The 72,089-nt window shown below is 42.6% G+C and overlaps 1 protein-coding gene across 1 annotated transcript; it reads right to left on the bottom strand.

Moving 5' to 3' along the window:
• Nucleotides 1–5,119: 5,119 nt before the first annotated feature.
• LOC147904532 (protein MODIFIED TRANSPORT TO THE VACUOLE 1-like) lies at nt 5,120–38,857 on the bottom strand. Its single transcript, XM_087387071.1, has 5 exons — nt 38,183–38,857; nt 37,333–38,097; nt 36,949–37,104; nt 35,744–36,724; nt 5,120–5,488 (listed from the first exon to the last, which is right to left on the bottom strand). The coding sequence occupies exons 1-5, from the start codon at nt 38,387–38,389 to the stop codon at nt 5,447–5,449; spliced, it is 2,151 nt and encodes a 716-aa protein (XP_087243197.1). The 5' UTR covers nt 38,390–38,857; the 3' UTR covers nt 5,120–5,446.
• Nucleotides 38,858–72,089: the final 33,232 nt, after the last annotated feature.

A 72,089-nucleotide genomic window follows, 5' to 3' on the forward strand; every position in this document is an offset into this window, starting at 1 on the left:
TCAGTATCATACACGTACAACTGTGCAAAACGTGGCATCTCTTGCCTAGCCTCATCCGGCAACAAATTTCCAACCTGATGATACACACTACCATGGACTCGAGTTGTAGTAGTCGATTAGAGTCGAGCTTTTGTTGCATTCTGGTTGCCTCATGAGTGCTAGGTTGTAGTACTCGATTAGAGTCAAGCTTTTGTTGCCTTTGGGTCGTAGTTGAAGTCGATGGAGGCTAGCAAGTCTCTCTTCCTCTCTGAGATGGAGGCTAGTTTCTCTTATAACTATAGGCTCTCTTTCTTCTCAGAAATCTCTCACAAATACAAACTCTCAAGCCAAATCTCTCAATGAGCTAAGTGAACACTCAAACAACTCTCTATCTCTTTCTCTCTCAATGAATGGAACTTCTCTTGGAATGAACGAAATTTTCTCTCAATGGAAGAGAATGGAATGCACTTGCAATCACTCAAGAAATCTCAATCACTCGATCATCATGCTCTCATACGAATCGCAAGTTAGGCTTTCTAACCCTTTTTAGCACTCTGTGTTACTGCTATGCACATATGATAACACATGATGTTGAGATGAATCCTTAACATAAGGGTGGTTACACATTCGCGCATGCGCCCACACACACACACACACACACACTTGACAATTCATGTCAAGAATGGATATACAATGTAGTCGGGTCCAAAATAAATCATTTTTCCTACCTTAAGTAATAGTCCAAATGACTAAAGATTTATATCTTTTTTGTGGGATGATGGAGAGGTCACTTAAATATATGAGAAATTTTGAAATTACAAGAAAGTATATCTTATATACATTTGTTGCATGTTGAGATTGATCTCACAATAATGGACAGATCAAACTAATCCCACCCTGTATACAGTTGGGCATCCATGGAGTTCCTATACATGGGTAATTAAGTATGGCAAAATTTGTACATAGATATGGAGTGGAAATCAATAGTTTTCATTTGGAAGCCCAAGGGTTATGAGTTCTAATGAGTAGTGAAAATCAATCACCATTTACCTATAAAAGACGACGTCTGCAATCGATGAGTCTCAATGAAGGTTGGCAAAAGCATAGCGCCTTGCAAAAAGAGTGAACTCACGGTGAGGACCAGGCCCTTTGCACAAGTAGCTTTTCTCATAAGAGCACAAGTAGATCCACCTAGCCTTACAAGGTAAGTCCATCTCCTTCATCAACGACATGTATGGCTCACGGGCTTCTCTATATATCCGGTAGGTCACATAATATTTTTGACGCGATATCTAGAGTGCTTAAGCTTTGTATACACAGAGTCGACGACAAAATAAAAATCCAAACCAAGAATAATATTGACATCCACAACATACCAACAGTCTATGGGTACCATGACGACTCGAGGGAGCATTTCTACTACATATCCTACAAAGAGCCCACTATGTATGAGACAATCCAGACTTCTTCCTGATCCAAGAACCCATCGTCTTAGTTTGTCCACGAAGTATATGGTGGAGACCATTCCATACTCTTCGATGAGTGTGGCCATTCGTATGATCTCTCAAGAATCTCTACTGTATGGGCATTCTTTTTTGTACGGCCATTCCTATCTACATAACCATTTGCATTTGCTCTTATGCTCCATAGGGTATCTCGTGGAATGCTATTATTTAAGGCCATTCTCTATAGTCAAGTATCTTATGTAAGTGGAAACTTCTCCTCTACATATATAGGGATAGTACACTCTACTATTCCCCTATTTATGGCCATGATCATTATTTTGCATATGTACTTTATCTTATATGTACACTCTCTTGTATGTAAATGTTCTTGTATGTACATTCTCTTAGATGCATAGTCTCTCATGTATACATGATGTGCCAAACATAGGGCTAAGAGATATTCTCTTATACATATTGTATTCCACACATATGGTTATGGCATATTCTCGTATATCTTCTTTCTCCTACATATGGACATTCTATTTTATGAATTTGAATGTTCGTACTATAAGCAAAATGTGTGAGTGAGGATTTAGGAATTTCTCCTATCCATGTGTTTGCTTCTTGTACTTCACTTTAGACATCGATAACAAGTCTAGCAATGCTACAACAACTATTTTCCCTTTTTGTTTTGGTCCTAACTTAAACTTTTTGGATGGTGGGAGAGGTATCAGCGTTGCTAGTTGAGGTTTTGTGCAAAGGTTCTACCACATAATTTTTTAATTGAATCCTTTTTTTAAAAAAAGGATTCAACTACATCAACTCTTTATAGATACCTCGTTTTATAATCATATCATGTTCAATGGTGTGCATACATTCTTGGACCTTCTTGAGGGGTTCTAATCTAATCTTAACACACACACACACACACTTTTTTTTTAAAACACTTGCTCGCATCAACACATTATGTAGAGGATGACAAGGTGGAAGGAAATCAAGGAACAAAGAAGCACGGAGCAGTTGGATGCTAAGCACCTAGAAAGCTAGGTGGGCAAGGAAGTTTGGAAGGAAAATGGCAGGAAAGTAGGGAGGTACACCAAAATCCTGTTTGTGTCAGTTATCTTTAGATCATACTAGTTTATTATAATTTTATGGCTTAATTTAGGCCTACATATGCCCTTCAACTTAATTAGCCTATTATTTTCAAGAAAAAAAACATTACATGTGGCAATTCACAAAGGAGAATCCAATTCTCCACTATAGCACTACCTCTTTGGAGGTAGTGCTACTAAAGTACCATCACACTCTTAGGTTATTATAGGTGCACTCTACTAACTACTTATAATGCAAAATAAATGTCTTGATGTATGTAACTATGTCATGTTTGACCACTGACATGGCACTCATAGCTCTTGGCTTATCATATGCCATGGATTCCTAGTATGTGCACAATTTTTGGTATCCCCATGTTCAATGTCTATGGATATCCTTGTGTGCTCCACAAAATTCTTGCAATCCCATTATGGCACTGACATCTACATAAACCCCTTCTAATTTACCTCACGGACAAACTGAATCATTGAAGCCACCGCTAAATAATGAACCAAACAAGGGTGGCCATAGATTTCTTATGGATAATCCTTATTTCATGCACAATTTCTTCACATGACTTGTAATCCTTGTTCGACCATGTAGTGTTTCCTTTTGTACTCTAGTGTTCATATTACATTGACCATCCATATGAGATTACAACCAAAATTTGCATTAACTGTTATTATTCTATTCTTGCTATCTTCATGTTGTGTTAGTGATGGACCATCCTCTCTCTACTTTTGGGTGGCAACAATCAAGGGCAATCTTCGTTGATGGGAGAAGGATGAAAGTGTAATAAGAATGCAAGCAAGATTGGGCTGTAGAAAGCTATAGAAAGCCTTTCTCAGTAGGAAATTTGCCTATGCCAAAGGGGCCTCTACCAACTTGTTAATCTAAAGCAAGGCTTCAACTTGCAGCTTTCAAATGTCCTAGGGGAAAACAAATTATTGGTAGGGTTTTGTTGTAGCCACAGAGACAAAATCATGTTGGAGTCCTCCAATTCCTTGCTTGATTACCAATATGTGCCCCTACAAAACTATTGGGGAAAATACAATTAATTAGTCCCCCACCTCCAAGTCGCCGTCGCTTCCAATGAAAAATTAATCGCCCCCTAAAGTTATCAAAAGAATTAATCCATCCCTAGACACTTTCCCTACTTACCTCCTTTTCCACGTAGCTTTCCCTCCCCATGGGTCTTGCTTCCTCCCAATGTCTGGCTTCCTCTCTCCCTCCATCTCCCTCGGCCTTCCCTCACCCCTCTCCCTCTCTACTTATGTTTCCTCCACCTCCCTCTCAACATTCCATCGCCCTTACCCACTCTTACTCCTGAACTTTCATTCACCCTTTTCCCTCTTTCCCTCACCCCCTTCCCCTCTTATCCTACAATGCCTCACTACTACTTAATCGCGTCCTTTCTCCTTTCCAGATCACTTCCTCTGTTCCTCCCTACTCGCCCTTGCCACCTTATTTCTTCCTCCTTCCCTTGCATTTCTCCTCTTTTCATTTCCTCCACTTGTTTTCTTATTGTATGGGATGAGGGCATGAGCAAGTCTTTGCGCTATCACAAAAGGGAGACAATCAAGAAGGTGCTAGGGGGGAGAGGGAGACAATGAAAGAGGGGGGGGGATGAGTGGAGGGAAGAGGGGGGGCTGATTGATGCATAGAAAGAGAGAAGGGAGAGTAATGGCAAGAGGGAGGGAGGGAGGGAGGGGGGGCTAAGTGACACGAGAGATGGAGAGGAGAAAGAGTGAATTGTGATAGGGGTGGTTGAGTGAAGGGAGATAGGGGTAGGGAGAGAGGGGGGGCTAAGCAACACAAGAGAGGGAGCAATGGAGGGGGAGGGGGAGGGGGAGAGAGGGAGCAATGGAGGGGGAAGGGGGAGGAGAGTAGGGGGATGGTGAGGAGAGTGAGATGGCCGACGAAGCAGAGGGGAGGGGCAAGGCTGAGAAGAGGACGGAGAAGGCAAGGGAGATAGAGGCGGTGGTGAGGGGGTGATACTTAGGTTAAGTTCATTCGTGAGGGGGGCGGCCTTCTAACTTAGGTTAAGTTAATTTTTCATGCAAGGGGGAGGACCAATTAATTGATTTTCAAACCAAAAATCAAATATGTGCCCCTTGAGAATTAATTAATTGTTGTAGCAAATGTACAAAATGTGTATGGAAACGTACTTTTATGCCCAAAAAATGCGTGTATGGACGAGATTTTATGCTTGTGTGAGGGCATAAAAATTCCCCATATGAGGGTGAGGAGATGACAGTCTTCCCGTTGCTAACTAACAAGAAGCATGGGGTATTGCAGCATGCAAATAGAAGAGCAAAGAATGGAGAGGTGTGGTGGAGCAGCTTGCCTAGTTCCTAGCTTCTTAATGGAGGAGGAAGGTGTGAGCTCCGATGGAAGAGATAGTTGGGCTTGGTCCAAGTCTCTTAAAACAAGAAAGGAGAGTGGAAAGAAACTAAGATTGATTGTAAGATCTATTTGTATACTTCCAACGACTTCTTGAAACTAGTACAAACCCCAAAGTGAAAAAACAATTGCAGCAAGGATTCACATGGAAACGCAACACAAAGTTCCCTTTGTGAAGAAGTCCTCCATAAACAAGAGGGGTTTAGAAGCTTGCTTTTTGCACTTGAAGCTTAGTGATCTCTTGCTACCTTGAATTTCCATGAAATCAGCTCCAAGAAATCCATTGGAGCCAAAGAATAAAATTAAACATTCAAGTTTGAAAATGATCAAACTTTTTACTACAAGGCCTATTTGTAAGGATATACATAAGTTACAAACACAACCAATTCGAGATACGTCACTCTCCTTTCAAAACTTGAAATAAGCTCTCAAGTACAACTTAAAGCCTGGACCCTCTGGTCTTCGAGCAAATGAATAGTAGATCTAGTACATTCTGCCCATTTTTGAAAATTTTCCAACTCAAAAAATCATGGGAAATTTTTCGATCCCCTGGCAGCAGATACATGATCCTGTGCAAAAATGTGCTGTTAGTCTACAAACAAAAACCAGAACGACAAAATGAAAAATGTCTGCACAGCCTCCATACACAACAGAGTTGATAGTCAAAAGCTGAAAAAATAATCACGTAGTGCGGATACTGGGGGTGGGCCCGCATGCATGAGAGAGAGAGAGAGAGAGAGAGAGAGAGAGCCTATTGACACCAAAACGAAGCCATCTGCCACCATTGAACAGGTTCAGAAACAATCAGATTCAAATCAACCAGACTGGTCATGATGAGCCAATTGAACTGTAAACCATTCTAGTGTCAAAATCTTTTGAATAAGCCAGAAAAAGGGCTATATAAGTGAACCCAAGAGAGACCCCTCTCAACTTCATGTTTAAGAGCAAAACAATTCAAACGATAGGCAATCCATCATCACGCACTCCACCTATGCATTACAATACAACTAGAAACAGGAGAAGAAGTTCATAATAGACATGCATTTATCCAGTTTGGTAAAGTAGCCCTGGGACAATAGCTAAACTTTGTAAAGACTGCAGTCTGCATGTTGCAAGGCTTTGAAATCTCTTGCATAAAAAATTGCAGCCCTAGTCGATAGGCAGCACATAAAAAGTGTAAACAATATACACTAGCATGAGGACCTAAAAGTGCCATAAGTGAACATACTTTCAACATGGTTCCACCAAGAGGGAAGTCCTTTTGGATGCAGGAGGTTCTTGACCCTAAGCAGGTCATTCTTCATCAATAAAGATGTGGTATCAATGCCATGCCATACAGTACCAATCAAGTTCAAGGGTTCAGTGAGCCAGACTATTTTGCTTGATGAGGATCTGAGAGGAGGGTGAGACATGACCAGCATCACCAACACCAACCCAATCGATTGGCAATAACAGATCCGCAACCCACTTACTGACCAGCCCCAACCTGGCCATGCTCCCTTCACAGGCTGACACAAGGAGTCAGCCCTTTTAATTCATTCTCTCCATCTCCATATTGCAGAAAGCAGCCCCAAGACAGCACATGCAGCTTGTGACTAGGGAGAATCAACTGTCCCAATGTGATTCCAACCTTGAAGGAAGACTCGGGTGGTATTTTCCTTGGAATCTAACCCCTAGGGCACTGTATTGTTCTTAAGATTTCGATGTTGTTTTGCTTTCTGAAATGATTGACTCTAACCCTAGCCAAAGGTAGTCTAACACCAGCTACATTGGGTCTAAAGCCATCTGATGTATTTCTATCATTTATCATGCGGCAATCTAGAAGAGCAGTGCATTGCAGAGATTCATACAGGTTGCCTTTTGCCCCATCTAGTGGCTGCAGAAAGGAGCAGCAAGGAGGTCAAGAAACAGAACACAACAGTACCTTACCTTTGGCTGTCCCACCACAGCAGCAAGAACGTCTGTTTGAAGGGCATCTTCAGCCCACTGAAGCTCTTGGAGAGCACAAAGGCTGACAGTATTTTGAAGGTGCCAGGACGTAGGAGAACAGTTTTGTGGTGCCAGGGGTCCATCTAGGTGTACTTTATCTGCTAGATGGTGGCGCATACTGCATACCTTTGTACAAGGTTTTGTCCATCTTTGGAGCAATACATATTTAATGTTTCTAATCTCATGTACATGGTTCATTAACTGTCTGTATCTATCTATATTCACGTATGTACATAATAAAGAAAAGGAGTGAGATTTGAGTTAGTACTATTCCAATTTATGGGCTATGTTCTAACAATCTTCCGCTGCAGGAGTGTTGGCTACACCAAGCAATCCCATGTCTGTTTTCTGACATGGTATCAGAGCCATGAGGGAGACTTACAAGTGCAGGAAGCTTGAAGATAAGAACCTGTGGAATGAGATCTCAATTCAGGCTTGTAGAAATCATCTCCCACATCGGAAGGACAGGTACCCTTGCGAGGAGGGCCATCAAGAGTCAGACAAGTGTCCCTTAAACTAAAGGTCCTGAAAAGTACTTACTCCTCCTAACCATTTCACATCCTCGTTATAACCAGTAGACTTTCCATCCCAAGCTTTGGAGACTTGGAAAGCTTGATGGTACAAATTACCCTCTCTGGAAGATGAAGAGCCTGAGCCATCTTGTGTAAAGATGATATGGGAGATTACGACACGAATGGAGCAAAGGCCTTGCCGAGGCAGGGGTGACACTAGCAGATCCTAATGCAATCAAGAAAGGTTACTGCATGGTACAGAGGCCCCAGTCATAATCATTGGCATGACTACAGACCCGGTCCTTCTGCATATTCAGCTAGCGGACACAACATCCCAAGCATGGACCAATGAGATCAACAACGCAGCTAGAATCCTGAACCTCGAGCTAGAACTCTACAACAAGCATGTGGAGGAGGGGGACTCGGTACAAGATCGCATCACTAAGATGAAGGTAGTAAGGACTCACCTATCAGCAGTTGGTCAACAAACAGATTCGGCTAGGCTTTTGCTTGGCAGGCTTCCAATCATAGTTTTTTCCGTACGTTACCATGCGCATACGTCATACGAGTATGTAAGTATGATTGGAGTATGGATCAGCCCCTAGGGCTGAAACATATGTGACCCTAATTTTATGCAAAAACATTTAGAAAATATACATTGTACACATTACATTGACATAGAGCTAAAAAACTTTCAACTTCAAACTTGTATTAATATTAAAGTCATGAATCATGATTCATGAAAGTTCAAAGAGTCCAGCCTCAAGACAGTGTCATCTGGAATCTGGATTCTGATACGTAGTGTCAATGATAGATCAATACTACACCAAACATCATGATCAAAGGTAGTAGGTAGTAGAAACTTGGAAGTAGGTACTACACCAAAACATCAAAGGCAAAACATCATATAAGAAAAGGCTGCCACAGCCCGGAAATAAAGCTGAAAATTGAAATGCATCACAATTCACAACCGATGAGGCTCAAGCCTCAAGCTGCATCCTCATCCTCATTCTCTTGCCCATCCTCATCCTCATCCTCATCCTCATCATCATCTGCATCAGTGCCATCCTCCTCCTCCTCCTTGAGACCATCCTTGAGGCCAACTACAGCCAAAGTCGGCCAACAGTGTACGGAATATAGCGTATGGATTAGAGTAGTGCTAAAAAATGGGTTTTCCAAGGTTTTGGCTAGGCACAAAATCGATCCCCCCTCCCCCCACCCCAAATAAACGCCCCAACCCAAAAACAAAAACCACAGCAAACAAACCCCCCAAAAAAATTAAAATAAATAAAATAAAAAACGTACGGAAGGCTGCACGGAATACGGTACGTATGGACGTATGGATGGAGTACGGAAAAATGTCCGTATGCATACGGACCTAACTATGCTTCCAATGAGTTAAAGGTTTTGTGAGAACCATGATTGTCGGGCAACATCAGCATGCTCAAAGAGCTAATGCCCCTACTTCTGTAGGAAGCTCATGAGAGGAAGTTCGACGGATCTAATGACAAAGCCTTTGTTGCAAAATACAAGATCAAAGGCATAGGAAAGGGCAAGCTTGGCAACAACAAGCCCAACAAGAAGAGAGATGATAAATCCGAAGATGAGGAGGATTCTTCAATCTAGTGGAAGCAAGAAGCAGAAGAAATGCTTCTATTGCGACCAGCCCGTCATGTGAACCTGTTTTTACGCCTAACATGAGAGATGATATGGTGAGTCAGGACCAGAGGCCTTTGTGAAGGTGGAGGACAGCACTGTTTGATTAAGATGTTTTGGGAACAAATATGACACCACTTGCATAGGGGAGGTGTCTTTGTGGAGAATTCAAGGATCAAAGTCAGAGGAGTACAGGATGGATGCTCTGGGTGCCTCCGGTGGTGCCTCGTTTGTTTTCAAAGCAAGCATTTGTGCGGTTGGATCAAATGGTATGTATATTTCCTTTGCATATATTTAGAATTCAGTTAGTTGTATTGTACATATTGTTTGCCATGTGTTTCTCAGCACTTGAAAGAATGGAAAGAGAAGACCTTCCCCCTTGTAAGCAAAAGCAGAAGACTATTGCAGAGGCCATCCTTGCTGCTGCATAACTTTTGTCAAGGACAGTGAGGATTGCTTTGAGAAGCAAGACTTTTTGACTGTAAACATATCTGCATAACTTTTGTCAAGGACAGTGAGGATTGCTTTGAGAGATCAGTATGATCTTTGTGTCCACACATGACAACGTTGCAGTTATTTTCACCAAAGCACTACCACGTGAAAAGTTTGAGGCATTTCGCAGTGCCCTGAACTTATATCCATTTGGTGATTGATCAGCCTTGTACATGACATTGGCACTGCAGGGGGGTGTTAGAATTATAAATATAATTCAGCAGTGACCAATGTAATTTAATAAGCTAGTTAGGGGCACTTTTCCCTCTTTAAGAGGTTTTTCCCCCTAACTGCAGTTAGTTCACTAACTATGGTTAGTGACTACTAAGGTTTTGTCACTAGGACAAAACCTTATCTCTCACTCATTGTGTTGTACTCTTCACACTCTTCTATTGCAACTCAGCTTTCAGCTTCCAAGCTTTCAGCTCTCACTCTCTTGCTCTCTCACTCTCCATTCTCTCACATTTGGTATCAGAGCATTTGATCCCGCTCCCTGCTTCTTCCCCGTTCAGCTCCAGCCTATAGTCTGTCGTACTGCTCCAGCTGCATCCGTACCTTCCGTACTTGCGGACTCGAAATCCGTACCGTACATACGTACCTTACCTGCTGTACCGTACCGTACCTACAGACTCGAAATCCGTACCATACCTGCTCGCCGTACATCGTGTACCGTACCTGTCGTACCTTACATGCGTCCGTACCGTAACGTCTGTACAACTCGCCGTCAAACTGTACGGTTCGCCGTACAGTGCCGTACCAGCCGTATAGCTCGCCGCCACCAACCGTACAGCTAGCTGTCTTCGTCTGTACTGTCAGCCGTACAGTACTTCCGTACTGCCAACTGTACCGTACCTACAGACTCGAAATCCGTACCATACCTGCTCGCCGTACACCGCGTACCGTACATGTCATACCTTACCTGCATCCGTACCGTAACGTCCGTACATCGCATCCGTACAGCTTGCCGTCAGACTGTACAGTTCGCCGTACATTGCCGTACCAACCGTACAGTTCGCCGCCACCAGCCGTACAACTAGCTGTCTTCGTCAGTACAGTCAACCGTACAGCACTTCCGTACTGTCAACCGTACAGCACTTCCGTACAGCAGGTAGTCCTTTGATTTCGTACAGGAGAAATTCGCAGGTGATCTTTGGCAGGCACATTTTGCAGACAGCCATTGTTTGGCTCAGTTTTTTGGGAGTACATTTGGGGCATTTTGTTTGTTGCAAACACTGCAATCATTTTGTAGCTTCAGAGCTACACTTGGAGCAAACATTGCAGATTTGGTCTGAAATTTGGGACTTTCTGCTGAAATTGCAAAATTTGGGGCTTTCTATACTTCTGCCCCTTTCTAGTTGCAATTTCAAGCTCGAAATTTGGGGCTTTCAGTTCTGCAGTATAATTTCTTGAAGAAATTTGTGGATTTTGTAATTACACTGCAATCTCACAATGAAATTTGGGGCTTTTGCAAACAGAGCGCAATTCTTGCAACATTTGGGGCTTCTGATCTATTGCCCCTTTCCGGTTGCAATTTCAGGCCTATTTTGGGGCTTTTGTGTTGGGAGAGCAATTTCTGGAGTTTTCAGTTCATACTACCTTTCTTGGAGTGTTTTGCAGCACTTTTGGCAAATTCTGGAGAGTTTTTGATGCTTGGACAGATTTTTGACAGTGCAAGTACAATAATCTGAGTTGCATTTACAGCCAGTGCTTGGCTGTGTTCTTTGAGAGTTGTGCATTTCATTCCCAGTAAGGGAATTCAGTTTTGTATCTGCTTAAATCTCTTTCTCAGATATGGCCCAACAAAATCAGAATGACTTCCAGTTTGGTGGTCTTTCACAGGAAGACAAGTTGGATGGTACCAACTACTCCCTCTGGAGTTTTATGGTACGCAATATTCTGATTTCTCGCAATTTATGGGATTATGTGAATGGGGGTGAGATCCGACCAGCAGGTATGGCACCTAATACCCCTCCTCAGCAAGGAGGTGGAAGACGTCGTGCACAAGGGGCAGCTGCAGAACAAGTTGTTGGTGCAGCTATAGCCACTACTCCAGATCAGAAGAGATGGGATTCACGGGATGCCTTAGCTTTGTCATGCATCTCTCTTTCAGTGAAAAGATTTATCATTCTGCATATCCGGTCGTGTAAGACCTCCAAGGTAGCGTGGGATATTTTAGAAAGCATGTATGCAGCCCGGAATGATGCAAGGGTATCTTTCTTGAAAAGAGAGTTAAGTAATACACATATGGAAGAGGGTGACTCCATGTCAGTCCACCTCACAAAGCTACAGGATCTCAGAGAGCAATTGTTAAATATAGATGAAATTATTCCTGATCCAGAGATGATTACAACCACTCTGAATTCTCTTCCTGAGTCTTATCTCAGCTTTCATACCTCGCTGAACTTATCATTGAGGGGGGGTGCAAATCCTCTCACTTTTCATGAGTTGATAGGACTTCTGCTTCAGGAAGAGCAGACCAGGAAAAACTTCGCTTCACGTGCAGGTGAACAAGCCATGCTCTCAAAGTTTAAATAAAAAACAAAGGGACAGGCAAAGACATCAGTAAATCAGCCTTCCAGTGGGTCAGGACAGCCTTCACAAAAGGCTAAAAATGATGCAAGTAAGCCCAAGAAGAAGGGTTTTTGTCACTACTGCAAAAAGCCAGGTCATCACATTGCAGAATGCAGGAAAAGGCTTGCAAAAGAGAAGAAAAACAGCTCCAGTATGGCTGTTTCAGATTCAGCTCCTCATGCATCTGACAGTGGGGATGCTGCAGGCAACTTTGTTGGACAGGATTATGCCTTTTTATCTTGCATTTCAAATTCTAGGCTGGCTGCTCCAGATGCTCGGGATAGTACAACCACTTGTAGTGATGATACATATGCATTTTTGACTTGCAGTTATGACTCTTCTACGGATGCATCTGCTTTCAGTGTCAATGAAACACTGAACACTTGGTATTTTGACAGCGGTGCATCCAAGCACATCACTTCTAGGAAGTGTCTTTTTACTTCCTTGCATCCACCTCCCGTTGGTAAGAAAGTCACTTGTGCCAACAACTCATCATACTCAGTACGTGGCACAGGAGATGTTGAGCTCACTGCCATTGATGGCTCAATTTTCAGAAGATGACCACCATCCGATCAATTATTGCAATGGCTGCACATTTCGAGTGGAATGTTCATCAGTTGGACATAAAAACAGCCTTCTTAAATGGGGACTTGCTGGAAGAGGTGTATGTCAAACAACCTCCGGGCTTTGAAATTACAGCAAATGCACTTCAAGTATGCAAGCTCAACAAAGCTTTATATGGGCTGAAACAGGCCCCTCATGCATGGTATGCCAAGATCCATGCCTTTTTGACCAGCAAGGGGCTGCACAATAGTCCTACTGAGAGCACCCTCTACATCAAGATGGATGGGGGGGAACTTTTACTCATCGTTCTTTATGTCGATGACTTACTGCTCACAGGGTCCAATGAAGACAAAATTGCAGATTTCAAAGCTGATTTGCAGACCAACTTTGACATGTCAGATTTGGGGCTGCTTCACTTTTATTTGGGGATCCAGTTCTTTCATGAGAGACGTGGCTCTCTTATGTCTCAGTCCAAGTACGTTCAAAAACTCTTGGACAAATTTAACATGCATGATTGTAAGCCCATAGCCACTCCCATGGAGCCGGGGCTGAAACTCACAATGCATGATGCAGGAGAATTAGTTGATGCCACACTTTACAGTCACGCTGTTGGATGCCTCATATATCTCTGCAACACTAGACCTAATATTCAGTTTGCAGTATCTCAGGTGAGTAGGTACATGCACAACCCAAAAACTATGCATTGGCAGGTAGTTAAGCGCATCTTCCTTTATTTGCAAGGCACGAAGTCTTTTGGCTTGCTATTTCCCAGGGGGGGTGACTTGCAGATGCATGCCTACAGTGATTCAGATTGGGCTGGTGATTATGATACTAGGCAGTCCACTAGTGGTAATTGTTTCTTTTTGGGTAAATCTTGCATTTCTTGGCTGAGCAAGAAACAATCTACAGTGGCTACCTCATCATGTGAAGCTGAGTACACGGCAGCTTTCACAGCAACAGTTGAATGTGTATGGCTGCGACGTCTATTTGCTGATCTTCATCTGTCTTTGGAGGGTCCTTCTCCACCAATTCTCACTGATAGTCAGAGTGCCATTGCAGTGGCAAAGAATCCAGTGTTTCATGCTCGCACGAAGCACATTGAGGTTCACTATCACTACGTCAGAGAGAAGTTGCATGCAGGAGAGATCAGTATGATCTTTGTGTCCACACATGACAACGTTGCAGATATTTTCACCAAAGCACTACCACGTGAAAAGTTTGAGGCATTTCGCAGTGCCCTGAACTTATATCCATTTGGTGATTGATCAGCCTTGTACATGACATTGGCACTGCAGGGGGGTGTTAGAATTATAGATATAATTCAGCAGTGACCAATGTAATTTAATAAGCTAGTTAGGGGCACTTTTCCCTCTTTAAGAGCTTTTTTCCCCTAACTGCAATTAGTTCACTAACTATGGTTAGTGACTACTAAGGTTTTGTCACTAGGACAAAACCTTATCTCTCACTCATTGTGTTGTACTCTTCACACTCTCTATTGCAACTCAGCTTTCAGCTTCCAAGCTTTCATCTCTCACTCTCTTGCTCTCTCTCACTCTCCATTCTCTCATAGTGAACTGGGCATGTGCATGAATCTGCTGAGCTGAGATACTACATACTGCAAGTCAGGTCTGGTGTGACATAAATAAATAAGGCATCCAACAACCTGCTGATAAAGAGTGATATCACATGGTGGGCTCCCATCATGAGCTGAGAATTTGAAGCCAGGGTCCACTGGAGTAGAGATTGGCTTGCAATCCTCAAACTGAAAACGATCAAGGAGCTGACCAATATACTTGGACTGAGACATCATGATACCCCCCTCAACATGAGCAAACTGAATGCCCAAATAATAATGGAGCTGTCCCATGTTTGACATGTCAAAAATCTGCTGCAAATCAGCCTTGAAAGATGCAATTTGCTGAGTATCTGGGCCCGTGATAAGCATATCATCCACACATAAAATCAGATCCACTCCCACGGAAATAAAGAGTGGGTTCTGTGGGACTGCTCTGAAAACCAAGGGATAGTAAGTGTGCATGAATTTTGGCATACCATGCCCTGGGTGCCTGCTTCAAACCATAAAGGGCTTTTCTAAGCCGGCATACCTTATTTTCAGAATTAACAACCTCAAAGCCAGGAGGTTGTGTGACATAGACTTCTTCCTACAGATCCCCATGAAGAAAGGCAGTCCTGATGTCAAGTTGATGCACTTGCCAATGATGATGGGCTCCAATGGCAATGACACATCGAATGGTAGTAATCCTGGATGTGGGAGCAAATGTCTCCTCAAAGTCAATGCCTTGTTGTTGGGCATACCCTTTTGCAACAAGACGGGCTTTGTATCGATCTATGCTGCCATCAGATTTCCTTTTTAATTTGTAGACCCACCGCGTTCCAATGGCATGCTTGCCAGGTGGGAGATCTACTAATTCCAAAGTGTCATTTTTTAAAATAGATTGTAACTCAGCTTTCATTGCATCCATCCACTCTTTGCTGTCAAAAGCATCTTTATGGCACAAAGACTCTTCATTGCAAGCTGTAGCAAGGAGTGCAAACTCAAGAAAGTGACCATGCTGTCTATTCCCTGATCTTGTCCGGGCAGCAAAAGGCTGATCTTGTTTGCTGTCCCTCAATGTGTCAAGAAGCCATCTGGGAACTTGCCTTTGCTGTCTATTGACAGCTCTTTCTTCAATGACTGCATCATGAGTAGTGGGATCATTTTGTGCCGGAAGAGAAACCTGCAAATCAGCATGAGGTGGTGGCTGATTATTGCTTAGTGGAGGGCCTGCAGGAGGCTCATGTTGCTGCTCAAAATCCTCTTCTGATGATGGTAGAGGTAACCAAGATTCAAAGGCATCAAACATGTCAATATCTGGCTTTGCTTTGCAGTCCACAAGAGGAGAAGCTGAATGTTCAGCAAAGATCACATCTCTACTGACAATAATCTTCCCAGTATTTGGTTGATATAACCGATACCCTCTGCTCTCCTGGCTGTAACCAATGAATATGCATTTGATTGCCTTGTCATCAAGCTTATGTCTCAGCTGAGATGGTAAATGAACATATGCAAGAGACCCAAAAACTTTCATGTGTGAAAGTGAAGACTTCCTACCTTACCATGCTTCATAAGGTGTAATAGTCTTTAATGCCCGTGTAGGTGATCTATTCAGCACATAGTTGGCACACATTACTGCATCAAGCCAAAATTTATTGGGCAAAGACTTGGCCTTAAGCATGCATCTAGCCATCTCCATTGTGGACCTGTTTTTCCTTTCAAAAACAGGATTCTGCTGAGGAGTGTAAGGAGTAGTGCATGAGTGAATAATGCCCCGTGAGGATAGAAATGCATCAAACTCCTTTGACATATACAAGATATACCCAGCAATACCTTGTGAAATCATCAATGAGAGTCATGAAATACTGGTATCCTCCAATGGCATTTGTCCTCATTGGGCCACAGACATCACTGTGTTGCAATTTCCTTTGTGAGAGTTTTGGACAATTCTTTTGAAAAGGAAATCGATGCATCTTACCCAAAAGACAACCCTCACACACATGTTTAGAAACTGTGTGAGTCTGAGGTACATCATTTGCCATCTGTTGTGAATGTAGCTTTGCAAGAGCTCTATAATTGAGATGGCCCATTCTCTCATGCCAAAGATGAGTGTCAGCAAGCTGTGAATCTAAAATAGCCAATGCTTCAATAGAAAGTGCAGCTGAATGATGATCGAGGTGATAAAGGCCTTTTTGCAAAGTGCCAGTGAGAACTATGGCATTGTCATCACGAAGATCATATACTAGGCATCTGTAGCCATCAAAAATTACTCTGAAACCTGAAGTAGCAATTGCTGAAATTGAAATCAAGTTGACTTCAATTCCAGGCACAAAAAGAACATTTGTCAGAGTGACAGGATGTGAGCTGCACATCTCCAACTCCTTTTACAGCATATGAAGCATTATTGGCACATGTAACAGTCCCCCCTCGAGGTGCATCATTAGCAGCAAAGAGTGCATCAACTTTGGAGGGATCAAATGAGCAATGGACAGCCCATGCCCAATCATCCTAAAGAGCATGTGCATGTGAAGCATCTGCTGGCTCATGGGATTCAATGGCATGTGAGGCATTAACTGTCAATCCTGCTTTCTTTTTCTCCGAAGCAATGCGCTTCCTGCATTCTGAAATGTCATGTCCAGGCTTGCGACAATAGTTGCATCTTTTCTTCTTTCCCTTCTCTGCTGTATTTTTAGATGCATGGGAGGAATTGCAGCTGCTATGCGTAGAGGAATTGCAGCTGCTGTGTGCAGATTTTGGCTTGCCCATAGGCTTGGAAGCCTTGCCTCTTCCTGTCTGCTGTGAAGCAAATGCATGATCAGGAATAATGGCTTGTCTATTAGCTCTACTTTGCTCTTCCTGCAAAAGCAAAGTAACTAGCTGATCAAAAGAATAGTAATCTGGATTACCCATGCCCACTAATCGAAGGGTTGTAGCAAACCCTTAATATGTATATGGTAGTCCATTCAATGTAGTACTGACAAGCTGTAAATTTGGCACCACCTCATCAATGTTGGCAAGCTGTTCCATGAGGTCCTTGACCTTTGTCAAGTATGCATCCATTGACTCACCTTCATTCATATTCACTTCCTGTAATTGCCTTCTCAAATATGCAACACGAGCTTCATTGCGAATCTGATATAGAGAAGCCAATTTATCCCAAGCATCCTTTGCTGTCCTGCAAGACTGGATGTGTGGAATAATGATTCTCTTACATGATAAAGCAATGCATGAATGTGCATTTGCATCTCTTGCATCCCATCTTGATTGTTCTTGAGTTGGAAAAGCAGCAGCAGCAGTGCTAGAGGAAGACGCATCAGGAGGAGTACCCCCTGCAAAAGAACCGGCAGTAGAAACAACCACTGTAGGATTGGCTGGCATCAGATCAGCCCCAGAAACAATATTCCACAAATGCTTTGCAACAAGAATATGTTTCATGAGATAAGACCACATCGGATAATTGGTGCCATCCAACTTATCATCTTCACGCAGAACTCCAAATAAATCTTGATTGTTCCCAGCCATAGCAACTGTGATAACCTGTAAAAGACCTGAAAACCCAAAAGCCCCAAGGCTATCACTGCAAAAAGCTGGCTGTCCCAAAAACGACAGCAAATATCTGCAAATTTCTGACCCAAATCAAAGGGCAAATGCAGATCTGACCCAAATGTGACTGTGACAGGCAATGTTCACTGCAAAAACAGCAAATTTGACAAAAGCCCCAAATTTATTGAGGGCAAATAGGCCAAAAAGAGGGCAAATTCAGAAAAGCCCCAAATTTTGCTGAAATTTTTGCAAATGTGACCCAATGTATGCAAATCTGAACCAATGTCCTGCAAATGTAACTGAATGTCCTGCAATCTGACCCAGAAATTGCAAACTAAATCCCAAAGCTCCAATATTCTTGCAAGAAATTGCAATCAAAGGAGGTGAAAGGAAATGAAAGCCCCAAATTTTCCAATGTCCTGCAAAAGCCCCAAATCTACAAATGTTTGTAGATGACTGCAGTGAGACCAAGGACCTGATTCCAGCCAATGCTAAAACAAGTACGGAACCTGTGGTGAAGCTGTGCGGAATACCCAGATCAAGTACAAGTTGTACGACTGATCTGTAGGTACGGTGCAAGTACCTTGCACGGTGTTTTTGCGCAGGTACAGCTGTACGGTGAAAGTACCTTGTACGACGAATAGCACTGAAGGTACGACAGATCTATCACTGCACCGTGCGTACGGCGAACTGCAGGTACAAGTACCTTGTACAACGATGGTACTGTTGTACGACGGATCTATCACTGCACCGTACGTACGGCGAACTGCAAGTACGGGTGTACGATTTCAGTACGGCGTACGGCAATGCACTATTTCAGTATGGCGACCCTCGATGCGCAGGTACGAGCCACTGATACCAGGCCTTCCGTACAACTGTACAGAAGGGAATGCAGATACACTTGTTGCTTGGGGAGCTGGATGCCTGGATTTTGGACAGCCGCTGAAGAGCCTTGAACAGGCTGAGAACGGCGCAGAAAACTTCCAATAAGCTATGGAGGGCTCGGGGCTAAGGAGAGCTGGAAGGCTAGAGCAATACCTGCTCTGATACCACTGAAGGTACGAGTCCAAGAGAGAGAGAAAGTGCAGGTACAAGACGAGTCGAAAGAGAAGTCACGTCAAACTTAGATAAGGTTGAAAAACACAAGTACAAAGTACTTGTACCTAGGCCTAGGACTAAGTGTCCTAGGTGTCACATAGGACTAAGTGTCCTATGTGGCATAGAAGGCACTAACACTATAAGTGCCTACACTTATGCCTACAAGGCACATACCATGGCCTATAGGGCATCACTAGAACCACCAAAAGATGGCCTACAATGAAACCAAGTACAAGACACCACACTGGCCCCAAACACTTGGCGCCCCTTCCGGTATTTATTTATTTCTTTAGGAATGAAATTGGTACATACAACAAGGGCTCTCCCTTGTGCTCTGCCCCACGGGCCATTCCACTGTCCAAGCCAAACCTTGGCCATAAACTGCATTCCATCCTAGTGCACACACTAGCACCCAAGTGCCAAGGCAAAGCTAAGGCATTCACCATTTGTCCATGACCAACTGTAAAAGTAACCAAGCATTCCACAAAGACTATAACCAACTGTGAATGACCAGGCATCCAGACACTTCCCAAAAATTTCCAAATGCAATCACATGACAAGGATAGCGACCAGAGGACTCAAACCAGCTTCAACTGACTTCAATGCAGCTCCGAAACACCTCCAGCAGCGACACATCTAGTGTCAAGGCTAGCAAGAGGAACTGGCAGCTAGGAGAGCGGAAGGCAGAGAGGGATTACAAGCTGGAATCAGAAAGAGAGAGACAGCAAGAGGATCACGGTTAGGAAAGGGAAGCTGAGCAGGCCGTACAGCAGCCTTTGGAATCCGGGCAGCAGCAGCAGCATTAATGACGTCCGTACAGCCAGCAAAGAAACGCCCGTACAGCCAGCAAAATCACTCGTACTAGCAGGAAAATCACCCGTACAGTCCGCCTTGGATCCCATACAACAGCACGTGAAAAGTCCGTACAATCAGCCTAGAAAAACGTGCATCTGTCCGTACAGTCAGCAGATTAACATCTGTACAACCTGCCTTGGGAGTCGTGAAACAGCCCGTACAGCAGGTACAGCAGCGATGGAAACTCCGTACAATCAACCTTGGGATTCGTGCAACTTGAAAGATCCCGTACAGCATGCGTTGAAAGGCCGTACAATCTGCCTTGGATCCCGTATAGCAGCACCAATGGGCCGTACAGTCCGTACGAGGCCTTTGATGAAGCACATGCAATCCGTACAGCTGCCTCGAAATGCGTGACAAACCCCAAGAAATGCGAGCAGGGGGGGCCTTTGGAAAGCGTGCCAAAACCTTTTTCTTTCCAAAAACGTATGAAGAACCTCCCGTAACGTTGAGGAGAGGAGTAAGGAAAGGAGAGGTTGTAGGTAGTGCATGAGGGAATGCCACGTGGCCCCCTCATTAAAGCTCTAACCCTTGCAAACCAATGGAACATTGGTTTGCCCCTCACACTAAAATCCTAACCCCTTCTAACCAATGAAACATTGGTTTCCTTGGGCCTAACTTTAAGACCCCTCTAAACCTTGCCTTGCCCCTAGCAAGTAGGCCTAGTGTGTGCACCTAGGGACTTCTGGGAAGTGTCTCTTCCCCTGGGCTAGCCCCCAAAGCCAAAGTTAGTCACGGTTCATAACTTCACGTCCCCGTGACATACCCTCCTCTTGAAACAGCAAACTATCACGTTTGCTGCTATAAACATAAACCACTAGCAATGATGATATGGTCTAGGAGAGCGCGCGTGTCCATCCATATATCAATGCATCATCCGTGTGGAGTGACTAGTACACTCATCATAGAAGTCCCATAGCAGATGTATTGTCAGCAAACAATACCTCGGGTGAGACATACAGTGTCACCAAGCGACTTCTAGATACCGTGAGCCTGTCTGTTGACAAGGGGGTGGAGGAACTACCCCCCTCTTGAGCATCAGGCAATGCTCTAGACCTATGCTCTGTTGAGCCTGAAGGAGCTACAACCGAAGTCAGCTCAAAGCACAACAACTGAGTGGACTACACCACTTTGAGTGAAATCTGCTAGTTCACTCGCCTCCAATAACTTGAACCACACACACATGGCAATAATGGATCCTAGGAACATAGATCCCGGTACTCGATATCATTTCAGACTTGCATCACTGCAAGCTGAATCGGTTCAGCCGATCTATGCTTGACTTGGATCCTTGTCTCATGGTTCAAATCAAAAACCAACTAGCATGTACTAAATGAATTTACTGCTCGAGCCATGCCGGGCAACAAGAGCATCCAAAACAGGCATGTGATACATGGATGTGCTGCTCTAGCCATGCCGGGCAACAAGAGCAATCCAACAGTAACAAGGACTACTTATTCTGCAATTTACCATTCAGCCTAGAAGAGGAGACTGTCCATCTTCTGACTGATACAAAAATCAACAAAACTAGCAAGGAAGAACCATCCTGCAAATTACCATGCAAAGCTAGCAAGGAATAAACATCCTGCAAATAACAAAGCAGCCTAGAAAGAGGAGACTCTCCAATTTCTAGCTGTTACAATTATTCATACCAATATTACTGCTTTTTACCAAAGGAAAACAAATCTCCTAGCACGCGTGGTTGTCCTTTTGCGCTTCTTGTGCTCCCATAGGTTGTTTCCGTTTACGATTGGGGCAATCTTTGGCCTGATGGCCCTCTTCTTTGCAAAGGAAACACTTTCCAGCTTCAAATAGGGCTTGCCGTTCCTCAGGAGACAATCTCTCTTTGGTACTGGGCTTACTATTAGGTCGCTTGTCCACATCAAACTTGACTTTGGTTGTCTTGACAAATTTCCTTTTCGTGAAAGAGTCATCCTGCTACTTACCTTTGAATCCTAGAGTCATCGCTTGCATGAGAGCATAGGTTGTAGTAGCATTCTCAATCAGTTGAGATATGTTGGAGACCTTTGTCTTGGTGCAATAGTCACGAAGCTCCTTTGGCAGTCCACAACAATACTTTTCCACCTGCTCAGACAATGATACGGTCCTAAACGAGCTGACTGGCAATAAGGCCTCCCAAAACTTTTTGTTATACTCTTCAAGATTCTTACAGTTTGCGGCATCCAGCCTATGCCATGCTGTCATTATATCTACTTCAAAAGTGGTGGTGAGCCAAGCAGATGAGAAAACTTGCTTGAACTCAATCCAAGTGTTAGGGGCTTTACCCTGCAAAAGCAAATTGGTCCACCATCGGAGTGCATTACCCTTCAAGAAGGTGGCTGCCTTTCGTACCTTGGAAGACTTTGTGAAATGACCACCGGAATAGGCAGCATAGGCAGCATCAAATTGTTGCACAAATGTCAGAGCCTTCAATCTATCTTGCATCGCATTGAAGGTTTCAAACTTCACAGCTGCCCCTCCCTCCTTATAATCTTTCAGCTTACCTTTGGGAGTAAGATTATCATAAGCTGGGGGCTGTAAATATGGTGGAGGCATCATGGATCCCATATTCTGTACCATATCGCCTATGCCCATGGTGGGGTTGACCATTCCGGATCCCATTCCTTGCATCTGTGGCACACTCCAAGTGTTGCTTATCATTCCTGGCATCCGTGTCTGCATACCGGGCTGCATCCCTATGTTTGCATACATCATACTGGCATTTGCAGGGGGCATTCCACCCTCCATATGCTGCTGCAAATTCTGCATTCCTGGCTGGAAACGACCCAAGTATGTACCAGGCATACCAAGCCCTTCGGTGGGCTGTCCCACCATTGACTGAAAAACCGATCCTCCGCCAAAATATCCTGGATGCTTCATGGGCTGAGGAAGGACTTGCTGTCCTTGATTAACTGAATGAAAAGTATTGACATTGCCCGCTACAGGGGTGACTGTGGGCATCTCTGGTGGCTGTTTACTGAAAGATACACGCCTCTGAGTCTTCTTATGCCTTGTCTGCTTCTTCTCAGCTGGCTTTTTGCTTCTAGGGGGAGCATTACCACCAGAATAAGCTTGCATAATCTCCAAGAAAGTCTGTTGCAGCTGTGACAGGGCTCCCACTGCGCTTTGCATTTGTAACTGAAAAAGGGCATTGGGATCAAGCTCCTCTATCTCATCATCCTCGTCCTGCGAATGCTCAGTGGCATGCTCGAGAGAAACATGCTGTCCCTCATCATTTTGCTCTTCTTCACCCTCACTGGTATTGTCCTCCTCATCAAAGCTGTCTGTTTCCTGCTCAGAGATAGTCAGTGATCTCTCGCGGTGCGACATGATTGTTGATGGTATGGCTGTAACAAAAAATGCAATGGGGCTTTCTTCACCCACTACTCCCAGGGCTCACCTCTGTAAGAAGATGGTGATGTCCCGGAAACGGAACCACTGTAACCGGCCTTCAGTTTCCTAAAGGACAGTAGACCATAACTTGCATTGCACTTTCATTATTCACAGCCACATCGCATCATTTCCAACCACTTAACTTTAAAAAATACCACTTAGAAACAACTTGAGAAATAACTGGATGGAGGCTAGAGTGCCCCTGCTCAATGAAACCAAGTACAAGACACCACACTGGCCCCAACCACTTGGCGCCCCTTCCGATATTTATTTATTTCTTTAGGAATGAAATTGGTACATACAACAAGGGCTCTCCCTTGTGCTCTGCCCCACCGGCCATTCCACTGTCCAAGCCAAACCTTGGCTATAAACTGCATTCCATCCTAGTGCACACACTAGCACCCAAGTGTCAAGGCAAAGCTAAGGCATTCACCATTTGTCCATGACCAACTGTAAAAGTAACCAAGCATTCCACAAAGACTGTAACCAACTGTGAATGACCAGGCAGCGACACATCTAGTGTTGAGGCTAGCAAGAGGAACTGGCAGCTAGGAGAGGGGAAGGCAGAGAGGGATTACAAGCTGGAATCAGAAAGAGAGAGAAAGAGCAAGAGAATCACGGTTAGGAAAGGGAAGCTGAGCAGGCCGTACAGCAGCCTTTGGAATCCGGGCAGCAGCAGCAGCATTAATGACGTCCGTACAGCCAGCAAAATTACTTGTACTAGCAGGAAAATCACCCGTACAGTCCGCCTTGGATCCCGTACAACAGCACGTGAAAAGTCCGTACAATCAGCCTAGAAAAACGTGCATCTGTCTGTACAGTCAGCAGATTAACATCCGTACAACCTGCCTTGGGAGTCGTGAAACAGCCCGTACAGCAGGTACAGCAGCGATGGAAACTCCGTACAATCAGCCTTGGGATTCATGCAACTTGAAAGATCCCGTACAGCATGCGTTGAAAGGCCGTACAATCTGCCTTGGATCCCGTACAGCAGCACCAATGGGCCGTACAGTCCGTACGAGGCCTTTGATGAAGCACATGCAGTCCGTACAGCTGCCTCGAAATGCGTGACAAACCCCAAGAAATGTGAGCAGGGGGGGCCTTTGGAAAGCATGCCAAAACCTTTTTCCTTCCAAAAACGTAGGAAGAACCTCCCATAACGTTGAGGAGAGGAGTAAGGAAAGGAGAGGTGGGAGGTAGTGCATGAGGGAATGCCACGTGGCCCCCTCATTAAAGCTCTAACCCTTGCAAATTGGTTTGCTACTCACACTAAAATCCTAACCCCTTCTAACCAATGAAACATTGGTTTCCTTGGGCCTAACTTTAAGACCTCTCTAAACCTTGCCTTGCCCCTAGCAAGTAGGCCTAGTGTGTGCACCTAGGGACTTCTGGGAAGTGTCTCTTCCCCTGGGCTAGCCCCCAAAGCCAAAGTTAGTCACGGTTCATAACTTCACGTCCCTGTGACATGCAGACCTATCATGAAAGGCAATATATTACCGGCTATCATTCATTTGCATACTCCAAATGCAGGATAGTGTCAGGGGGGCGTGATTCTAATTATAGAGTGGTAAAAAGGCTAACCCAGTGCATTAATTCCAGGGCCAAGGGCAAGGGGCAACTGGGTTAGAGAGGGGTAAAATCCCACTGCTAAAAATAGCTCAAGGGGTCATATTTAGCAAGCTGGCTTGAGGAGATAGATCTCTGGAGTGTTGTGCAAAGTCGAGGCTTTGCTGTATTTTGATCTCACTGAATATAATTAAAGAAATACCGCAAGGGGCCCCAACAATTTTAGGGCCCATCTAGTGTCTGATGCGGACCAGGGGCATTCTAGCTCTTGGATTGCGTGTTGGAATTTTATTTGTTTGCTGCCTTGGACTTTCTAAGTGGCTGTAATTAAGTGATTTGCTTATTATTTCGGATTTACCGCCCTTTGGAGAAACTGAAGGCTGGTGATAGATAGGGTATTCTCTTTTCCTTCACATGTTCTACAGTAATATTGAAAGCTTGCACATGACTCAATGACCCACATCTCTCCTATGGCAATCCTCAGCACATGGGTACCCCTCTGTCCTCCAGATACTGGGGCCTGATGATAAGTCCATCCTCTGATACTCTCACGAAGTGGTCCCGGTAAAACTAGATCTTGGTAGGGAACTCCTGGTCCCCTCCCCAAGTCCGTGATGTGTATAACTGGAGTAGGTCCAGCTATATGATACGGTTGCTCTGATCTCGTGGGAATTGGAGGGAATGAGAGTCCAAACTATTCTGAAAGGGAGGGAGGTTATCCATCTGAATGCCCTGAGACTGAAACCATTTGAAAATGTGTGCGACCAGGCTTTGCTGTCCCCGCACTCAGCTAGCCGTCTAGACGACTCTAATGCCAGCCTAGGTAGCTTCTATCTAGGTAAGGCCCATACCTTGTGTAGATATGTTACTGTCTGGAAGATGGCATCAATCTGCAAATGTCGTCATAGTGAATAAGCATGTATGATCTAGTGAGGGACTAACGGCTTACTCCTAATCATCTTGGACCCCATGATAACCTGTAGCCTCTCAAATCTCCGCCACTCAGCTGTCGGTAGATCACATCTCCAGAAGGGTGCTGCATACATGGTTGTTGGTCTCACTAGTGTATCAAAGAGCCACCCCTTTGTGAGGGATCCTAAAAGTGTGCCTGGAAGCACTGTCTCTCTATAGCCAAGCTAGAGCCCCCTGCCCTCATGTGAGTCGTGCCCGAGCTGCGTGTGTCATCATGAAGACAAGCCCCACGAAAAATGCTCCAAGATAGGTATACGATTGTACTATCTCCACTAGCTCCCCACAGTAAACTATGCCACTGAAGTACTATATATCCTGTTATTATAGGCAATCCCCTCTCTCGGCTCTCATACAATGAAGGCCAAAAGTGTGTCAAGTTAGTGGGGGTTAGGATAATTAGTATTTGAGGGTGTTTGCTAGAAAGAGGGTCTAAATAGCTAAGGGGGTACTACATAAATACCATCCTCTCAAGTACTTGGGCAATTTTTGATGTGACATCTAATCCTATCTACTCTCCCTTCCTCCTTCCTGCCTACGCTCACTCACTCTTTCTCTCTCTTCCCTACTCCCTCTCAATCTCTCTCTCTCTTTCCTACCTCATTCTCTCTCTCCTACCCCTTCTCCTCCCTTCTTCCCCTATCTCTCTCTCCTTCTGCTAGTCTATCCCCCTTTTCCAAATCTGTCCCTACCCCCTTCTCTACATTGGTATCAGAGCACCTTCCTAGGACTCTAAGCCTTTCTTCTCATTCCAAGATGGATCTCTGGAGTTGCTAGCAATACTATGACGACAACAGCACTGAATAGCTACAGCAAGATCAAAGAAACACCATCGTACAGCCGTTGAAGAAGCTAGATGCCATCGTACAACCGTTGCAAAAGCTAGATGTCACCCTTTCTATTTAACATGCATATGGAATGCCTGGACGTGATGCAGCTTCTAGCAGGCTCTCCCAAATCAACGAAGGTTTTCTGCTACCAGTCTTCCGTCCGTTGAGCCTGTCAAGGTCTTCCATCCATTGAGCCACGTGAGGCCGTTTGCCTTCTGTCTGCTGAAGACTTGTCTACTGTCCGCCCTTTCGTCTGCTGCCATCCGTGCGCTCCTCTCATTGTTGCCAATGGAAGAGGGCACATGCTTGCTGCAATGAGAGGTGCAGATGCTAAAAACAAATGGTTTTGTGATCATGCCAAGCCATGTCCTAGCGCCAGCCCATCGCGGGTCTCCTGCAAGCGCCATCTCCGTCGCAAAGCCCGCCCTACCATTTCAGTTACCCATGTTGCTACCGTGTCGCCATCGCAGTCACCCCGCTTGCCCTCGCCGTGACTTTTCCGCCGACGCCGCCGCCTTGCATCAGCGCTGCGCGGCTATAGAACCTTAGCAATTGCTAAGGTCTACAAGTTAGCCGAGGTTTATGCTAACTACGTTAGTGGTTTGGGTTAGGTTAGGTTTAATTAGTAGGTCAGTTAGGTCTATTTAGTTGGTTAGGTTAGTGGGTCTGGTTAGCTAGGTTAGGTTTAGTTAGTTTGGGTGTAGGTTAGGTTAGTAATAACTAAGGTTAAAGGTTGGGTTAGGTTGATCTAAGACAGTGCCCTAACAGTCCTAAAGATCTTAGGCTAGAACTGTCCTAACTGTCCTAGGTGACTTAGGTCTCCCCCCCCCCCAAAAAAAAAAAAGAAAAAAAGAAAAAAAAAAGAGAGGCAAGAAAGACAGCTTGTCACAGCCCCTTCTTAGGGCCTTTTACAGCCCCGTTTGGGCTCTTTTGGACTCAGTTTTGAAGCCTCTTCATCAACCTTCCTCTTGAGCTTCTCCATTAACATTTTCAGTGTTTCACACACTGTATCTGGTGCTCATTACAGCAGATCCTTGCCTTGTGTTCGTACTCGCTTGTGGGGGCAGCCACCTCTGTCAGATTGAAACTGTCCTGTAGGGAGCTAGCCTAGTGCATGGCAACTTCTTTACCCACCTTCGTCCAAGCCTCTCCAGCGCTTTGAGACAGGTAGGAATTGGGCACATGTGCATGCATTTGGCGCAGTGGGACAGCAACAAAGCTTGGTCACACACTATGGGACAGCCACATGCCTTTGGAGGGAACATGGGGCAACGTGCCTCGGCTTTTGGGCAGCTTATGCAGGGCTTTGAGTAGTATGCAAGAAGCTTAGGGCAGCTTCAACAGGAGGAAGATTCACAGCCCAAGGGAATCCTTATGATCACCATCCATCATCTGTTGTACCCCATTACATTGGATGTGTTGCAACTTGCATCAAGTGTTTTTTCCGTTTGGGCTTATTGATAAGATTATCATGCATCAGCTTTCAGGTGGTCTCCAAGCTGAAATACACTTTGCCTCGTGGGCCAGTGCATTGCAAGCACAAAACACTCTGCAAGGTCGCAATATATATGACAGTGGTTGTACCTTACACATTCAGCTGTTAAAATCGATAGAGTTGTCATTCATGGGGTCATTCCATGCTAAAAGTGGAGATACAAATGCCATAAAGCAGCCACTTGTTTTTGGAGCTATGATGCCTAGAGGTGTGATGGCAAAGGCTAAGCAGGCTGATAAAAATAGCCACCCAACATCTGAGGAGAATGCACATATGCCAATGCTGGTAACGCAGCCAATGCAGCCCAGCCATCCTATGCCTCTCACTCGTACACAGCCTAATCATGCTTCAAAGCTAGTGAACATGCCTTTGTATGCACGACACAAATCTGGTTATTTCCAGGCGATTACAAATGCAAATACAAATGGGATTTTTGGAGATAGCCACTCAGATAAAAAGAGCAGCCCACATGATGGAAGCAAATATGGACAGCAAGAAAAAGAGGGCTGTTATATCAGTTTGCAGGAACAAAACTTTGATCGGGATGATGCCCTGGCACTTCAGCATACTAACACCTCTATGCAGGGTGATGGAAAATGCTTACCTGACAGTGACAACGAAGCAGGCCTGATGGGTGAAAAGTTAGATGATGAGCCAAGCAATGATAAGCAAGGAATCAAGATGCAGATGTTGACCAGCAAAGTAAAGATGTGGATGCACTTACACTTGATCCTTCTAGGCATGCAAACTTTGAGGGCCTGATGGGTGAAAAGTTAGATGATGAGCCAAGCAATGATGAGCAAGTCTTTAATAGGAATCAAGATGCAGATGTTGACCAGCAAAGTAAAGATGTGGATGCACTTACACTAGATCCTTCTAGGCATGCAAACTTTGAGGACAAAGTTTTTGAGGAGGAGGTGAGTATCCAGCATTGTATGGTCTCCATAAACCACAGAAAGGGATGCCAAAGTAAGCTTACCCACAGTGACAAGGAGCAGCTTGAACAAGATATGCATGACGAGAAGCAGCTTGGGCAGCAAGAACAAGATATGCATGACAGTTTGATCCCGGAAGCTGCATCACAACGCAGTCAGGAGCATCACAATGGGGAATATGGCCACATGAATAATGCCCTTCGCTACTGCTCACTAGGTGAGTATACGTGGGAGTTCTACCTCCTACACTTAGCAGCCATAAGGGGAACAACAGCATCACACAGAGTGTTATAAATGCAGAGGAAAAACTTTGGAAGGATGTCCTCATGCTGTGTACAGCACATCAAAAATATTGTTGCCATGTATTGGCACTTGCAAAATTTGAGGGGATAGTTTTCAAAGGGCAATCAAAATTTGAGCTCTTCAACTTATATGACATGTATATGAAGCACACAACAGAGATGCATTCATCTAGGACTGAACTTAATGGTGGGGATGGAAACCTTGCCAAGCATGTGGATTGCAGGGATAATGCCAGATGGCAGAGCTCTACAGCTGATTCTTATATGTTCATGACCACTGCCAATGACAAAAGCGGCATCTACATGGTACAACCTGAAAATGACAGCCAAAGTTATGAAGATAATGCACAGCAAAAGGAAGATGGCTGTTATGACTGTTTTGCAAATGGGTATTATAATATTGATGACAATCAGCCCTTGCACAACCACATTGGTCTAAATACTTACTGTCCCCGGGAGTACATTAGTGCACAGCAGCAAGGTAATGCAGATATGCAACTTGTAATGCAGATATGCAACTTGACGGGAAAGCACATGGAAGTGCTATTGCAGGAGACCAAGGTAAGTCTATAGTTGGGGATGAGGCAAACTTGCCACAACAGAAGTTGAGGATCATGAAGAACAAAGGGCCTCTCTTCCTGAGGGTGGTGATCTCATATGGCACGATAATGCTGCATCCTTGTCAGAGAGCACCAAGGCACACTAATGCATGGGAATTTCATTGTAACCCCACACAAGGTGCATTTTGGTTTAAGGGCAGAGTACTTATTACACAACCAGCCAGGTCCTTCCATCTGTGGAAAGCCTATTAGTAAGCAGTCCACTATGATCTTGCCCATGGGAAATTTCTGCCAGAGACTTCCACCAGTGACTCTTCCAAGGGGTGATATCCTTGAGCTACATGCAGGGGATAGAGACCGGTATTCACTGATGCCATTTGGCGTATCCCAACCTCATGTGGATGCTTTTGGGGAAGCATATCCCTCCAGCACTTATTTCTCAGCTCTATTTCAGCACGATGCCTGTGAGAGGAGTTGGCCTCGATCTCAATCAGATAGTAGGCTTTACATAGAGTCTGGACAACCTCAAACGCAGCCTGGACAGATTTATGTGGAAGGACGCCACATGCCCAATATGTACATGAGTTTGCAGGCCAAGTGGGACATTGATGATGCCTTGTCAAAACAGCACCATGCCTATGTGGGTGTACCATCTGAAGTCGGGGATAACTTGTCTTTCTTGCATTATGGCAGTAGCTTGGTTGGACAAGTGTGTGGTACAAACTCAAATGATATTTTGGCAGACCATCGATTCAAAGGAGGAACCCATGATCCTAATAAGCAGGGAGAATGGCTCTCAGCTTTGGAAGGAGATCTCAGATTTTATCCAATGGATCATGAGAGCAAGATTCTTTATGATAGCATGCATCATGTCCAGGCTTGGTTGAAGATGAGGATTCCATCCTGGAAGCCCTACACACGTGCAGATTTCAAAGACCTCATGGGTGTCATGGTTAGAAGGAAATTACAGCGGTCCAGTCCGGGGTTGAAGGCCTTTCATGTGAGGATTGAAGATCCCTGGAATGTTGAGGAAGCACAAGAACTTTTGGAACTGTTTGAGCCTGAATATAGCATCTATAATGGAGATGATTTTCAGTTTGTTGCATTTGGGCAAGATAACAGATCCAGAGATGCAGTGGATATATGGAAAAGCAATGAATGCTCCCAATGTAGGCAGAAAGCGACAGCAAGGCATAAAGAGGTGTGCAAAGTAGATTCCATGGAGATGAGCAATGGCTATATGATTGTGGAGCTTATTGATGATGGGCATGCTAAGTGGGATCAACACCTACATGACCCAAGAGGTGCCATGACATCTATGGAAGGGAACTATTGGACTTTCCCTTTTGACCCAGGTGGCCCGCATGTTGGAAAATGTTTATTCTACAGCAGGAAGTTTTGGAGTTCAACCATCACTTGCAATTTTGAGGACAAAATTAGGTTGAGCGGGGATGGTTTGTAATGAAGGCCAAAAGTGGGTCAAGTTAGTGGGGGTTAGGATAATTAGTATTTGAGGGTGTTTGCTAGATAGAGGGGTCTAAATAGCTAAGGGGGTACTATATAAGTACCATCCTCTCATGTACGTGGGCACTTTTTGATGTGACATCTAACCCTATCTACTCTCCCTTCCTCCTTCCTGGCTACGCTCACTCACTCTCTCTCTCTCTTCCCTACTCCCTCTCAATCTCTCTCTCTCTCTTTCCTACCTCATTCTCTCTCTCCTACCCCTTCTCCTCCCTTCTTCCCCTATCTCTCTCTCCTTCTGCTAGTCTATCCCCCTTTTCCAAATCTGTCCCTACCCCCTTCTCTACATCTCATGAGTCTGTGTGTAAAAGATCACATCCCTGTTAGTGAATGTTTCTGAGAAACCCCCTGGGTCAGACCACAGGGTTCCATTGCAATTCCATACAGCCATTTGTATTCTGCTTTGTGCCCTCGTCTCTAGGCCCCGACACCGTCATATGCTGTCTATTTCACCTTCCTCCTCCTTTTCTCTTGCTGCTCTCTCACGGATGATCACTTTGCCACCCTATATGCAGCCCATTTCACTTCCTGTCTTGCTACCGTTACTTTCACCATTCCTTCCCTCTGATGTTCCTGTTGTAGGAGGGTAAGATCATCTAGGAAGGTCCTCGAGCCCTTCAGTGTTGCCCTCATGCTCATGAGAGTATATCTGTCCTCTTTTGTCCGGAGTCTCACCACCAATGGCCTTGCTGGCACATCCACTTTACCCAACCTCCAAGCTGCCTTACGAGTGAGGTTGACCCCTATCTTGGTGAACAGGATTTTGGCATCCACCATTGGGGTATCCCTACCGGTAAGCCTCTAACAAGTACATTCAAGGATTTGCTGTCCCATCTCTTGTCCTCTTCAAGGGCATCCGATATAATCTCTTTTTTAGGAACTGATGTCCCTTTCTTAACCAATCCTTCCACTCCAATATTTTGGCTTCCCCCTTGCTGACTCGCTGTTAAAGTTGAGCATGCTTCCCCTGCATCGTGGCATGCATGGCTGCAATATCTTTCCTGAGATTGGCATTCTCAGTTTTGAGCTCTTCCATTATTTTCAATGTCCCTTCCTGGTCGCTTTCATTACTTTGACTTGCTCTGCAATTCAATCTCCAATGCGTGCACTGTGTCTTGGAGGCTAGTTTTGGCAGATTCCCATTCCATTTTTTCTTTCTCCCCCTCCTCTCTCTTAGATTTCTCTTTCTTCCATTCTTTCCGCAGCTTCCTCCCTGCTTCTTCATTTCAATTAAGGCCTTGTCCACAAGTGCTTTTTCAGCTAACAAAGCCACATTTGTGGCTTCCAGATTCTCTATCTTCTCAATGAGGGCAATGCAAACCTTATTGAGGCTAGTGAGGACATTTTCTGCAGCCTTATTGGCTGTCCCTGCTAAGTATGTTGCCATGGCATTCTCCAAAGCTTGCTTTCCCCATTTGTCTTCAATGCATCCTCGCGTAGGCATTGTTAAGCCAGGCAATCTCCAATTCTCCAGGACCCGATAAAACAGGTACAAGCACCACTGGTGCCTCTCCAAATCCTGTCAAAGAAACCCCGAATCGGAGGCCAAAAACACAACCAAAGAAATGTCAAAAGCCTCAGTGCAGAGGAAAAACAAAATAAAAAAAATTATTTAAAAATGTTTTTTTCTGGTCTGACCAGATCTGGCCGACCAGATTGACCTGGTCGGTCAACCTGCAGGTTGACCGACTTTTTCTGCCCCTTCCTATAATCTCTTCTCCAGCTCCAGAGGTTTCTGCACACCCTGAGCCACTTCTGCCTCCTGGCTGCCTCCTCTGCTGCCTCAACTTCTTCCTCCTGACTGCCTCCTCTGCTGCCTCAACTTCTGCCTCCTGGCTGCTCCAGATCTGTCCCCTTTCAGCTCCAGATCTGCCCTCTTTTCTGCCCCAGATCTGCCCCTCCTTTCTGCTCAGATCTGTCCTCCTTTCTGCTCCAGATCTGTCCCCTTTTCAGCTCCAGATCTGCCCTCTTTTCTGCCCCAGATCTGCCCCTCCTTTCTGCTCAGATCTGTCCTCCTTTCTGCTCCAGATCTGTCCCCTTTTCAGCTCCAGATCTGCCCTCCTTTCTGCTTCAGTTCTGCTCATCTTTCTGCATCAGATTACCTCCAACTTCCGCTCCAAATTCCGTTCTTTCTACTCCAAATCTGCAGCAACCCCTTCATCAGTTTGTTGTCTCAGATTTGGTTCAGTTCCAACTTGTGGAGCTAGTGCAGAAGTCCACTACAGTTGTCAGGACTGAAGTTTGTTTCAGAGCTTCTCTTCACTTGTACTAAGTTCCGTTTGTGATATATATATCTTCTTCAGCCATTGATTGTCTTCAGTATTGTTTTATTTGTCTCCAAGTATTTTTCTTTATAGGCATTGCAAATAATCTCAACCCACACCCCTTCTATTTTCTGTAGAATTGCAAAGATGCAGAAAATGACAACCCCCCTCACATTTATTGATCATGAGTGGCCGGCCGTTCTTGCAGGTGTCGAGGTTGCTGCAGCTGCTCCTGGACCTTAAGTAAGCCTTAATAGGAGTAGTTACTAGCATTATCAGTTGTTGGGCAGCTGGAAGAGGTTGCTCAGAGTCAGTGTGGGAGACCTCGGCACCTTCTTCTATTATACGAAATTGTCTACTTCTCACCTGCGCTCCCTGCACCTGCCATAGGTTGGTTCGCAGGCCATAGGTTGGTTTGCAGAGAGAGTGCAGTAGCCCAGGTGGCTCATACAATCATTTCACAGCCCTGAAGGGGGGGCTGACGGAGCGAGGCGGCCTGCAGCCTCCTTGGTGGGGTACATGGCCTGCTGCACCCCCTAGGTGTGGTTGTGCATAAAGCAGCCCTGGGGGCCTTGTACACCCACACCCCAGGCAGCAGGGCCCAGGTGGCTCATACAATCATAAGGGGAGGCTGAGGGAGGGAGGCGGCCTGCAGCCTCCTTGGCGGGGTGAGCCCAGATGGCTCATACAATCATTTCACAGTCCTGAAGGGGGGGCTAAGGGAGGGAGGCATCCTGCAGCCTCCTTGAAAAGGTTGGTGGCCTGCTGCACCCCCTAGGGGCGGTCGCGCATGAAGCAGCCCCTATGAGGGGCCTTGTACACCCACACCCCAGGCAGCGGGGCAGAGGACAGCCCCAAATGGGGGGCCTGGAGGTCGACGGAAGGCTAGAGGGGGGTCACCATCAGGGCAAGCTGCCGCGATGGCAGCAGCAGGGTGCTGCAACAGAGTGGTAGAGGGTGGGTAAGCGGAGCTGAGGGGCGGGTGAGGGAGGGTGGGTGAGGGAGGGAGCTGAGAGGCAGGTGAGAGAGAACAACATGTTCTTTAGAATAACACGAATAACAAAAATCAACATCTATGTAGACATTTACTAAGCAGAGAAGAGTCTTAGGAGGACAAAAGGCATTTTTGAGATGCAGAATAAATGCAGAATGATGCCTATATGGAATTGAAAACTGAGAAAGTTCTTGTTCACTTGCCAAGCATGGGAACCTGGCCTTGCACGAGAAGCAAGGAGGAGAATTAAGTCAAACTGGAATGCTCCCTCTAGAAATAGAAGGAGAAGCAAGTTGCCAGTTTATTTACTACATTAGCAAAGTTGGACTCAGATAGGCTACGGTGAAAGGCTCTCGAGGTAACAAGGGAGGCAGGATGATACAGAGACATAAGTCATGACACCCTAGAATGAGTGCTGGTAAAAAGGTAGTTAGAACCAATAAACATGATAAATATTACATGCACTGAACCGAACGAGAAAAAGGCTTTTCTATGAAAGAGTTTAATCCCAGGATTGCCTATGCAGTATACAAAAAACTTTGATGTCTAAAAGACAGCTGACATAAAGGATAAGAGTCCTACAGGCTGAAACAGACCAATGGAAGATTGGAATCAAGAAGAGAGGATTTGCAACGTAGCACAAGAGCAATGATCAAGGACCTGATAAACTGTTTGATTGCCGCAACTACGAGTACATCAGAATGGTGATAACCTGCAGCCTGAGCTCTGTGATGTTTTGGAATGCCTACCAAGCAAATTGGCAGCTATATTGCAGAGATCTGGAAGCATAGTTAGTAGTCGGGAAAAAAATTCTACAAGTGTGGATTTCTCTGTTTCTTCCTATATAGGATATGTAATCTGTCCTTAAGTGGAGCAGCTATTTAGAGCTGCAGCAAGAGATAATGTGGCTTAGCTGTTATCTGGATCATCCCATAGATCCTGCTGGGTCTTCAGACAACAGTAATAGAATATTTCATAGTATCAAAGTTGAACTTTTCCCTCTTTGGATTGAAATCTCTTAGCTAGCCCCAGCACATAATAAAACATAAAAGCCAAAACAAATAAGGAAATTGCAAACACAAAATATGACTAGAAATAACCCAAAGACAAAAGACACAGTAATTGACCCAATTGCAGCTGTACATTGCGTGACATACCGAGATAAAGTCAAATGCCTTTGTATCTTCCTTTTTTGTTGCATTTGTGGCTGCTGTGTACCTTGGACTTGCACCACTAGAGAAGTCAAAACCATCAGGAAAGGATGCACCAATAACTCTTCCAGACCCTGAGTTTCCTTCAAGAATCCCCCCATTAAACGAATTGACTCCCATTCCAAACCTCTGGAGCCCAGCCATTCCACTGATAAGTTGTTGTTGGAAAAAAGTATTGCCTGGTGTCCCAGTCCCACAATTTTGTGACATAAGCAAAGGTGCTTGAAAACCCCCACCAACCATTCCTGCTGGTAGCATGAGAGAGGGATTCAGGTACATCATTTGAGGGTTTGCTGGTCTTCCAACCATCTGAGGTGCTAAAGCAACGCCATTATGAGGAGCCTGTACTGGTGCTGGTGCAGACTCTCTACTGCCATTTTCATGTGAGCCAACTAATGAGCCGTCCCTCTCATGATAGCTCAGAGAAAAATTTCCCATTAGATCAGCCAAACCATCAGAAAGTGCAGGATGGCTGACACCTGTTAGCTCAGCTTTTTCCATGTTCATGCCATTAAGCAGCAGGTCAACCCCTTCCTCACCTGAAGGCCTGTTATCTACAGACAAACCTGAGAACAAGTCCTCAGTCAACTCACCTGCTGCATCATCTGGTGTAGTGAAAGATACTCCTGTGAATAAATCATCAGGAGCAGTTTCAAAGGTCGCTTCTGCACTTCCACTCCACAAGCCATCTCCTAGCAAATCTCCAGCTGTAGTAGTAGAGAAATCTGTAGTCCTTAAAACATCATCCCCTATGGTTGGAGACATTTCTGAAAGGCCCTTTACATTGCCTGATAAGTCTGACTCTCCAGTGTCAATTAAATCAGGCATGTTGTGTACAACTGATGTTGGTACATCCTTAGAATCTGCTGGCCCTTCTGACTTGTCCTCAGAAGGATCCTTTCTGAAAGCTCCAAGATGATCAAGGACCTACTCCAAAGACAAAAGGAATTGCAATAATTTCAAACGATTCTTAAACAATTTTTAAAAAAAATGCTTGAGACAAAGTAAACTTACTTTGATAAAACTTAGTTTGACAAAGGCAAACATTTCAAGCAAAAATGTAAACCTCCCAATGATGGTTTTAATGGTATTGCTGTTACTATCAATTTGCAACACATAACAGATGACCTTGGCTTCATAAACAACAGCACCTTCTTTGCTTTCTCTCGCAAGGATGTCTGTGGAGACTGGAGACACTCATAAATAACACCTGCATCTCCTTCAAATACCTCTGCAACTATGGAAAAGAAATCATGGTCCTTCTGGCGCAGAATCGCCTCAAGTACACATAAGGCTTTGAACCGAACCTAGAGTGGATAACTGTATTAATTAGCAAGCTAAGTAACATAAAACCTCGTGCAAATACGTAACAAGCACAGAACGATGCTAAGTCATCTGGGATTATAAAAACTACAGCTACACATACATGCTACACGATGCGTCAGCTTTTAAGGCAAGCAACAATTCTGTTCAAATTGTATATAAGGCGCTATTTAAGTTAATTTATTCTTTTAGACTAGACTTTAAGGCAGCACCTGCCAAGCATGTGAGCGGAGCTTTGACTGTAATGCGCAGCCAAGGTGATTTGGATCAAGCTTTAGGGCATTTGCTAAAAATGTTTGCAAATTTTCTCGGGTAGGCTGTAAGCGCATCCCTCCTGGAGCTGTGATAGTGTCTAAAATTCTCTCTTCCTGTGAGGTCCCTCGGCCATTTTCTGCTCCTCCCCTCCCATTACTGCCCTCATGTTCAGGAAGCCGAGAATCATATCTTGTAGGCCCAACTCTTGAATTTGTAGCTTCCAAAGTAACTTGCAAATCTCTGGTCTCCTCTTGTTCGAATCTATCTAAAGTGTCTCTCTCTGATGTAAGTGATTTCCTCAGGCTAGGACCCCTGTAGCTTCCAAAATCATTGCTTTTACTTCCAGTACTGCCACTTGAATAACCGCTGATCCTATTCAAACCTTGTCTGATAGAAGCACTCCCAAATTCTACCACCTCACCTACAACCTCGGTGATCATTGATTTCTTGCCTTCGGTTGGAATGTCCATGTTGGTATTCCCGAATCCCATTATTCGTTTGTTCACATTTTCCATTTGAGGAAGGTTATCCTCAGAGGCAAAAATAGCAGCTATTGCTTCATGGGCAGTGTCTCGGACTGCCTTGTTGAGAGCATCACCCCTTAATGCATCAACTTGACCTTTATAATCGAAAAGTTTGCGAATTGCTGCAGATTGGCGTTGCATCTGTCTTCTGAACTCAGGCCCTCCTTTCCCCGTAACATATTTTATCATCCTGAGAGTCTGCGTGTTTAAACATTCCACCGACTAAGAAAGGCAAGCAATAAACAATTATACTTTGCAGGGATGGAATCTAAAAGGAACTTGCCTTCTGCTTAACACGAGGACTCTTATTGTCGAGGCGTTTGAATGAGTAATCCACCATCTCACGGACGACATCGCCAGAGGACGATCGAACGGTGTCGCATATCTCATCCAAGCGATACACAGGAGCGACCTTGTCATCATCTGTGGTAACGTGATCAATGAGGCGAGTCCGCCAATAAGCCTCCACCGCTCTTTTGCTTGGCTGCATCTTTTACGGGATGGTCTGGACACGTCCCGTCTACCTTCACAGAGAAACAACAGATCTAACCACTGCCAATGATCACCATTCGATCCAGGCCACAAGCTAAATCAATTTCTTCTGGATTCTGATCAGTCGGATCCTCTAATCGTTGATCAGTCGGAGCCCCTAATCCGTTGATCAGTCGGAGCCCCTAATCGTTGAAAGGAAGGCAACAATCACAGATTTGGGCTGGCGGTCTCGTGTTTAAGCTCGAGTGGAGACGGCTCTAGAGATAAGAGGTGATGAGCGAGGCTGCTCACTGGAATGAGTGAGGGGATCGGATCTGCAATTGCCAAAGGAGCATACCTAGGGGGTGTGAAGACGGCGATTTTCGTGTGGGGAGAGATTGGAGCGAATTCGAAGAGGAAAAGAGCGGTGCAATCGGGAAGCTCGATGAGGAAAATGCTTGGAAAAGATGAGCAGAGCAAGAGCAAAGATGGCAGAGAAAAAGGGCAGTGGAAGCATGACGACGAAGATGGAGATGGAGATGGAGATGGAGATAGAGATACCCCATAACAGCGCAGTTATTGTCCCTCCCCATAACTGCCTAGTTATTGGCCCCATCCCTCCCCATAACTGCCTAGTTATTGGCCCCCACGTGTCTGTCGATGTGTGCGCGCTCTCAAAGATTCACACGGCCATCGCGTGACCTCATTCTTTTGTTTTGTCCTCCTCACTTTGGTGGTGCATCCGGACTCATTACCTCTCAGATGGCCCACCTTTGAGAGATCTACGAACCGCATCCCCACACCCACACACAGAGGAAGAAAATGGTTGCTAGCACCGCCCTTTACAAGCTTGTGTCGTTCGAGCGGATCGAAGGGGGGGAACATCAGGATGTTTATTTCCATGTTTTGCCCTCGCAAGAGCATCCAACTCAAGTTTTCCCTGAGAAGAAAGGGGAAATAGGGATGTTTTATTATGTTGTTTTCCCCTAGGACAAGCATCAGAACTCGAGTTTTCCCCCCAAAATAGGGATGTTTTTCACCTCGATAAGCATCAAACTCGAGGGTATAAAACTAGAGTTTTCTACTGCATGACATAATGTCAAAGAAAATGACAAGGCTATAAAGAAATGTCACATCAATGAGAGGCCTCTAGAAAAGGGTCTTCTCAAGGGTAGGGGAAATAGTACTACCCATATTTCCCCTCTATGCATTTTGCATAGCGTAAAGGGAATAGCTATTTTTGCCCAAAAAAAGAGTAAAGGGAATAGTCTCTAACATAAGCCCCTTAAGACACAAACGAAAACATTAGCGTCTTGCTAAGGTCATCCTTAACAGTCCTACCTCGTGGCTATTTCAAGTTGCTTCATCTACTTTCTGCTTTGCATGTGCAAGCTTTTGAGTGTAGTCAGCTTCAAGACTCTTTACAACAAATTGGAAGAGGAGACATAATGACCCGTTTTGGCCCACAAATTCTTTAACCTATGGTTGTGCATAGGTTATTCTATTCCAAGCATATATCTATGGTTTTTTGCATATATATGTATATATAAATCCTCCCCAAAGGCTTCTATTTTTCACACTTCATCAAGACTTCATCCCTACCACGACGTGCACATGTTAATCTATTCCAAGCATAGATTAAATAACCTATGGTTTTTTGGACGCACATATTAATCCCCCCAAAGGGGTACACATTCCTATGGAACCCATGATCTTCTATTTTTACCGCTGCTAAGTTAGAGTACTATGATCATTAATGTACCTAAAGTGAACCAATATATTTGACAATATTCACCTCAAAAAAGAAAAGCTCCCTCCCTCCTCACCCATTCTATTTTACCTTCCCCTTCTTTAATACCCCCTTCACTAATATCATCTACATTTAGCACCCCTTCTTAATTGCAACATCCATTCTCCCCTCTCCATCCTTTATTCCACCTCCCCTTAGTTTCATCATGCACTTTCCCTCTTCCCTTTCACCACATTTCTCTTTTTTGCAACTAATAGTCTCTCAACTATTTGAATTTTCATTTGTTTTTATAGGGGGACATACTAGAAAAGGACACACTCTCCACATCTCATGTCCACTTATTAGCACTGCCGTGTAAGCAGTGGTAGCGGAGACATTTTGGTTTCACTAAGGACTTGATTTCTACATTACATTTGATCAATTCTTTCTATACTATAGGCATGCCTTTTCTTGTTATGCACGCTTTGTGTCCACAACTTTTGAGTGTAACCTCCTTTTTTTACCTTCATTAAAAAGGGAGCTTGTTTTCAAGGGCATGCAAAGATTTGAGAAGGATGTTCATGTGTATGTTACAGAGCTAAGGGAGAGGTGTGGGGTTTGAATCCTAGGAATGCCAAACACTCACTCATTTTAGTTGGTTTTGGGCCTTGTTTAATAATGTTCACCATGGACTCACAATAAATGGTCATGAGCATATGCCTGTAATGTACCTCTCTGTAGAGATGTAAGAATGCAAGGGCCAAGGGAGGGTGGCTCCTAAAATAGTGGAAGTGGGGAGCTGTTTTTTGTGAATCAACTGACTTTGGCTATTTCCCTAATATGGATGCCCCAACAGATCCTTGTCCCTTCTAATGGTGACCTATTTTGGGTGATTCTTTCATGATGGTACTGTTTATAAAGTTTTAATGGGTTGGAGGTAAACTTTTCCCTGCAATAACATGTAGCAAGGCCAAACTTCCGAGATCACAAGGTGACCCTAAGAAATTCCCAAAAAAGGAAGATGTGATGCAATAAAATGATTAGAGAGACTTACAAAATGACAATTGCAAGTGAGAAAGGTGGGTAGATGTGGAACATGAAAATTTTCAAATTGAAACAATATTAGCAATATTATAAGTAAATGTAGCTTATTATGGAGTTGAGGATAAGGCACATTCATGTATCAACAAAAGTTGTAAATCCAAAAGAGGGAAGACATGTAGTTGCATCAATTCAAATGTAAACGTGGATGCTAGGTACAAAGTGCATATTATTGCCTACATGAAGGTCACTCCACATGTATCTCATGCATATACTCACATGAGGCCTATGGAAAAACAGAGAGTTGCAAGTTGGGATCGATTTTGTACAACATCAAGTGGGTGGGGATGAGGTCACCTTGCAAGGAAAGGATTGTAACACACATGGCTCTTTGTCCCATTGGAATCAACTTTCACACATTGTTTCCCCTCGAGGGGTCACTTACATAGTACATATGACCATATAAAGATATATCATGATTGAGAGACTAACATGCCATAAATGTGCATAAAAGTCAAAATACTATGTGTGATTATTTTATATTAGAGAGAGAGAGAGAGAGAAAGAGAGAGATTCAAGGAGATGATGCATGTCATTAAAGGAAATACGAATTCAATTTGCCTTAATGTACATCAATTGAAACAATGAGGTCAAGAAATGGGTATGACATCGTTAGTCATATTTTAAAGCTGAAATATGTTGGAATCGAGGGAAGATAGAGGAGAGGATAAGAGAGATAGAGGAGGGGGATGAGAGAGGAGAGGACATAATTGCATATTTGGATTGCAAATGAAGAGAATGTAAAAAATCATGACCCAACTAATCCCCAAATGCATGACAATAACTTAAACTCTTAGAATCCTTGATCTTGAAAATTTTCTCTATAATGCGAGAGTGGGATCAGTGCCATGAACAAACAATTTATCTAGACACACACACAAATATAAATGCCTTAATCAATTATAACAAGATACATCAAATTATCTTTGTGATTACACAAGGCTATCAGGGAGCTTTACTCTACTCCATTCTTATTGGAATAGACATCAACACCTAGTTGCAAGCGAAGAGTTGGTGAGGATCTACATGCCTCCTTAAAGGGATTCATTTGAATCTTGAGAGTGCTCACTCAAGGTTGCCTATGTTGCTATTGCAATGCAACTACTAGCATGCTATTCTTGCCTAGCACATTGGCTCACTGATTCTAGAAGGTGGACTTGCAACTTCTCTATGATACTAACTCTTGTCTTGTCAAGTAAAGAATCTAGAGCTCTTCCTTGAATTGCTCTATGTTGTCTGGCTAATAGCTAAGCCAATATTATGTATTGAGCTACATCTACTATCCATCATCAGCACCATGCATAGTGGTGTCAGGCCTTGGATGATGCTTGGAATTAGCAACTAGCCTAAACCCCAATTTGAAGCTGTATCTAGATGTGGATCATCATGGGCATAATGGTATCAATTTCTTGATAAATACTTTGGGAGAATTGGATTGATCAGTAGTCCATCAAATGCAAACCTATACCTCCATTTAGAGGGGGGATAGGAATTTAGTGGTGATCTTGTATGTGGATGACCTAATCATCCTGATGAACTACCACGAGAAGAAGTGCAAGCCCAGTTGAAGATAGAGTAAAAAATTGACCTTGGCCTTCTTTAGGATTTCCTTTACATTGAAATCTAGTAGAATGAGGGAGGAGATTCATGTCATGGGAGAAGTACTGCTTGGAAATCTTGAACTGGTTCTCGATGGAGAACTAGAAGCCAACAATCACTCCAATGGGAGAAGTACTGCTTGGAAATCTTGAACTGGTTCTCGATGGAGAACTAGAAGCCAACAATCACTCCAATGGAAGTTGGGTCTAAGTGAGCAAGAAAGGCTACAGCCATTTGATAGACCCAACTTGATATTGATGGTTGGGAGTCTATTATACCTAGTCAAGACCTAACCCAACATTGCCTTCTCACTTGGGTTGGTCTACTAGTTTACATCTACACTAAGGGAGACACAATAGAAAGCCTTCTTACACGTGGTCCAGTTCTTCAAGGGTACAACAGGGTATAAAATCACATACTAGAGAGGAATGGACTTAAATGGATATTGTGACTTGAGTTGGTGTAGACAGCTGAACATGCAAAGATGCCGTTTAGCCCATATAGTGCTTTTTGGGGTTTGCACACCTTGTCACTTGATGTTGAATCTAGGTGTTTGCTCCACATAGACCTCCTCCTTGAGGTCCCCATCTAGGAGATCAACTAGTTGCCAATGCTATTATAGTTTAGGTCATTTCCAATCCTATTGGTGGAGCAAACATCTCATTGTGGTCCATCCCTTCCATCTGTGCAAAGATCTTGGCCACTAGTGTTAGTAGGCTTACACCTGTCACGCGTTCCCTTGGTGACTTGACCTCTTATGCCCATTTGGTCCTATGACCTTATGTCGAGCTAGTCTTAGGACTAGATCTCAAGTTTTGCTCAATGAGTCCACCTTTGTCTCCATTGTTGTGGATTGCCAACTCAGGTTGTCCACTTCTTGAAAGGACCTAATATCCTTGATTGATTTTATCTAAGTTTCTCTTGGAGCCATTAAATCCTAGCTCACCTCATTGGCATGTTTCAAAGATGCCTCAAACTCCATACCTTGTTACGACAATCCTCTGAGATGTCATCATCTTGAAAACTTACAGTGTCTTCACACACTGGAGTGGCCTCCTCTTCTCCAACATTCAATTCTCTTTCCTACCTCAATAGAATCTTTGTCTTTGACTATGTGCTCCCTAATCCTCGATTTGGATTTGCCTTTGGCATTGAATTTGCGTTAGAGGGAGATCCCTAGGCTAGTTCACTATTTAGGAAGCTAGTCTCTCAAAATATTATATCTCGACTCATCACCACCTTTCGAGTCACTAGATCATTCAACTAGTAGGCCTTGGACTCTTTTTCATAGCCAATGAAGATAAAATTATATCTCCACAAGTAAAGCTTGGCCCATATGATATGTAATGTCTCATTGTCTATCTCTACCCAAACGAATTCGTTGAAGGTGCTTCCTCCCAACGTATTCAATCCCACATTGACTATGACTTGGTTATTCCACTCAACCATGTGATATGTACTGTCACATTGCTTACCTCTACCCAAAATAATTCCACCTCCATGGTTAAAACTTGGTCCATGTGATATGTAATGTCACATTGCCTACCTCTACCTCTACCCAAAAGAATTTTTGAAGCTCTACCTCTACGTCTACCCAAAATAGTTTGTTGAAGCTCCTTCCAACATACTCAATCCCATCTTGACTATGACTTCATTCTTCCATTCAATCACTACATTGTTGGGACATCTTGTCATCATTTGTTTATTTTTTATTTTGATCCCTCTCTACTAAGTGCCAAACTCCATCAATTGAACTCTCCATCCCTGTTAGTCAAAAATTTATTCAATCTCTAGCTCATCTCTTAAGTTTTGCCCTTGCCTTACACTCACGGAATTGCTCTAAGGCAGGAGACTTCTTTGGCAGCATCTAAATCCATGTCATCCAACAGTAACATAATGGGCATCAAGATGTACATGGATTTTGGATCACCCATAGCCGTGGGACCATAGATATCAGGGTAAACTAGATCCAATGGTTCTATAACCTGATTTGTCACCAATATGAAGAATCAATCCCAATGCTACTTGCATTTCATATAAGCTCAATAGCTATCACTAATACTAAAAATTGGTGGGTTGCCTTAACTGAAGCATATCTTATGTATCTTATCAAATTAGATCTTTGAATTCTCTTCAGGCTTTCTTTGTCTAGGTCTTCCCTTGCCATTCCATTTAGCCAAGAAAGCCTTATCTTTGCATGTATCGGCTTTCTTTTCCCATGCCTCTTTCTGCATGGGCAATGGAACCAACTCCTCATATGTCATAGAGTTGACCTTAGTCATGTAGTCATGGTTATTAAAAAACCATTGTAGCTCCATGCTTTTTGTGGGTAAGCATGCCCAACTGCTAATGTGGGTCAACTCTATCATTTGACCGACTACAACATGTTAGTTTTGGACCACCTTCACCTTGGTGATATATCCCTACACCAGATCTCCCACATCCATCTTCATGGATAGATGTCTATCTAGAGGTTGAATATCCAAGCTTCATTATTCACCTCAAGAAACTCTTTGAGCATGTTCCTAGCTTTCACTAGCATCTTAGCCAACTTGATGTGAAGGATGGCATCCACAGCTGTTTTGATAATGATGGCCAATGCCTCAAGCAACTCCTTGAGCATGTTCCTAGATTTCACTAGCATCTTAGCCAAGTGGATGTGAAGGATGGCATCTATGATAGTTTTGATAATGATGGCCAATGCCTCTGCATTCTACACACCTAGTCATGCACTACAAATGGATCGTGTGCACTCAAGGTTGCACATGTTTTTGATATGACTATTAGTATGCCATTTTTACTCAACACCTTGGCTCACTGATACTAGAGATGGACTTGCAAGCTGGTAAGTCCTATCATCTTTAGCAAAGAGTCCAAGCAAGCTCTTTCCTAAATTTCTCTATATATCTATATTTGATAGCTAAGGCAAGTTAATCCATCAAGCTACCCTCTCTTCACATCATCCATGACATGGCAGTATAGCCCCTGATTGATGGCTAGAGTTAGTCCAGCACTCATGGAGTCATGAGTGATTGCTAAACAACCTAATAAGTCCATTCATGAATGCTCTAACTTGTCTCAAAGTTCTTAGTAGGTTTCCCAATCTCAGAGAACCAATCTAGGTCCCTTAGCCTAGTTACATCTAAATCCAAAGCCTCCACCAACATGTTGAGGGTCATTTGGGTCCTCTATCATGGCCATTGGGCCTAAAACCTGCCGAAAATGATAACCAAATCTCTTTGATTTAGCATATACTATTTAAGAATCCTAACTCTAGAGTGTTCTATAACTCACCTCTTTGTCCTCCTCATATGGGGGTTCACACGTGGGGCAGCAATCTCCAATAGAGAAATGGGATATATATATATACATTCGTGGTGGATAACCGTTGCTCCATTTGGTCCATAGAGTAATATTGAGAGTAAAATATGTAATGCAACCTACCAATTATTGTAGCAACTCTTGCTAGATGCAATGGATAGGTAGAGGGTACTTTACAAAGAATATCTTTAGACTTTTTGAAACAAAAAATGTTGCATATTTGGCAACCAACCTAAGAAAGAAAAACACAAAGATGTGCATAGATGCAAAAACTATATACACATAAATTACAATTTAACCATCACTTTCCCCTCTTCCCCCTCTTAAGTTGTAGCACATTATGGAAAATGCCAAGTTGATTCCATAACTACATGCATTTGCTAAGGGAAGGTGGTTTGGTGAAGGTCTCTACACTTTTTTTTTGGTCAAAACTTGAATAAGGTCTATCTCACTAGTGAGAGTCGATAGGTTTTTGCAATTGTGGAAATGAAATTGCTTCAAGGCTTTTCTTAGGTCTACTTTCCCACTATTCGCTTATAGTTTTCCTAAGTCAAATCATGCCATTTCTATTCAAGTATTAGGAGCCATGAAAATGAAATTACACAAAGACTTTGTAGGTGTATTTTCCCTCTATCAACATAATGCCACTTTTATTTCTCATATATTTCATGCTAATAAAATATTTGAGGTCTCCCAAATCGTTCATATAAGACTCAAAAGTGACTTGTTGCACAAAAATGAGCTCACCATTTAACACCAAGGTGATCAAGCAGGAAAAACTATGTGCCATGTCTTGCGATGTAGAGTGATGGCACGAAATTCTATGGTTGAAAATTTATACTAAGAAAATGAATATAAATCATGTCATTTCATTTTTTTATTGCCTATTTCAATCCATGCATGGATTAAGTAACCTACACACTTTGTTCTTTGGCCTTTGAGAATGTCAAGTATGTCATATAGATATAAATAACAATTGAAGAGAGCATTTTTACATCCATGTATTGAATGGGCCAATGAAATTGAGAAGCTAATGCAACAATTATTCTACATGTAGTCATCTTTACAATGGCTATGAAAATATCTTCATAGTTTGTGCCAAATTCCTAAGAGTATCACTTGGCAACTAATCTTGATGTGTACTTCTCAATTGTTCCATTGTGATGAAGTTTGATTCTCTCTGCCCATTTTGAAACCAATGTGCTTCTTTTCCTTTAAAATATTTGTTAGTGATCATGTTTAATTTTCATAAGATCATTGTACTCTTCATCCATGGCATGTTGCCATTTTAGAACTTAAAGTACTTTGAAAGATGTTCATTTATTTAACTTTCCATGACTTTCACCATAATGCAAATTTATGTTTGTATATCACTGGGATGATATTTTTATGTACAAAGTGAAACTTTCTAGGATGATATTTTTATGTACAGAGTGAAACTTTTTAGGATTCTATGATAGCTTTTGTTGTTGTAGTATCCATAATTTCCTCCTTTTTTGCTTCTCTTTCTTTTGTGTAGTTGTTGCCGGTTGATCACTCCCAACAATGAAAGTCTCTAAATGATGAGTATGGAGGATGATGTTGAAGGCACGAAATAGTTATTGGTTGATTAAAATAAGAAGCTAGTTTAGCAATAATGACACTGTTGGAAACATAAAGTATTTGCTTAAGCCTGGTTTATAAAGTTTGTATTATTGTATTTTTCATTATGACTTGTACACACCTATGATTTTGCATCAAGTTTGTTCCTTGATTCATCTTGAACATGAGCATAAGCAAGAGCAGAACACTCTCAAATGATTACTAAAGAGGGTTAGTGTATGGTAAGGTTCCTTTTGGAGTTGAATTTTAGAAGATCGCATTTTTGTTGGTCAAGTATATTGTTGTCATGTATGCTTCATTTTGATAAGAATTGTGCACTTTCTTTTTTATCTAGGTTCCTCTAGTTCATCTATAATGATTTTACTCCTCTCTCTCTCTCTCTCTCATGGTAGATTGTGTTTGTAGATTGGCATATTATGAGCCATACCATCAATTAATCTTAAGAACGTCCAACTATTTCTATTGCCAAATCAAATTAAAGGTGTGGCCATAAGTCCAATCCTTGCTAAAGTGATTGCTTTCAATCTAGATACTTTGATTGGGCTTCTAAAAAAGCCACGATGATCTATGTAAAGACTCTTTTAAGTAACTAAAACCAGTTGCACAAACATCCTCCATATATTTTATGACATATTTATCAGAATGGCATTATCTTGAAAATAGGCATTGATTTGCCTAGAGTTGTTTGGATAGAATCACAAAATCTATTGGATTTGGAGCTCAGATAAATCTCTACACATAGCTAAGACTTGGAACTTACATAAATAGCTTTGAGATTGGAATCATGATGTTCTTGGAAATAGGGTGGGTTTTCCCAAAGGGGTTTTAACAAAATTGCAAAATCTATTAGGGATTTGGAACTTACATAAATAGCCACCCATTACATAAATAGCTATGGACTTGGAATTTATATAAATAACTACAGACAACATGGAATTTATAAAATAGCTAGGTTCATATTGGGTTTTCCTTCTAGGTGTGTACACTGACTAATTACAAGTACAAGCACTATATTCTAATGGCAATTGTATTTATTTCTTGAACAAAATACTTCTTACACTCTCACAAAAAGCATGAGTTTTTTTCTAGTATAACATGATTCAAAAACATCTCTTTAAAAATATACATGTGGAAGTGGTTGAACCATATTTGATCTCTTGAGAGAAACTAAGCTCCTTAAGTTGGTGTTCCAACCTCTTATGCCATGTGTTTTGTACAACATGATTAAAAAACATATCTTTAAAAAACCTTTGAAGTCCTTCAACCATATTTGACCTTTTGAAAGAAACTAAGCTCCTAAATTTTGATATCTAAACCTCTTATACCACAATGTGTTGAGATATGCACCTTGATTTTGATGATGCATAACTAATTCTTTCTAAATTTAAATAATTAGTTCCAAACTTGTCACATTTTGCAAAATTAATATTGGGATGTCAAGTTCCTTGAGTATGCAACCATACTTGTTAAAAGCATTCTCCATATTATTGTATATTAGGCTATTAAAATCCTTCACTATGCAACCGTATGTATCAAAAGCATTATCCATATTATAATATTTGTTGTGAAGACTAATTAACATACAATGTTACAACAAACAATGCATCATCAATGCTACTTGTAATACCTATGTTGCTAGAGTAGGATGTTGCCAATTACTTCAACCTTGTACGGTGTGTTTTGATGACCCATAATTACATTTTCTTTTGCATTTCTATTAGAGTGTATGTCAAAAAATAAAGCATCAAACATCATGATTCTCCTCTTCAATTAATTTTTAATTTTTGCATATATGACATGAGAACTTTATGTTGCACTTTATTATCTCAGGATTGTTCTAGGTTTTGATTTTGTTGATTGGCATAATGAGTTCTTTATATTTGATTATGATTTTTATTTGGAATTTTCTATTGTTATTGTTCTATTATACTATTCACATTGGCAATCTCTTTTTGTTGCTCCTTACATTCAAGCTTCCAATGGCATAGAAGTTTGTAGCAATTACAACTCGTTGTGTACCTTTTTGGAAAGAAAATTGATAACCTTCTTTGTCAAGAGTTACCTCTCATGTCCACATTGATGATCATGAGAAGGGCTATGAGAATAATTGTCTTTGGCTTGCTGATTATTGCACCTATGTAGATTGTTTTGATTTATATGTTTACCTCTTGAAGAATCTTTCTCTTCTCTGGTTCAAACTTACTGTGTGTGGCTTTGGATTTAGTATTATAGCCTCTTCTTAGTTGCTCTTACATGTACATGCATACAAGAATTCCAAAGAAGGTGGTGCATCCTTGTTGAAAATTACAAATTGACCATAGTCTTTTCCAAACCACTCTAAACCAATATTTCACTTTCGACTTCTTGCCTAATTGATGTTATTGATCTATAATGTGCTTGAGCCTTAAAATCTAATATAGACCTATATCAACTTATTGCCACCCATTGAGATAGCTCTTGGATGTCATTATTCTTAGCATTAAATATATTTGCTAGTGTTTTCCAAGCATCCACAATGGACTCTTTATGTTTATTAATTGAAGTCATTACACCTTTGATATTATATTTATCAAGTTAATCTTACTCTTTCTTCCTAGTTTAATGACCTCTCGTGAGTTCTTTAGTTTGATGCTTTGTCAATGTCATTGGTGAAGCTTATACTAATATTTTGTATCTTTGCCTTTTCTACGATTATGTCAGACAATTTCTTAAATTGGAAGATGTTAGCAGGGTTGAATTTCTATTCCCATAATTGTTATCATCTTTGTTATTTTAGTCCAAAAATACAATGTATCATGAGATTTTGCCATGGTTTTTGAAATGGTATTGAATTTGTGAAAATAGTGCTTATGAATCTCTCAAAATGTTGCTCAAAAGCCATTAGAAGACCATTAAAAGCCATCAAAGTGGGATCATCTTGAATCTTCCTCATGGAGGAGTGTTGCCATATGAAGCACTCTCTTGCCCTTGCATCGATTAAAATCCATCAAAGTGGGATCATCTTGACTCTTCCTCATAGAGAAGTGCTGCCATACAAAGCACTCTCTTGCCCTTGCATTAATTAATGATTAAAAATGAAGATGATCTTGAAAAGTATTGTGGTGGCTTCACCCTCACCGTTGGACAAACCATCAACCTCCTTTTCCATGTAATAAAGAACTTAATCCCCCCTAGAAGAGATGAATACAAGGCAAAATGAATGATCAAAGAGAATTAGCAACTATGAGCAATACGTGTCACCTTCAAGGATGACCAATGGAATAGATGGATGCAGCAAGGGCAGTTGAGGAGTTTTTCATAGTAGAGAAAGAAAGGAAGGACGACAAGGTGCTAAAGGAAGAGCTCAAGAAGATGAAACACTAGCACAAGCATCGCAAGAACAAGGCTAAAATACTGTAAGCAAATAATGATTGAGTAAAGCATTCAACTTCAAATTGAAAACTCCCATGGGCATATGAGAAAGTCGATGCCACCTGGGACAAGGTTCCAACATCCAAATCCCAAATCATGGAGGCCAAGGCATTATGGGGTTAAAGGCCATTGTACCTTTACCCATGTACAATACTCAAACACATATAATGGATGGCATAGAAGATTAGGGTGTTTTGCACCCATCAAAAACTTGTGTGGCTCTCGCTTCTAGCTCTCCCTCTCTCTCATCTTCTTTTTTTCCGCTTCCATTATTGAGATCTCTCAACTAATATAAGAGCGTGGGTGTTCTAGCTAAGCTCGAGTGTGTGCCTAGAGCCCGAAGTCTACTATTGCAGCTCTGTGGGAGGAAGGAGAAGCTCTGTTAAGTGATTTTATCTGCATCCTAGTGTATAGAGACCTTGCAAAAACCTTTGGAAAGTTCTCTGAGTGGTTTTAAAGTAAAAAAAGATGCTTTTTGATGATTCCCCCGTTCCTTTCGATGGACTAAGAGTCTAGAATGACCTGTAGAGGCAACCATTTCCTATTATTGGTGTCCATTGTACTTTGGGAGTTCAAAAACACCTTTATTCTAGAATTTGGCATCATTTTGTTGGAAAATATGACTTACTGTCTTTGCTTCAATGTTTTTCTACCAGTGTGTTGGAACTCGAGTTTGAAGTAACCATTCATAGATCTATTAGTTCCAATGGACTCAAGAGGTTCTAAAACTTTTGTGTTGCTCATCATTTGCACTCAAGAGGTTCTAAAACTTTTGTGGTGGTGTTTACAAGCAGATTTGTTTGCAAAAACGTTTTTTGGTTTGTGTGTTGGACCCGATGATTACTCGGTGATTGGGATCACAGTTTCCAAAACCGTATGTTCCATTACATTTTGGAGGCCCAAAAACCTCTACTTGTCATCTCTTACATGATTTTGTAGAGATTTGGAGAAGTTTTGTCTCTCTAAGGCATCGAATCGTCTGTTTCTCTGTCAAAAATCTATTCAAAGGTTCAAGCCTTTGAGTTTAGGATTACAGGTCAATTGCAAGGGTTGACTCCCCATTTCCCATTCATCGGTTGGGATTTTGGAGTTCCAACAAAAGAGAGATATTTGCATATTGTCTTGTTGAGTTTGATTATGCAGTGACACCCATGTTTTGAGGCATCCCAGGTTCTATTTTCACTACCAATCATTACCGTGGGGCCATGATTTCTTGGATATACCTTATGCAGATTACTCTAGTTTCAATCTCTAAGCCATGTGCACTCATTTGTGGTTTGCATTGGGTTGTAATGGATGCTTTACAGGCCATTTGGATGCATTGCGATCCTTCTTGGATGCATTGATAGGCCCAGATTGCCTTGTGGGATGCTTTATTGATGGACGTTTAGCACATAGATGCTATTTTATGCTAAGGGAAAGCTTCAACACATTATAGTTGATGCACTCATATTGCTATATTCTCTTGGATGACACATTATTGATGCTTATGCCCACGGACGGTGTTTATGATGATCGAGGCATTTGGCTCTTATTTGCATTGGGTTTGCCATTGTTTTGTCATTGCAAGTTGACATTTTCTTTTGGGCCATATTTGCTCATATGGATGCATAGTATATGCACATGAGTCAGATGCATTTTGATGCTTTGAGCCTTTGAGGTTTGGTGATATTACCTTCCACTTTGGTTTGGGTGCACTTGGTATTTGGTGTGATTTCTCTCTTGGAGGTACTAGCATTTGGAATTTTGTTTCATTTGCATAATGGCATCCTCTTCCATGTCTGAAAAGGAGTTTTTCAGGATTAAAAAGTTTGATGGGACAAACTTTTCTTTATGGAAAGAACAGATAAGGATGCGCTTATTCAAAAGAAGTAGATTAAACCCTTGGTAGAGATTGGAGCGAAGCCTGCAAATATGTCTGAGGATGATTGGAATGAGTTGGATGCATTAGCAAAGTCTACTATTAGACTTCATCTTGTAGAGTTAGTCTATATCACAGTAGTAAATGAGCAGACTACCGAAGATTTGTGGAAGAAATTATGTGCTAGTTATGAGAAGGAAACTTCCTCTAATAAAGTTTACTTCATGAAGAGGTTGTTTGAGCTGCAGATGAAGGAAGGGGTCTCCATTGCCTCCCACTTGAATGAATTCAATATTATTTTCAGCCAACTTTAGGCTTAGAAGATGAATTTTGATGCAGAGACTAAGGCAATATTCCTCTTGTATTCATTGCCATCCTCATGGGATATCTTCTGTACAGCTATCACTAACTCTGCACTTGGTGGAGTATTGAAGTTTGATGATGTTGTGGGTAGCTTGTTGGCCGATGAGATTAGATGGAAGTTTATGGATGGAAACAAGCAAGATGTATCCTTAAATGTGCAAAGGGGCAGATCACAATTGTGACATGAAGTTGGGGGTAATATACTTCATGCACCTCTTCACTTCCTACTGCTTTCGAACTGACTGACAAAGATATCCATCATTGAGAATGAGACATTAGAAAGAAGCTTTTATGACAAGATACCACACCATACTTCCTCGCTCAGATGAGATTGAAGATGGTAACATCCCAAGTGATGTTGTAATCAAGCATAGGGAGAAGGAAAGGATCAGCAGAGGCCATAATCTCAATGAGCTGGTCTGCGCCAAAGAGAAGAGTGATACGTTGTTGAAAGAAGATCTTGTAGCTCAACATGACATGAACTGATATATATCAAGGAGTTTGAAGGGGCTGATTAGGTCGGATGGGTAGATTCTGAGGAAACATTGCACCTCCTTCATAGACACCTTTACACTTAGCTCAAAACACTCTACAAACTATCATTAGACACAGAGGCCTATAACTTTCAGTAGAGACATGATATCAAAGATTCAAGTAAAGAAAGCGATACATCTTAATATGGGCTTCGCGCTAATATAAGTTTCATTGAAAACAGACAGACGGTTGAAGAGATATGGACAGTTTACTGGAAAGGGGTAAAAACTATCATGAAAACAGACTATCAGACATAGAGACTCATTACATTTTGTAGCAGAATCTGATTCAAGATCTAAGCACCTAGAGACATGCGCCTTAAAGAGAGCTTCGTGCTGATATATGTTTCATAAGAAATAGGGAAGCGGCCAAAAAGTTATGGACAGTTTACTAGATGGGGGTAAAAATTGTCATGAAAACAGACTGTCAGACACAGAGAATCATAACTTTTTGCAGCAGTATTTGATTCAAGATCTGATCACATGCAAACATGCATCTTAAAGAGAGCTTAGTGTTGATATAAATTTCATTATAATCGGACTATCGAGCAGAAAGTTATGAGCAAAACACTAACAGGGGGTCAAACTATCATGAAAATTGCCCTCCACCCAGGCTAATTTCGCCTGAGCAGGATACTCTCTCAAGACTCCACCTTCATCAACGATCCACCCCTCATAGATTTCGCCTAGAAGAGGGTAAGAAGCTTGCATGGTGGCTTGGGAAATAGATGGACCATGTGTGCACAGTGAGCAGCCGAATAGAAAGAACTTTTAAGGCTTTGAAAGAAAGAAAAGGGAAAAGACATTCAAGAGAGAGAGAACCTGAAGTGACCTTCATTACAAATAGAGTGAGAATCCATTCCAACACTACATAAACAAGGGAGAAGAAGAGGTTTCATACATACAAGAGGGAGCGGAACCTCCAAGGCTACTCATAGAGAGAGAATACACCAGAGAGAGATGGACTCAAGAGTCTACATAACAGAATATCTACAAGAGGGAGAGAAGGCTCATGGAAGAGGCTTGGGAGACTAGAGCTACAGCAACATGAGGCCTAATGGTGGAAGAGATTGATGAACAAGGGAGAGGAGGGCTCCTTTTATAGAGATTTTGTTACCCTCCTTCACCCATTTACAATTGCTGCCTATAGATTCCTTTCCCCATCAATCACATAAGCACGTATGTCACCATCCATGTCCTTTTTGGCTACTCTTGCCATGTGTCCCATCACAAGATGCTCAAGACTCTTAAAATATTGAGAAAGTCAAGAGTCTCCTCACATGGAGCCCATAGGGACCCTCTCTTTTCCACATGTCCACATCCTCCTTATTCCACGTAGGAGTTCTAGAAGGATTCCTCTTGACTTCACACTCCTCCACATGCCTTCCACATGCTTGGCATATGGCCTCTCTTATATTATTGGAATACATGGACATGAGCCCACCTCTTTATATGACTCTCTTCCTATTTTCTAAAAAACTTCATAATATCCCATACACAAATAACTCTCACCCCATACCAAGGTATTTATAATTCATACCTATGGTATTTACAATGAGCCATTCCACTCATCCTCTCCATCCCATACAATATCATAGAAAATAGAAATAAGTGAGAGCCGCTAGGCTATCACTTGATACTCAAACTCTTATCAAACATAGAGAAAAACAATACCAATGCCAAATTAAAAATATCAATTTTGGGCGTCACATCTTTTCCCCTCCAGAGATCCTCTCTAGTATAGAGAGGGTCTACTGGCCCTCAAGATGGTCGAGCATAGAAGAATTTAAGGCGATACTCATTGGTGCATCCGGGTATCACCATGCCATCAATCTCCTCAAGCTGATAGGTTCCATTCGTGAACTTCTTTTTGACTCGATATGGTCCCTCCCATCGACTGATAAACTTTTTGTCTAGCTGCTTGTCCAGACGGCTATCAAATCTCATTACCAAATCTCCTTCTATAATATCTTTCTTCTTGCGTAATTTGGTGTCAAAACGGGCCTTGTGCCTTTTTTAAGAAGATTCCAAGTTTTTTAAGGCTTGTAATCTACATTCATCCAAGGCTTCTAGCTGTACCAAGTGTTGAGCATAAGCATCCTCCTATCCTTCTATTCTTGCAATAGCTGTGCGAAGACTATGTATCTCTAATTCAATGGGTAAAATGGCTTCTATTCCATACACTAGTTGGAATGGTGTAAACCCAATAGCTAGCTTGTGTGTGGTTCTGTAAGCCCATAAAACTTTTGCCAAGTGCCTATACCAATGCCTTTTCTTGGTGTCAACAAGCTTTCCCATTGAATTGCACAATAATTCATTTGTTTTCTCAACCAAGCCATTACATTGGGGATAGTATGGCATGGACATGCTATGATTTATATTTAGCTTACGCAACACATTTTCAATTAGTTTATTTCTAAAAGAGGTTCCTCCATCAGTGAGAACTTCCAAAGGACAACCAAAGCGTGAACAAATTTGTTCAAAGAGAAATTTGGCAACTGTGCTTGCCTTGCTATTGACTGTGGCCTTGGCCTCTGCCCATCGAGTCGCATAATCTGTGGCCATCAATAAATAATGCTTGCCTTGAGATGAGCAAGGGAGTGGTCCCACAAAGTCCAACCCCCACTTCTCAAATGGTCCATATGCTAGAATAGGCTTCAAGGGCCCAGGAATCAATTGTCACCTTCCAAACTTTTGGCATGCTTTACAACTTCGACACCATTCATATACATCCTTATGGAGGCGTAGTTTTGGTGGGTGCATAACCACCCTAATCTTCTTTTTCATTCATTTATATATGTGTTTGAGTATTGTACATAACTGGGGTTAAGGCACAGTGACCTTTAACCCCCACATCACCTCTGTCGATAGGAAAGCAACCAACTCGACACTATCGTAGGGCTCTAGTGAAGCCTCTTCCTCCATGGACAACATGTCATCGAAGTCATACAGGTCTCCTTCATCCTAGAGGTTATGCAACACTGGGTCTTCTTGGAACATCTTCTGCATCAGATCCAAAGCTTCTGACTGCTCCAAGCTTAGGTGTTCCTCTTCCTCCACCCTTTCTGGCACCTTGAGCGATTTTGCCCCTCAATGGCCCATCAGATGGCTAGATGAATTGTATCTGACCCCCTACTGGCCTTTAGTCAATGCTCCAATTTCTCTTGGTAGTCCCGTACCCAAAAGTATCCTGCATTAAGAATTCTCCTAGCTGTGCTTGCTGAAGCAAAATGACCAGAGCATTCATGACACATTTCTAGGATTCTCCTAGTCTCCATGGGATGGACCACCCGACGGAGCACCTTATCTTTTCCCAATTTATAAAGAATGTTGTCAACAATAGTATAGGGACAAGCCTTCCTTACCAATCTTTGCTTTTGTTGTGGAGTTAACCCTCGAGGAAACATGCCTTCTTCCACATATTGCTGAACATCTTGTAGTTCTGGCCATCCAGTGTCTACCAAAGAAACCACCCCCCGGTCTTGTACTACAATGGCTTGAGTAGCTAACTCATCTACCCTTTGATTTTCTTTTTTGTTTATATGAACAAACTTGCAAAAATCAAACTGACTACATAGTGCCATAGCCTTTTGATTAAGCTTCTTCAAATGAGGACTTCTTGTCTTGTAATGCCCTTGCATTTGCTTTATAATAAGCTGAGAATCCGCTCTTACTTCCAATTCTTTAACTTGACTTTGAAGACAACCCTCCAAACCAAGAATCAAAGCATTATACTCAGCTGCATTATTAGTTGTGATACTTGGAAGCTCTTGTCCTCTTGCCCATACCTCTTGACCTTTAGGATTCATCAAGACTATCCCCCCAGCTCCTTGTTGGCATGAAGGACTAAAATCCCCATCAAAATACAAAACAAAAGCTATTGGTGGTGTATCCCTTTCATCTTTAATGTTCTCCTTACATTTCTTTTCTTCTCCTAAATCCCATCCTATGAGCAAATCTGCCATAGTGGACCTAGTGGTATTTTCAGTGACAAAAGAGAAAGAGAACTCTTGAAGCTCTGACAACCATTTTGCAAATCTCCCCCTAGGATTAGGCTTGCGAACTAGATATGCTAATACAGACTGAGAGGTAAGGAAGAAAAATGATAGAGGTAATAAATAGGAGCGAAACTTTCTGATAGAAAACAGTAAAGAGAGAGCTTGCTACTCCATATCTTCATACCTTGTTTCCACATCTGTAAAGCTATCGGCTGGCATAATAGATGGGTTGCATTCTACCTGCCTCTCCTTTTTGTAGCAATACAGCACCAACTGAATGCAAAGATACACTTGGATTTACATAAAAGTCTTGAGACCAATCAGGGGGCTTCAATATTGGGCCCTTACTCATGGCCTCCTTAAGTTGCTGGAAAGACTCTTGTTGCTCCACACCCCATTGGAAAGAAACTCCTTTTCTTGTCAACAAGTTCATGGGATGCACTATTTCTGAGAAGTCATCACAAAAGCATTGATAATACTTGCTCTTTCCTATAATTCTACGAACACCAGTGACACTCTTAGGACTTGGCAATGCCATGATTGCTTGAACCTTGTCAGGATCCATTTGCAGGCCTTCTTGAGACACAATATGCCCCAACAAGACTACTTTTATTTGAGCCAAATGACACTTGCTAGGATTTAGATAGCCTTTTGCTTCATCAATCCTAGCTAAGGCCATCTTTAACTTCTCCATGTGATCTATGCGTCGAGAATAAATGCAAAAATCATCCAAAAACACCCGTATGAACTTTCCCAAGTAAGGCTCCAAGACTTGACTCATGAACCTTTGAAATGTAGCTGGTGCATTGGTCAACCCAAAAGGCATCACTCTATAAGCAAAAACTCCCCAAGGTGTGACAAATGATGTTTTCTTTTGATCTTCCTCCCGAATACGAATTTGAAAATACCCAGAATACCCATCACATACAGAATACATCTCATGCCCTGCTACTTGGTCTAGTATTTCATCTTGGAATGGCAAAGGAAAATGATCCCTCTTAGTGCATGCATTCAAAGGATGAAAGTCCACACAAACTCGCCACTTATTTCCTTTCTTTGGTGTGACAACTATAGGAGATATCCATTCTAAATCATCAATAGGAAAGATGAATCCCGCCTCAAGTAGTTGTGTTACCTCTTTCTTTAGTGCCTTGGCTTGGATCACCCCCAATCGCCTTAAGCGTTGCACAACTGGCTTGCTTTCTGGCTTCAACTCAATCTTGTGCTCCACAAGAGAGATTGGTCGAACCTGTGAATAGCTTGTTGCAAAGAGACATGGAAAATCATCTAGCATATCCAAGTACTGGAGCTTCTCACTACCTGATAGAGAATCACCAAGAAGCTCTTCATTGCGTTGGCATTGTTTAGTGTGCTCCACATCCTCCACATGAAGTGTCTCTACAAGATCTTCTTGCACCACCACCTTGTTCCTTCCTGACTCATCCTGATCAACACCAAGACAAAGACCAAAGGCCACTCCTTCCACCTCACCTTCTGAGTTGGAGTCCTCGGAGCTACACCCTATATCTCTTCTTCGTCATCGGTTAAGTTAGAGCTTAAACTCTCTGATGTTGAAGACTCCTCCTTGACAACTTCCTTTTTATGGTTTCTGATGTTGTAGCACACCTTCTTATCATTTCCTTGCAAAATCAATTCTCCAATATCCCACTTTTGAACAACGTTCACCTTGTGTAGCCAAGGCCTTCCCAAAATCAATGGATAGGCACATGCATTTGCTTGGTAGGGATCACTTGAAAAGTAGTCGGCATAGAAATTCCACATAGATCCACTTCTAGATTCTTCACGACTCCCAAGTTTTGAACCCTAGTGTTGTCAGCCAATTTGATGCGATATGGAGAGGTAGTACTAGAGTATTTTAAATCAGCATCTATCATGGTCTTCTCACTCATGACATTAATCGATGCACCTCCATCAATGCACACATTAGAAATCACTTGACCATCAATGATGACATCAACCATAGGTACATCATCACCAACATCTATATCTACCTTTTGAACAATAGGAATTGCACTTTTCTTCTTTTTCTTCTTTAACACTCTTGTGCTTGCTAGTTTTCCCCATTCCTTCGTAGTTTTGGAGACAAAGCAAGTAATTGACCAAAGGTGATATGAGCTTCCTTTTCTTTAAGGTCGAACAACAAGTCATAGCTTCCAATTCCTTGTCCTAAAGGAAAGTCTGAGTGGCTAATTCTCCTTCTAGATGCCTTCTTTTTCTTACTATGGTGTTCCTCTTCCTGATGTTCCTCATCTACTTCTTCCTTGCTTTCATCTTCTTCTTTTGCTTTACCACGCCCTGTTTTAGCCATCATTACCTCTCTTTCCTCATTCCCTAAAGAAGCTTCTAACAAGGATACTTATTTTTCTTCTTTCTTTCTCAATCTAGGACACTCGGGGCGATAGTGACCTTTTTCATTACATTCATAGCAAGTGACCTCACTCCTATCTCGAGGCCTATCTTCACTCTTTGGTGCTCTAGGTTGTTGTGCATTAACTAAATGCAATTTTTTTTTTTTTTTTTTTTTTTTTTTGCGCAAAAAGTAGTGCTAGTTATATTACTTGAAAACGAGAGTACAAGAAGGCCTGAAGGCCAGCGGGCTATAATCACAAAACAGATTCAGCTCGAGAAGTCAAAAAGCTAAATACAAGCCTCCTAGGGCATAATCATCGGAGAGTGGACAAACAGCCATGGTGGAGGGGCGTAATGCCACTGAAGACTTTGAGTGGAGTGCTGGAAGAATAACTCCCGGTGGTCCCAGTCGCGAAGGAAACGTCATCTCTTTTCCTTCCCTGCCCAGGATTCTCCATGAATCTGATCCCACTGACCCTTGAGCATGTGAATGATTGTGCTCTAGATATCTGCGAGGGTCTAGGTGGTAGAAGAAGTTTGAGCTCCTACAGTCTACGTGCATCTGGAAGTCCAGATATGCCAGCTTGTGATGCTCCCTATGATCTCCCAAACTAGGTGCTGAGGCGTCCCTCCTGCATCTGTCTCTGTCAAATGCCACGGGAAGCTGTCCATGTATGCCCAAGTGGCCTGCGTGATGAAAAAGACGGGATCCTGTCTAGAGAACTCATAGGCCAAGTGATGTCTCGGCTCAGTGCTGCACTAACAAACGGCTCCCCAAGTGATCGGTCCTAGCTCGGGTGTAGCCCTAGCTAAGATCCCCATGATTCCCTTCCAAACCATCTGCGCGTGTGAGCAGCTCCAAAGGCAATGCTTCAGGGACTCCTCCTCCTGAAGACACATTTGACAATGCCTCTCCTGCCCCACCTCTCTTGGCCAGCTACCAACTGGAAGCCCCTTGTGTGCCACCATCCAAAGGAAGTAGGAGATCTTCCTCGGATGCCAACTGGCCCAAAGAGTCTTCCAGAAGTTGCAAAGAAAGACCAAGGATATCCCCTGGGCATACCACCTATGTGCCTGTGTGGGTAGCCCATGCTGGAGAGCCCCAAGAGCACGCCGGCCCATGCGTGTACTGTAAGAAAAGAAGGGGGTAGGGTTCTCTGAGGTCTCTGATGGTGGCCAAAGCCACTCCCCTAGGTCCCACTCCGCCTCTGACAAGGAACGGCCCTCCCATATCCAGAGTCTCCAATCCTGGTCCTGCATAATCAGGGGGTCTATATGCCAAGTCTTCCCTTGCAGCCCTACAATGCGAAGGCGCTGCCAGGGAAGCTGGGGGTCGATCACGGCCTCTCTGCTCTGCAAGCGAGTGCAATCAGTGATGGAGAAGAAATGTACCGAAGGATCCGAGAAGAGGCCTGCCACCACCAAAGGAATGCCTCGTGGAGTGAATTGTCCTAGCCACCTCTCATCTCCCGGGAAGAGCTGTCCGGTGCCTACGGGAATCCTCCAACATGCAGGGATGGCAGCATCAATCTCCGTTCGCTGTGCGTGGATCCCACATGCCGTACCTACTACTACTGCCAACTCGCCTGGGCTCATCCTATTGTAGACGTCCCTCCAAACCCGAAACGAGCGTGCGGGCCCATGCGCCCAGAGCGCCCAAGGGATATGGGATCTCTCTCCAAGCTGACGACCTGTATCATCTGTCTCCTGGCTGCTCCAGATCAAGGGCTGTTTGTCTGTCTCCTCTCGGTAGCTAGGGGGAACCTGAGAAAGGCTGTGTCGCAGCTTCCTCCATACCAAAATGAGGCTACAGAGGAAGGGGAACGGGGCTGAGTCAGAGGAGCTGAAGTGAAGATCCATCGAATAGAAGGTTGCCAAACACCCCCTCTCTGGGAAATACACCCACTGAGACCATGTTGTAGAAAGAGTTTCCATGTTTATCCTCCTGGGGTCAGACCGCGGATGACTAGCTTGCCAAGAAGTGCCTGACTCTGCAGCTCTGGATCTATAATGCCAGGGCCGCCCTGGGGAAGAATGACTGTCTGCCAGGCGACCCTAGCTCTGGTGGCGCCAGAACCGTCTGAACCAGACAATAGGAAGTTCCGCACCCATCTCCTCAGCTGGGCTACACAAGACCTCGAAAAACACCAGCAAGAGGCCACATACCAAGCAGTGGCAAGAAGGACCTGGTTGACCACAAGGGCCCTGCCTACCAAGGAAAGCTAAGCCGTGCTCTAGAAAGCAAGCTTTCGTCGTATGGAGGCTAGGACCGGCAAGAACTGCTGAGCTGGTGTGATGTCCAGGCCTACCTAGAATCCCAGGTAACGTGTTGTCTACCCTCTAGGGATCCAGCGAAACCTAAGAAAATACCCCACTGTGAGCTGGCTCCCGGATCTGTAAGAAAACCAATTGACTTATGCCAGTTGATTTTCGCCCCAGCCACAAGGCAAAAAATCTCTAGGGATAGTCTCACTCGCTCTAGTGACTCGACATCATCCTGCACATATAGAGCTGTGTCATCTGCATACTCGGAGTCTAGCAACTCAGCATCCTCTCGAATAGGGAGACGCATCCCGCGAAGACCAGTGGTATGAGCTGGAAGGAAGTGTGTCATGGCCTCCGCAAAAAATAGGAGAAGGTAAGGCGCTAATGGACAGCCCTGTCGCACTGAGCGCTCGAGTGTGAATCTCTCCCCCATCTTGCCGCTAATGATAACCCGACTGGAGGCCGATCTGTAAAGGCTAGCAATACCTTTGATCCACTCATCTGGGAAACCGAATCGAGCGAGTGTACCTTCCAAGAAGGACTAGTCTACCCTGTCGTACGCCTTGTCAAAGTCGAGAAGGAGTATGGCAAGGTGCTGGCCATTGTGCTGGGCCCATTCCGTCGCCTCTGACAAAGTGAAGATGTTGTCCAAGATGCTGCGATCTTGGACAAAACCAGTCTGGTTGTCATGAAACAAGTCATGTAGCAGGGGGCGGATGCAACTGCTGATCATCTTGGTGAGCATTTTGTAGGCGATCGAGAGGAGGGTGATTGGGCGCCACTGTCTGATCTTCCTCCATGTGAAAATGCTATTAAAGTAGAAGTTTAAGATGAAGGTGGGAGAGTTGCATTATTTCTTGGCTGTCCCCCCCTTTGGGGATGAGGCAAATCAAGCCTGTCACAAGGCTCTCTGGCATCTGCCCACTCGAGAAGATGTGCTGGAAGGCTGCAAGCAAGGGTCGGTGGATCTGCTCCCAAAAGGTGGTGAAGAAATCTCTAGAGAGGCCATCCTCACCTGGGCATTTCTGCCCATGAATAGCACTCACAGCATCCTGCAACTCCGCAACAGTGAAAGGAGCGAGAAGGGTGTCGCTCATGCTGGGCTGCATGAGTCTCGTTATAGACCTCCACACCTCCTCTCTGCAAATGCGACCACGAGGGTCTGGGGGCTCCTGCTAGAATAATGATCTGTAGAAGTCTGTCGCCAAGTCTCGGACCTCATCTGGATCTGTCCTGACACTACCATCCTGCATCCTAAGGGAATGGAGCTGCTCCCCTGCTGACCTCTATCCATGAGTCCTAAAGAACTCGTTGCACATCCTGTCGCCTTTCCTAGCCCAGAAGGACTTGGAAGCATGAAATGAAAACTCTGAGCAGCGCTGGGTAATCTCCTCTAGCATGGCTCGGGGGCCCGAACCTCCTGCTGTCTGAGCTCCTCAGAGCCAGGAGAGGACTGCTGCATCCTCTGAATCGAGGCGAGATCACGTCTGAGACCCCTCTCCCATGCCCAACACCACTGTCTGACCTGAATCGTCGCCTCCTGCTGGCAGATGCGGCTAGACTTAGCAAGCGCCTGAGCTACCTGTGCTGCCATATCGCTGGTGGGGTCCCACTCCTGCTCCCAAAGGTCTATTATCCTGCTGTGAACCGCTGCTCTGGTGTAGATGGAATCTGGGATCCGGCATGAGCATGGAGGTGAGGACTGAGAGGCCGAATCTAGGACTAGGATGACTGGAGCATGGTCTGAAAGTGTTGTCCCTGGAATCACTCTTGACTCTCCTCCAGGCTGGCTGGCCTTCTCCTTACCCTTCTCCTTCCCCTTACCGGGCTGCTGATGAGTAGGGATCATCTGAGGGGGCTCTTGCTGTGGCTGGGAAGGTTTTTTGGAACCTGCTTTAGTGCCCTTCCGTTTTTGTTTGACTTCCGTCCAGCCGTCCCCTTCGGGAGGGGATGTCACTGACTGGAGCGGAGTATCCTGAGCTGCCTGACTGGGGGTCTTTTGAGGTTTTGTACCTGTGAAGGAAGGACATGAGCGAGCCTGGTGCCCAAAGCCATGGCATCTCAGACACTGGTTTGGGCGACCAGTGACCAGAATGCACTGCATCACCACACCTGTGTCTGTCTCTATCTCGAACTCCGAGGGGATGCTCTGTGGATCAAGGACTGCCACTTTGACACGTGGCACCCCTTGGGCTGCCACTGCATCAATGTAGGTGTCCTGCATAGGCCAACCAAATTGCGCCCCCAGGTCCTTGATGATCAAGCGAAGCTCAGTTGTGAGACCTGGGAAGATAAGGGTAACTGGGTGTCGAGGAATACGAAAGCAGGCGTCGAAGTCTGCTACACTGAAGCCCCTATACCAAGGGACCATGAGAATGATCTTTCCACCCACAGAGGTGGTGGATCGTCTGACCATGTCGCTCGCAGCCTGTGCTGAGGTCAAGGACATAAGAGAGCCCCTCTCTACTAGATGTAGGAGCATATAGTAAAGTTCTCGAAACCAATAAAGTAGTCCTCAAGATTGGGGGTTCATTTTGAGGATTGTATGGTTGATTCCAATATAATCTATTGTTATTTGAGGAATTAAAGATGTTCCATAGTCCTCGAGCAATAGGTTTTGTCCATAATCGACATGTTATCATAATCAATTCTATGCTTCTTTTCATAAATTGAATGTTACTTATCATTCTCATAGTTGCAAATCAACACCAATTTCATTTATTTTTTGATTGAGGTCCTATCTAAAATAAAATTGGTCATAATTTTTGAACATGGATAAGATAAGAATTAGGATCTCACATGAATGTTAGTACTCCTTAAATCTTGCATAATTGTACACCCTTCCTCAAAACTGGCAAGCCCTTGGACTACCCTTGAAGGTACTCACACAATTTTCATCCATCTCTCTTTTCTCTCCAACTCTATAAGGCTCTTTATGGTCCCCACTTTTTAAATAATTTGATATAGCTTATGCCTTGACCATATATCTTGTTATTTACATGCATTTTGTCCCTTGTTCCAATTCCATCCAATTGTTGACTAAGATATCACTGGTTGGGATTTAACCCTTCATATATTTGCATGGTTGTCCCTATGATTTCATGAGCCTTTATGCTTGACATGTTTACATGGTCTCCTAATCTACATAATCCCCTACTTGGCAATTTATCCATGCAATTAGATGCATGTCTCTTGGGCATAATACGTGCATCATTTCAACAAAGTAATTCAAGCACAAGACTATCTCTAAGGCTTTCTTACTTTTCCTATTAGAAAATGGTGCACATTTCAAGCTTTACCCTAAGTCTTTGAGAATGATCTTGACCATCATTGAGTTGATCCAATGATTTTCAAGTCCTTTCCATGCAAAACAAGAGCCTCCTTCATGGACTAATATCCTTGCTACCCTTTGACCACCACTGCAAAGTATCTCATGAGTTATACTTTGAGTTAGACTATTTGCAAGATTTGTTTGCATCATCATCGTTGCTACCCTTTGACCACCACTGCAAAGTATCTCATGTGTTATACTTTGAGTTAAGACTATTTGCAAGATTTGTTTACATCATCATTATCATCACGACGATTTAAATTTGGTCAACTATTTATGGTTAAATCATATCATTCAAAGCTATTGAGCTAGAATTCCATTGAATTAATCTCTTATTACGTAGCATAGCAACTTCAAAAGTCAAATATTGTCAAAACTTCCACAATATATGCAATAGCTCCTCTTCATGTGCCAAAAATTACAATGATCAAATCTCCATATCTTAGCCTCGCATCCAAATTGGAATCCTTTTTTTGTGCATTTTGATGTATGAGAAGTACAAGTTATGAGGAATTGTTGTAGGCTTGACATCTAGAGTGGAAGCCACTTTTATTGCCTTTCCATGTATGATGACTACGAGTTTATTGCCTTTCCATGAATGATGACTACGAGTTATAAGGAATTGTATCATGCCTATGCAATAATCTATATCAGTCTTGGAATCAAAATACTTAACACAGTGCACACATGGTATTTACCATGCTCTTAGTTTCATAATCATCCAATTTAAAGCACCGTCTATGTCAACAAGCTTCTCTGGTTGAAATAAATAGTTACAAGAGTAAAGCAAGCTAATCAAAATAGTTCAAGCAATTTGGTATTTCTCTACTGATTTGTTTTTTATAAATATAAGAAATAGGTGTGCTTTGATTAGAAATAAAAATCATTAATAAATTTTATGTAATAATGTAGATCGATTTATTGTAATATTCATTCCATAGCAAAAGCTAGAATAGTGCATTTGTACAACAAAGGCTAATATTTAAACTCCTTGAATTCCTTTTGTTGCCATTGGTATTAATAATATTGTTTATGCCTTCATCACTATGGATAAAAATTACTTACATTTAATTAGAAACCACTATGGAATACTTTATGTAGATAAATTTTCAACCTGAGGCACTTTGGATAGGATATCAAAAGCATGCCTGGCATGTCTTCAAGAATTGCTTTCAAATTTCTATATGGAACCTATACCATTGATAAGGTATGTCATATAGCATGGAGAAAAAATAACTCATTTCATGTACAATCACTTTATAAAAATGGAGTCATAATACTCAAAGTTGTAATAATGACAAATGGCCAATTCATTAAATTGCAAAACACAAAGATAATGGAAGCCAATATTTATATAGACACAAGAGTTAAAGAATCCATATAAGGTGCCAAATACACAAAGTTCCAATTAGAACACAAAGATCATAGGATACAAATGCTAATGTAGACACAAGGGTCAAAGAACCTATATGGAATGGTGATACCTAGTAATGCTTTTGCTAAATGAATTCCATTTTACAACAAGTACAATTAATTACTCCCAAAAGTAGATAAAATCTCCTTGAGTGTTTATATGTTAAAAGGATTTGGCATAATCTAGCAAAGGGGATCACTTATAAGCCCAAATGCGTACCTAGGAAATATTGCAATATGGCCCAAAGTCAAGCAATCATGCTTGCTCAATAAACTATTACAAGCTTTCCCTTCTAGATATCAACAATATGTTGGAGTTTGTCAAAATGCTACACACCTTGGAAATAGTGTAATGGAAACTTGCCACAGAGCATGTTGGCCCATCTTCAAGCAAACAAATTTTAATTGCCATAGAGAATTTTTGCCTATATATAAAATAATCATGTCAATGTATGTGAAATATTGTGTAAAAACAAGTGCAAAAATGGAGGAGCAAACAAAGGATGAGTTCGTGAGACTTGTATGAGAGAAAATGGGATGTGTTTGGAAGAGAGAATGGGTTTGTGAGAGAAATAGAAATATAATGGAAGAGTAAAAAATACTTTAAAGGGAAAGATGTATTGCTTTTGAGGTGACGATGCAATAATAATTGTATCATTGTATTTTTTCTTCCCATTAAGTAGTTGAGCCACCCATCTATTCATGTAGCTTCGAAAGTATTTGATGACCGGTTTGCAATTTGCCATCCTTTGGTGTAGTATCCTAGAAGACTATCTTTGTCATCCTTTTGTGTTGTATTCTAGAAGACTATATTTTCTTTAACATCAATATTTAGAGGGAAAGGATTTTATTAGACATAAATTGAGAGCTCTAGGCTCTCAAGTAGTATAGGGTTTCAATGAGGCTGTAGCACTTACAACATGATATTGCAAGTGTTTTTTCAACCTAGTTTTAAGTAGGAAGCCTCCAAGCCTCCACAAACTTTATACTACCAATTTCTAGCTTGGAGACTTGCCTTTTGGATCAAAGCTTAGGGAACTCATACAACTGATGGTAGTGAGTTGAAGTGCAATAGTGCCACAAATCCCACTATTGAATTTTCAAAGTTGTACCACTACAATAGAAAGCCCGTCCCATCATTACTATGCCTAGACCTACAACAAATTTGTAATAATCAAGAAGAAATCGTTAAACTTTGTGTAGTAAAGCCCAACTCCTATGACAAGTTGATGATCTACAAGAAAACCAATTTCACAATGATACCCCAAATAACATATGACTACTTGGCACCTCACAGTATCTTAACCTCCCTTGTAGCTTTGTATAACCTCCATTCAAACTTCTACTAACTTATGGTTGAGACCATTTGTGGGATCCAATATCAATAGTCCTTAGTGAGCTCAGATGGGCTCTAATGCAAAGCTCTAGGTGGGAAGACCCATATCATTAAATCATGTGGTAGATGAGGATTGAGATCTAGCTAAGGTAAAAAAGGAATTCTTTTGCTCATATATAGTCAACACAATGAAGCAAAGAAAACACCACAAAAATTCCTCCCTTAAGAGAAACAAAATCACCAATGCACTTTATTTGCCATGTTATCATGTCTTAAAATCTACTTGGTATATAAAATCTACCATAGTCATATGATAGGTGGAAAAATAAACACATCATCTACCATCACATAAATTGATTTTGGAGGCCACATGGCACATAAGATGCCATGCCAACACCTAACATGTTAGTAGCTTGAAGTCATTTGCCCCATTAGCATACTACCATGTCATCATGCTATCATCTTGCTACAACATGAACCATGGTTAGGTTAGTAATAATATTAGTAGTCTAGGCATGATTAGGTCCTATAACATAATATGCCTAGGTTTAGTTAGAGGCATTGAGCCAAGCTCAATTAGCGTGACTAGGCCGTCATCTTAGTTAAGTCTAGTTGGATAGCCCTTTGGATTGAGCAAGAAAGGCAAAAAGCCTCTCCTCTATGATCGCCAATCCATCTAGCACTCCTTGCTTACATGTCCAAGACCCTACAAATCCATCTATTTGAAAAGCTCAATCTCTACGTAGTGCCCTCCAAAAAAGACCACTCTACCCTTTCATAAACGTTCTTGAAATCCAAAAATTGTATCGCGATAGGCTGAGATTTCTCAATTTACTAGAGTCCCAAAAGGTGAAGATGTTGTCTAGGATGTTACACCCTTGAATGAAACTTGTTTGCATGTTGTGTAGATAATAACGGTGAGGTGGTCCCTAAACCATAAAATCAAGGCCCTAGCTAAGATCTTGTAGGAAGTATCCAATAAGTTGATTGGTCTCCATTGGCAAATATATGGCCTATCTCCCCCTTGGGGATTAATCATATCCAGCCTCGACTTAACTCAAAGATCTCCTTAAAATCCAACCAAAGTGAGGTGGAGATATGCTCTCAAAATCTCTAAAAAAAGCTAGGATTCAAGTGAACTTTTGTGATAGAAGGGCCTTGAGGACCTCCCAAATCTCCTCATCAATGAACAGTGCATCTAGCCACCTACTCAAGCTTGATGAGGCCATGTCAAAATCTGATCCCATACTACCACTTGAGTTGCAAGAACCGAGGGAGACTCTGTATTAATGAACAGTGCCTCTAGCCACCTACTCAAGCTTGACAAGACCATGTCAAAATTTGATCCTAAGACAACGAGCAAAGCTCATTGTAGGAGAATGCTACAATTGTCAAATGCAACTAGACCTAGTGTCATTACTACTACAGCATAATATAGAGCAAACCAAAATACTAAGATGTGTATTAATCATTATACAAAAAAAAGAAGGAAAAGAGTCAAGAATTCTAACACCAAAAAGATCAGACATCCCAGCATGGATCTCACATGCTAACCAAAATGAAGCTCCTAGTGAAAGACCTGCTATAATTCTTAATCGCAAGCTTGTACAAGAAGATAATTTCCATCTTAGTTATTGAATATCATATGGAAGGCAGAGTTTAGTGATGTGTAAAGTACTACAAATATTTGAACTCATTTCCCATTGTGGATTGGAACAAACCCTTAGTTAAGATCTGACAAAAGATAAGGACAATGCATTTAGACTTGTGCGATATATGAGACTCTTGAAATGTTGGCAAAATGGCTTCGTAATATAAGCCCATATCATGCATAGCCCTCCCCTAATAATAGTCAATGGATTGATTCCATTACTTCCAAAATGCCCATCTCAATCAATATAGCATGATTAGTAGCAATTTTTCTTTGAAGCTTACCAATTAACCCATCTAAAGAAGTAAAGTTGTTCAAGGAACATGTCATTGATCTCACATCTAATCGGTTATACCTTTGTGGTTTCTAACACAATCTCTTGAAAACAATAGTAGATGCATCACAAAGGCCAGTAATGATTTCTAGGACAAATCTACCAGCAACAATGACAAGACCAAACTTAAAAATCAAACTCCAAAAGTACATGGGATGAGAGGGTGAAATTTCTCATTCACATTTGCAAAGCTTTCTACAAATCATGCATCTCAATGTGATTAGCTACTCTTTAACAATCTAGTTGTCTTTGCTTGACTTTGATTAGACAATATTGTAGAAGAGTTTGACGAGATGCCAAATGGCATGTAGGATCAAGGTCAGTACGATACTTTATGTGAAATCCTATGTTATCTTTAAGTATAGTCGAGCATTGGTACAAAAGCTTTATATAATTTTCTTTACTGTCAGGGAATATTAATAGAACTATTCCCCAATTACATATTCAATGTTCACTAGCTTCACTCACTACACATAAAAAATTTGTAGCATAACTTGACAATGTCTTTGCTTGTCAATGTGATTGATTCATATGCCATTTATTACATTGAATTAAGTTCTATTGTGCTCTCACTAGCTAGCTTGTAAGGCTTGGTATGACTAACATAGCTCTATTTTCATCCAATTATTCCCTCCTGCATGGGTTCCTTCTCACTCAAGTTGCAAAGGTGTTTCTCATATCTTGCCTAAGGTCTTTCTTGATCTAGCTCTTGATTATACAAATCACTACATGTGATCTCCCTTTTCTTGCCTTTATCCACCTCACCTTGGAATCTCCTCTAAAGTAAACCTCTCATTCTATGAGGACTAATTCACTTTGCCTTCTCCTCCACCTCCTCAACCTGAGAAGATATAGGTGTGCTCTTTTTCCTATGCCATGAGTGCTACTTCCACTATTTTCTCTACTTTTATCGATCATAACTAGTGCCAATAGGGCAACATGTGTTCTAATTTTTGTCTAGTATATGGGATGAAAATTGCTAAGAATACTTACCCAACATCGTGTTTTTGAGAATAGTTTCTCTAATTGTTGCTATACTAGTAGTTTTCATTGGTTTAAAGTAACCCTTACCATAATATCTGTGTTAGATTATTTTATGTGGGGTGATGGCTTGTTATGCGAACCTTTTATCATTGCTATACTACTAGAACATATGCTCATTGCATTTTCACTATTGAGTTTTTAGAAATGGTATATGAAGGGTAACACACAAATTCGTTTGATTGTAGAGGAAAACCACTCAATAGGCCCTAGCATTATGTCATACAATCATCAAAAGTAGAGTATGTGTTGAGGATATCATGTATGGGTGATAGATGTTTCCTGCATGATGCTTCACAATTTCAACACAATACTTTGCCTAATCCAACTGCTTAGGTTTGTGATTGCTCACGTGATCAATTACATCATGTAATTGTGTCATTTTTTTTTGTATTCACATTGTTGTATTTGATACTAACAACATCAAAACCACCACCAATTATTTTGCTGTGGCTAGGTC

The sequence above is a fragment of the Dipteris shenzhenensis genome, chromosome 2, assembly GCF_047967505.1.
Source record: "Dipteris shenzhenensis isolate YYH24624 ecotype China chromosome 2, Dip_SZ_1.0, whole genome shotgun sequence".
NCBI lineage: Eukaryota > Viridiplantae > Streptophyta > Polypodiopsida > Gleicheniales > Dipteridaceae > Dipteris > Dipteris shenzhenensis.

Bases quoted from the DNA above. Each gene is read 5' to 3' on its own strand.
- LOC147904532 (XM_087387071.1), bottom strand. From the start codon at position 38,389: ATGCAGCCAAGCAAAAGAGCGGTGGAGGCTTATTGGCGGACTCGCCTC. The intron at 36,725-36,948 runs GTGCTGTTGTTT...TCTTTGGAGTAG, and splicing joins TGCGAGAGAAAGCAAAGAAG to GTCCTTGATCATCTTGGAGC. The intron at 5,489-35,743 runs GTATGTCACGCA...ATTTTTGCACAG, and splicing joins AGGCATTTGACTTTATCTCG to GATCATGTATCTGCTGCCAG.